Below are 72089 nucleotides of genomic sequence, written 5' to 3'. Positions count from 1 at the left end.
TGAGCTTTTAAAGTCACTAAGTTACTTTCATCATATACTTTTGTCATAAAAGCTCTTACACAGTATTAAAATTGGACTGTGCAAGTGTCACACATCCAGAGGCAAACATGGCTGTGATGCAACATTAGAATAATATGCAGAAAATCACATCTGGCAGCTCACTGTAACCCTTGGATACCATGACCCTACCATCAGCCTCACAAACCTTATTTGCAGCTTGTTACACAACAGGGGTTTGTGCCATGTGCTGCAGGCTAGTTAAGTATTTATCAAGCCTCTTATGTGAGCTGCTTGCTGCGTGTTGCTACTCTCTCTCTCTCTCTCTCTCTCTCTCTCTCTCTCTCTCTCAACTTACCCCCTTTGAGTGTGTGTGTGTGTGTGTGTGCATGCCTGTGTGTGTGCATGCCTGTGTGTGTCTTTTTATGCTCACTCATAGGATGCCCAGATTTGTCATCCACTGAGTGTGTCTGTGTGCAAAGCTTCAGATGTGATATTTGTGATAATGCTCCAGTCTGATGCAGCCTCATAACTGTTCTCTCCAAAGTGAAGTAATGCTCCTTCTTTCTTGGCAAAGAGAACAGGAGTCCAAACCCAGCCTTGTATCTCTCTGGAACAAGACAGAAAATCAAACATAGAGTGATTGAGCTCCTCTACTCACTCACGTTTCACTCATGTTTTACAGCAGAGGTTAGTGACTGAAGTCCCATCTGGCACGTCTGGCAACTGAAATTCCCATTGTGCTTTACAGTTCAGTCCATCAGAGGAAAGGTGGAGCACACCCATCACAATCTAGTCAGCAGAGTCATTTGCAGAGGGGCACAGCAGTGTGTGAAATGATTCGCCATGGCAATCATGACAGAGTAACTCATGATGTGATATTATTATATTTATTCCCCAATAATGACAGAATCTCTAGTCAAGTAAATTTTATTTGTACAGCACCAAATCACAACAAAAGTTATTTCATGACTCTACTCAAAGCAGAGTAGGTACCACACTCCTTCAATTAATTTACACCCAACAATTCTCCATGAGCTCAATGGGAACAACCATCTGCTTTGACTGGTTTGGGGAAAAGACAGCAAACAGGAGCAGAGACAAAGAGAGATAATGGAAAAGGGGAGATACAGAGAAGGAAAGAGAGGGACAGAGATGAAGATAGAGAGAAAGGGGGGAGAATGAAAGACAGACATGGATGTGAACAGGCTAGAAGGAGACAGATGGCAAACAATAACAACTAGCTACCAATAATAACATCTACTGGTTACTCAAGCAATCGATTTCAGCATAATACCAGCAATTATATGCTAGCATACAGAATGCTAGAATAGAATAGAATAGACTTTATGGCATCACAAAAAGTGCAACGAAATTCCGCTGTGCCATGCCTGAATAAGCATATGGATGTTAATGCTACTTTGTTATGAGAATACTGATATAAACACTACTATTATTAATACTTATAGGGGCCTCACGGCTCAGAAGGCAGAGTGACTGTCTAGCAACCAAAAAGTTGCTGGTTCGCTCCTCACTTCTCCCGTTGACCATGTCAAAGTAACCTTGAGCAAGAAATGGAATCCCTAATTGCTCCTGATGGCCCTGTGACAGACTGGCGACAAGTCTAGGGTGTACCCCACCTTTCGACCAATGTTAGCTGAGATAGGCTCCAGAGGAGAGGAGCCTTATAACTGAAGGTTCTGGCTCCCATTCTACTTTCAGAGACCCTAGGAACCACAAATAATCCAGCATCCTGGTAGCATAGGGATCTAGCTGGAAAGTCAGGAACTATGAGCTTTGTAAGATATGAAGGTGTCTGATTGTTGAGGGCTTTGTATGTTAGAAAATTAGGTTTCTATTCTGAATTTAATAGGGGGAAATGCAGAGAAGCCACTACAGGACAGATATGATCTCTTCTACCTGTTCTTGTCAATATACGGGCAGCAATGTTTTGGACCAGCTGGAGAGTCTTTAAGGACTTACTGGTGGTACTGGTCCCTCCTGAGAGGAGGGAATTGCAGTAATCTAGCCTGAGAGTGACAAAAGTATGGACAAGTTTTTCTGCAGCTTTTTGAAAGAGGATGTGTCTGATCTTAGCTATGTTACATAGATGAAAGAAGGCAGTCCTGCAGATTTGCTTAATGTGGGAGTTAAAGGACAGATCCTGATCAAAGATAATTCCCAGGTTCCTTATGGTAGTGCTGGAGGCCAGTGTTATGCCATCTAGGATACCTATCTCATTAGATAAGGTGTTGCTGAGGTGTTTTGGGCCCAGCACAATAACTTCAGTTTTGTCAGAGTTTTGTAACAGAAAATTATGCGTCGTCTTTTTTTTCATTTCCTTTAGACAGGCCTCAAGTTTAGTCAGTTAGTTTGTTTCATGTGGATGTATTGATAAGTACAGCTGCGTATCATCTGCATAACAGTGAAAATTAATTGATTGTTTCCTTATAATGTTACTACTGGAGGCAGATATAGACTGGAGAGGACTGGTCCAAGCACAGACCCTTGTGGAACACCATAGCTGACTGTAGTGGTCATAGAGGAATCATCATTAACAAATACAAACTGAGATTGACCTAGTATGACCTAAACCAGTTCAATGTGGTTCCTTTAATGCCAATGACATGTTCTAGTCTCTGGAATAGAATGTGATGGTTAATGGTATCAAAAGCAGCACAAAGATCTAACAAGACCAGCGCAGAAGTCCCGAATATAGGTCGACCTCAGTTCGTACTGACTAATGATACCCCTCTGAAACCACTGCAGTCAGTTATGGTGGGTCTGTGCTTGGACCAGTCCTCTTCACATTATACCTGCTTCCTCTAGGTCATATTATTAGGAAACACTCAATTAATTTTCACTGCTATGCAGACAATACGTAGCTGTACTTATCAATGCATCCACATGAAACAGCTGACTAAACTGGAGGCTTGTCTAAAGGAGATAAAAACAAGGATGACCCATCATTTCCTTTTAATAAACTCCAACAAAACTGTGCTGGGCCCAAAACCCCTTAGAGACACCCTATCTAATGAGATAGGTACCCTGGATGGCATTACCTTGGCCCCCAGCACTACCATAAGTACCCTAGGAGTTCTCTTTGATCAGGATCTGTCTTTTAATGCCCACATTAAGCAAATCTCTAGGACTGCTTTCTTTAATTTACGTAACATCACTAAGATCTGGCACATCCTGTCTCAAAAAGATGCAGAAAAATTAGTCACTTCCAGGCTGGATCCCTGCAATTCTCTCCTATCAGGCTGTACCAGTAAGTCCCTAAAAACTCTCCAGCTGGTCCAAAATGCTGCTGCCCGCATGTTGACGAGAACTAGTAGAAGAGACCATGTCTCTCCTATACTGGCTTCTCTGGATTGGCTCCCTGTCAACTTCAGAGTAGAATTCAGAATTCTCCTTCTAACATACAAAGTCCTCAACAGTCAGGCACCTTCATATTTGACAGAGCTCACATTTCCTTACTACCCTGCTAGAACCCTTCGCTCCCAAGATGCAGGGTTACTTGTGGTCCCTAGAGTTTCTAAAAGTAGAATGGGAGTCAGAGCCTTCAGCTATCAAGCTCCCCTCCTATGGAACCGTCTCCCTGTTTTGGTTCGGGATGCAGACACCCTCTCTACCTTTAAGAGCAGACTTAAGACCTTTCTTTTTGATCAGGCGTATAGTTAGGGCTGCTTTGGCGGGCCCTTAGATATGCCACTATAGGCTTAGACTGCCGGGGGATCTCCCATGGTGCACTGGGCTTCTCTCTCCTCCTTTCTTTCCTCTCTGTCCTCCTATATGTGTCATATATAAATCATACTCATTTGTGTCACTAACTCATCTTCTTTTCTGGAGCCTCCGGGCTCCCTTCATCCCAGATGCCGGATGCTGCTGGAGGAGGCTACAGACCTGAAGAGGCTCAAGCTGCCACCCATAGCCCCACCTGCTCACATCCCCATCGGTCTCTTCTCTTTCTCTCTCTCTTTCTCTCTGTCCCTCTCTTTCCCTCTGTATATGTCTTCCTCCATTATCTGTCTTTGTCTCTGCCCTGCTCTCCTGCCCTCCTGCTCTCTTTCCCCCCACCATTCAAAGCAGAAGGCCATCCCCATTGAGTCTAGATCTGCTAGACATTCCTGCCTGTTAAAAGGAAGGTTTTCGTCGCCGCTGTTGCAGGATGTGCTTGCTCATGGAGAATTGTTGGGTGTAAATTCATTGATGGAGTGTGGTACTAGACCTGCTCTACTTGTAAAGTGTCATGAGATAACTTAAACTAATCTTTAAATAAGCTGCTACTGTAAAGGAAGTCACAAAACTGTTTAGCAACTGCTTTCTCAAGAATTTTGGAGAGAAAAGGAAGAATTTATATTGGTCGATAGTTGGCCAAAACTTCTGGATCCAGAGTTGTTGTTTTCTTTTCAAAGGGCTTTAATTACCTCTACTTTAAAAGACTTTTGAATATAACCAGATAGCAGGAGCACATCGGCCATATCTAAGAGAGATGTGCTAACTTGGGCTAAAGTGTCTTTAAGCAGCTTCATAATTGGAATGGGGTCTAGCATACAGGTAGATGGGAGGAGGAGGAAATTGCTGTACGAAATTTATGAAGGTCAATGGGATAAAAGCTATTCCAGAGCATCCTGACCTACAATCTGGGAGTGTGGTACGCTGGCTCCACAGCAGAGGATAGGGAGGTGGTGCAGAAGGTCATAAACACTGCCCAAAAAATCATCGGTTGCCCTCTGCCCACCCTGGAACACATCTCCTCATCCTACTGCTTTAGGAGAACCAAGGCCATCACAGCAGACCCTGCACACTCTGCCCACCCCCTGTTTGACCTGATGCCCTCTGGAAGGCGCTTCAGGTCAATTAAGTCCCGCACCAGCAGGTACAGAAACAGTTATTTCCCCTGGGCCATCAGGACTGTCAACACCTACGAACATAGATAAATGCTCACACACATGAACAGTCTTGACCCCCCCCCCCTCCCCCAATCATCAACCATCAAACTACCTCATCCCGTACTACAACTTAAATTTTCTCCACACTTTTGAAAATTACTTTTTGGACCTTCCACATTTTTATTTACATCTTGTACATTCCTATCGTCTATTTTATTGTTCTTACATTGTTATTATATCATATTATATTTTTGTATCTGTAATTGTGGTGCACGGTGGCTCTGGGAGAGAACTTCTTACCGATTTTCATTGTACCCCCCAGGACAGTGACAATAAAGTTGATTCTGATACTGATTCTGATTCTGTCCAGGTAAATGTCTGAGACTACAGCTGCCTCTAAGGTTTCTGAGTTTAAAGATCATGTGGGATCAGCTGATGGCAGGAGGAGAAGAATTTTATCTCCAATAAGTAGAATTTTCAAAAGGGATCCTGAAGTCATTTCTTCTCAGGGAAACAGGAATACTCAGCTCATTAGAGCTGTGGCTTTGTGGCCCTTTGTCAGGCTGACTACAGTGCTGAAGAGAAACCTGGGGCTGTTCGAATTTTCCTCTGTTAATTCTGAATTACAGGCTGCTCTAGTTTTGTGAAAGGGCTTTCCTTTAAGTTTTAAGGCTATCTTGCTATCTTTGCTATCGTGACTCTTCCATTTTGGAGGAGCGCTATATCTTCTCCAGTGTTTGACTTTTTTATTTAAAACTGTTGAGTTTCGGAAGTGGACCATGGTGCTAGTTTCCTTTGTTTCATAGTTTTCTTTTTTCATGGAGCAATAGAATCCAAAGTTGTTTGTGAGGTGCCTGTTGCATTATTAACAAAATGATCAATTTGGGAAGGATTAAGGTTGACAACAGGGCCATCTGTTATAATGGGACATGAAACTGAACTAAGTGCCAATGGAAATCGCTTCTTGAAATCCAGCTGCAGCATGATCAGACAAACATCTGGAAACTACCGTTTTCCTTCTTGGTGTGTAGTCGATAAGTACAAATTCGAAAGTGATTAATTGATGGTCAGATTAAAGAGAGTTATGCGAAAATACAGTACATTTAAATGTTCAGCTTCAGTTCCATACATCAGGGCAAGGTTAGGGTTAGGCAGCGGTTATGACAGTGAGCAGATTCATGTTCAGACTGATGGAAACCAACTGAATCTAAAAGAGGGACAAATGCAGTACCCAGACTGTTGTTATCAACATCCACATGAATATTGAAGTCACCTGCTGTATGGCTATACAGCAATTCTGTTGTATCTTACATATTGCAAGAAAATAAATCTCAACCCATCTTCAAACCTATCAGTCTAAATAAACTAGAAATACTGCACTGCAGTCGCATGCCTCCAAGATGGGTGCCCCTTGTAGTGACCTCTGATGTTCAACCACAAACATTTTTCTAGGTCATCCTTGATTCTTAGAGGATGTTTCTATAATGTTTGAAGACATTTACTTTAAAGATTCCAGAGAGTTGTATTCTCAGGAGGTGACAGGGACCATCTGACCATTAAAATGTTTGCTGTTCATCAGTGAGTCCCAGTGGAATTTTCAGAGCGAATAATACATATGAGTGATAGTTGCACCACAGAGAATAGTCTTAATTCCATCTATCAGCCTATCCCAGCTGTCATTGGGCGAGAGGCAGGGTACATCTCAGACAAGTTGCCTGTCCATCACAGGGCTTATAAATAGAGACAGACAATCATCACAATAGCATTCAAACCTATGGAAAATTTAGATATTTCAGTGTAATACCCAATGTAGGACTAGGCTAATTGGATACTCTAACCTGACCGTAGGTATGACTGTGATTGTGAATGGTTGTCTGTCTATAAATGTTTGTCCTGCGATGGACTGGCAACCTCTCCAGGGTGTACCCCGCCTCTCGCCCGAAAGCTGCTGGGATAGGCTCCAGCCCCCCGTGACCCTTAACAGGATAAGCCCAATGTAGCTCCAATGTTTTTTTGAGAAACTAACATTTTTAATTCCTTAGGCCAATCAGTGAGTAGCATTGTTCTAAATTCAGTGTTTATCACTGTGTCTGGTGTCTATTTGTGTTTTAAAATTGTCAGCAAAGAGGCTAATGGCTAAAAAGAAAGCCTACCCCCCCCCAAAAAAAAAACACCACAAAGGTAAGTATGACAACACCGACAACATATGTGCTGAGTCTAATTTTGCAAATATCTCTACTTTTGCTCCACCTCCAGGCTATTTTCATTTTTGCCCCCATCCAGTCAGCAGTTGAAAAGGAGGAGGGATGAATTTATTAAAAAGAAAGCAAAGCTGTCAGATCCACACTAGCTTTCTAGGAAACTCATCAAAGTATCACTTATAGAGATCCTAATTGAGGATTCAAATTCAAATGAGTGCTGAACAAACACGAATCACACGCCACCATGGAAAGATATACAGTACATCTAATATATTCTCACATCTTCCTCATATTGCAATATCATTTGCTGTATTTTTGGGCATTTTTGTGCTGCATCAGCTGGAGTTTGCTCTCTTGACTTAGAACTCAAGTAGTGACATAGAACTGAAGAAGCCTCTTGGATGAAAGGGCAAAATGTCTTCAATGAGACTGAAACAATCCTGTTGACTACGACACGGCACATGAGAAATACCATGACATGGATAACTGAGAAACTTCATCGATAACCATTCAAGAACATGCCCAACAGATGTGCTTTATTTTACGATCAAAATTTTTGTCTAACCATGTCATTTTCGTTTTGTAGTTAGGTGACTGAATGGGATTTCAGAGTTTCTGGTTGTTGCTAGTTGGAGGTCACAATGAGTCAACACTGTCCGAGAAGAGTAATGAGACTGACTTTTTTTGGGACTCTGCATATAGATAGAAGACTATGTCATCTGTACACATTTGTACATCATCCCCCGTGCAAATACAGGATGTAGATGCTAAATAACAGCAGACTCAAAACAGAACATTGTGACAGTACACTTGTTTATTACTCGGGTATGATTTCTTCCATTTCATTGTACTTTGTGAGATATTATGAGTTAATAATGTACTCAACTGTACATTACAGCTGATCATTTCAAAAGGTTTGTCTAACTTGATGAAAAATGCTCCAACCACTCTACCTTTACCCAAAATGTTCTTGTTATTTCCTCTGTAAAATAAGAAAGATATAAGAAATTGTGGACTCTTTTGAATGTTGTGATCTAAATGCAAATTACATAAGATGAAGTGAGAGGTGACAAGAGGTAAGATGGTCTGTCAGATGATTTTCATTCACTTTTTCTGGTACTTAGTTGGCCAATTCAAAAGGTCTCCAGTATGATTGTGGTATTTAGAGGGCCCCTAGTCAGCAAGCAAACCATGGCACAAGGTATAAAGATGCTGTCATTAGGATTAGGGTTAGGGTTAGGGTTTAGGGTTAGGGTTAGGGTTAGGGTTTCTGTCTTGCAACTGAAGGGTTGCTGGTTCAATCCTCACTTTCCCCAGTGGCCATGTTGAAATATCCTTGAGCAAGATACTGAGCCCCTGATTGTTCCTGATGGACCTTATTTCAGGTATAGTTTTCAATGTATAGCCCCCCTTTTTTCATTAGATGCCAGTGCTATTCTTTAAACCAGGAAAGGCTTACTTCTTTACATGATTTCTTCATAGATTTGTTCCTAGTACTGTTGATTATATTCAGGAAACTTTGGCAGGAGACCTCAACTTATCAAACTACTCCAATCTGCTTGTTTTAATTCATTGTCTATGACTAACTAACTATAAGTTAATTTAGTCTTTCTTTGATTTTCTATAAGAAGTCAGTTTTTTGCCTTAACTAAAATTAAACCTCTTTTAGCTATTTTATCAGTCTGCTCTTCCCTTTACCTACTGCCCGTGTAATCTTCCATTTATTCTTCTCCTTCATTGTGCCAGTCAACCACTTCCACCTCATCAGCTTACCTGGATTGTCAGGTGCAATTCATCTTCAACCAAGCCAGTAAACATGCCTCTCCTGTCTGCCAGATTGTTCCTATGCAGCATTTTCCCCACACTCTTCACTGCTATAATTCCCTGTTGCCAACCCTTCCCAAGTTCTGCCTCCTACCGACCTCTTGGTGTAGTCTCATCCGTCAAGCTCAACTTCAAGACACAAGTTCAGTCTATTTTGTTTGTGCTCCAGTCTTGTCCTTTTCTGTTGGGTGATTTGCCACTTTGAGTCTCCACTGAAGGTTGGTGATTTGAAGTGTTGGTCTGTGTTTTTTCTATTGTGATTGAGAGGATCAGTTTCCATCCCACTGTATATTTGCCTTTGACCCTGCTGCATGCGAGCCCACTCAGAGAAGACAGAAGACACCATTCACTGTTTAGTTTTTCTGTGCCTTATGTTTTACAATGAAAGTCATTACCAGCTTTACATTGATTGTGTGCACTGTTTTGGGTTCATGGCAATCAATTTCACAATTTTATGAGTGAGTGTGAAGTTATGTTCTGATATACCTGTCGTGATGATTAACAATAATGACCAGTACAAGGTCGATAATGAAATACCAATAAGCTCCTTAACAAATGGTGTCACTTGGTGCCACTATCAGCATTCAAGATGTAACATTAATTCCATCTTATCTAGCTGGTAACCACCTCCTAATAATATTGGTACAACAAAGACATGAGTAGCACTCCAGAAAGATTCTCAGTACCTTCTAACTCCTTGTCTGAGCTTTTGCTTTAATTCTGAACGTAGCTGAAACACACAGCACAATCATGCATTTGGTGATTTTGTAAGGCAATATTGCAGCAATTAAATCAAGAGTTTTAGCAGTGCTGAGCTGTAGCATAAGCTAATGAGTTGATATGTAGCTTAACAGAGCTGATCCAAGTTAAGTAACTATTTCAAAACATTACCTACAATGTCTCATAAGGAACATATATTTGCCTGAGAATGTTTTAAATTTTGAATTCATCTGATAAAGTACAGTAGCATCATAGAGATGAGCACACATAGGTAGGAGAGAGGAAGTTGATTATTATGACATCATTAGTTTAGTATCCTAAATGTTTCGTACTTGTCGTGCTGTTTTAATTTTCTTTGAGACAAACTCTATCAGGCGGGGGGTGGTATAGTGGTTAGCACTGTCGCCTCACAGCAAGAAGGTTCCGGAATCGAGTCCCGGCTTGGGCACAGGATCGTTCTGTGTGGAGTTAACATGTTCTTTCTGTGCCTGTGTGGGTTCTCTCTGGGTACTCTGGCTTCTTCCCACAGTCCAAAGACATGCATATGGAGACTAGTGTAACTGAATACTCTAAATTGACCGTAGGTGTAAGTGTGAATGGTTGTCTGTTTATATGTGTTAGCCCTGCGATGGACTGGTGACCTATCCAGGGTGTACCCCGCCTTACGCCTGAAAACCGCTGGGATAGGCTCCAGCCCCACCCCCCCACCCCCGCGACCCTTATCAGGATAAGCGGAAGATAATGGATGGATGGATGGATGGATGGACAAACTCTATGTCTCTTCTTGTCGTTGCCCAATAAAATATGGTTAAATATACTCAAACAGCCAAACACTTACGGAACCTGCCACAAATGTTTTACCTGCACTGCAACACAAGAATATTCTCATATTTGAAAACCTCCTGACCCATCCACCACAGTTTGTCAAAGGAAAATTGAACAGCTAGTGTCACATAGGATCATACAAGTCATTGAGTTGCCCAGTTTTTGGCAATTATGAAATAAATTGAATTTTTTTTAACAGCTATTCTGCACAAGTATAGACTGCAGTACTGGTAAGTATTGATAACAGTACCACTGAAATCTCATCGATACCTGTCCCTGTATACCTGTGATAAATTATAGCATATTAAAATTCTTACCTGTTTATTACAGAAGATAAGGTCAATTTGAGTTTGTGTTGTATTGGTTAAACTTCTTGGACCATTTTCTCAGCTAGATAAAGAGATACAGACTAGTCATTTCCTTTAGCTGCTTTGTACTTATCCAGTTACCTAGGATTAGTTCTTATTCTGCCACTATTGCTTTGTTCATTAAGATAATCTGTAAAACTGTCACAACAGGTGACCTCAGCAGATGGTGGACAACAGAAACCAACTACATAACTCCATCTTTGGGAGAATTTTAGAGTTACTGCTAGGCATTAAATTTCTGTTTATCTTGATTTCCAAATCGAGTCATCTAGGCTATTGATGGTCAGGTTTGTTGTGCACTGAAGAGCGAATTGGTCAAAATGAATGATAATTGATAATTATGGATATAATTGAATATTAATTATTCAGGGCACCACCCTGATGAGTTCAGGGAAACTAAAATACGACCAAACTTGTAAAAGTTATCAGTCTCAAACAGACTTTATCAACTGAACAGTCAATATTCTGTAACATTAGGTACCTAGGGACAGCTCTGATGTTGGAAGGATGAGATCCGAGCACTGGCTATTGGTTAGACACGTGACCACAAGTTTGTACACAAAAGACACTACGACTTCTCTCTTATAATAAAAATGTATTTATTAACACAGTGCATCAATCAATCAGCAACACGTTGGTATAACGGTTTATCTAACCAAAAGATGCAAAGTGATAATATGTATGAGCGTGCGTGTGTGTGTGTGTGTGTGTGAGTGAGGGAGTGTGTGTGTATATGGAAGAGAGTGTGAGGAGGGGAGGGGGAGCCTGGTTGCCTATTAACCAGTTAGCATTGCAGCGGGGCTAGCAGCTAGGCTAGCAGCTAGGCTAGTTAACTGAGATTAGCTAGCCGTTAGTTTGCACCGCGGAGGTATAAAATTTGGAGTGTTAATTACTAAGCTGAGCGCTTAGCGGAAGGGAGATAGAGAGAGGAAAGGACAGAGGTAAACCCAAAAATGTGTGTGTTAACACACTTGTGCAGGATTGTGCAGAATTAATAACAGGTACCACCTTCTTGAAATGTTCCAGTTATTAATAACTAACATCAATAAATACCGTATAACGCCATGAAATAGTATTTGCTAATTATAGGACTTCCGTCACATAAACAGAACATTCGTAGATGTTATACAAACACAACTAAGCTATTTCTCTGCCCAGAAAATGCCTAGTTAAAGGAATCCTTCCTTGACCCGGTGGAGCGGTAAGGGAAGTTGATCCAGAGCGCGGGTCGGCTCGGTTCGGAGGGCAGCAGAGCAGCGGCGGGGCAGCCTGCAAGGTCTGCTGGAGTTACTGGTGGAAAGGTGAAGAAGCTGGAATGAGCTTTCTTTCACCAGGGACCAGTTCACGCGGATTGCATGGCTCAACGGTGGCTTCTCTGGACAAATAGACAGGAGGGAGAGAGGTGTCCTTTGCGGAGTTCTCTGCCGTCGCTGTACTGCCAGCTCGAGGTCCGAAGAGGAGAGCAGAAGAGAACCGAAGAGGTTGAAGCGAACCGAAGAGCTTGAAAAGCACCGAAGAGGATGAACCTTCTTTGCGCTTAGGCTTTATGTGGTGAGGCAGATGATGTTACTACCCGTGGGATGGTACTGGCTCTCAGCCAATAGCAGTGCATCACGCAAACTTCCGGTCAAGCAAGCACGAGTTCATACGGGGGTCAATGGCCAGAGTGAGACCCCCTTTTTATGACCCTTTGTTTCAAGAACATGTAACTTTCGGCCTCACAGGCCAAAAGTCCTTTCTTCAACTGGATTAATTGTCACATCTCTGAATTAATCTCTTGACCTGGTTGAGTTGGCACAACAGGTTCATACTTAGACACTTAATATCATTTTGTATTGTTACAGAATTATTTTCTTTGTCAGATCAGATTCTGCAACCCAGTTACATAATAATATATGGAATTAATAAGTATTAGACTTCCACGGGTGTGTCACTACTTATTTAGAGATTATATTTCAGACTGGACAATCCAGCAGTGAAAACATCAGACATTCTTATATAACAAAGTTCTGAGCCAATTAAACAGAAAAAATACTGCTATGTCAGAATTTTGGATAAAGGACAGTACAAAGGAGGCAAAATTATACCCTCCAGAATAATCCAAGACTAGCCTCCTGTTGACATCTGCTTCACACTTATGTTGTTCTGTTATGCCCACTATTCTGCTATTGCTATTCTTGTCTATTACTGCCATATAATGTTTGAACCTTTACATTGTAAGAGCTTTTTGTGTAAACAGACAGCTGACTGTTAATTTCCATCACGACAGACATAGTAAAGCGAAATTAATAAAAAAGCATACTGCATGCTGCATACTGTTACTTCTAAATGTAGTGTAGAACACCATGACTCTCATTATCTACATGTAATACACCTTGTGAATATTTGCACAAGAACATCATGGTATGTTGCTGCACCCTGTAACACATGATCCATCTATGTCTGCTCAGCAGCAGCGATGAATATAAGTGGTGAAAACTGACTCCCTGAAAAAGACCACTCTCCTTCTTATCACCTCCTGTGGCGTTCACTCAGCCAGCTGGGCTTTGCAATAATTTTCACAAAAACCCATTTTATCTAGTAGAAGGGAGAGAAAGGCCACGGAGCTGTCATCATCCAGTAAAGGGTTAACTGAAGATGGGAGCTCCCATTAATATTTAAGTTTGGCATCCCTGTCAGCCATCTCTCTTTACAGTGCTAAGATTGTGTCAGTCACATAGCTGATAGCAGTTGTCATTAATTCCAATCCTTTAGAGCTGAAGAGAAGACAGTAACTTAGAATCATGGCCTCATGTCCATGGGGCTGCAGAAATTGAATTTTTCATCATGATGTTTGGGCTGCACGGTGGTGCAGGGTTAGCACTGTTGCCTCACAGCAAGAAGGTTCTGGGTTTGAGTCCCAGCTCGGGCACAGAATCTTTCTGTGTGGAGTTTGCATGTTCTCCCCATGCCTGCGTGGGTTCTCTCCGGGTACTCTGGCTTCTTCCCACCATCCAAAGACATGCAATTGGGGACGAGGCTAATTGATACTCTAAATTGACCGTAGGTATGAATGTGAGTGTGAATGGTTGTTTGTCTCTCTGTGTTGGCCCTGTGATGGACAGGTGATCCTTTCAGGGTGTACCCCACCTCTCGGCCGTAGCTGCTGGGATAGCCCCCCCAGCGACCCTTGATAGGAATACAATGGATGGATGATGATGTTTAACCTTAAAAGCCCTGCAAATATATCTTTTAACACAGTCCCTCATTATGAGCCAAATGAATGATTGCAGTACTTTGTCAAAGCAACCTGATGTAAAAGGTGAAATGACTATGAAACATTATTTATAATATAACAAAGACATAAACAAATAAACAAATACTCTGATCTTATATGTGCATATATATATATATGTATATATATATATATATATATGTATATATACATATGTATATATGTGTCCATATATATATGTTTGAAGATTACACAAGTAAGGGAAAATTTACATGATGTAATGTTTTGTTTTGAGAAACTAACAGTGTAAGTGTAAGTGGGGATGTTAACATATATGGATGTGTGCCCTCAAATGCATAAAATTTGTATTTTGTTAACACAGAGGCAAACTTTAAGTTCAATGTTTTACAGATATTTTGTAATGGACAGTGATGACAGCTAATAAGATGTCCTGAAGTTGACATGTGATGTGATGTTTACATCAATGGGCGTGTCAAAATAAGAATGAGAATTGAAAAGGATACATGAGCTCGTAAAGGATACATGAGCTCGTTCTCCCATGGACCCACCACCCGTAGGAGGAGCCAGAAGGGTCCAGTGGATTGTCCAAGGCAGCGGCCTTGGCTATCTGACCCCCAGGCATGGAAGCTGGGTTTTGGGACATGGAATGTTACCTCTCTGGCAGGGAAGGAGCCTCACCTTGACACATAGCTCCGGGTCTGGAACCCAAGTCCTTGAGAGGGGTTGGACTCTCTCTTTTGCTGGAGTTGTTCCAGGTGAGAGGCGTAGGGCTGGGGTGGGCTTTTTGATCGCCCCCAGACTCTCTGCCTGTACATCGGGGTTTTCCCTGGTGGACGAAAGGTTTGCTTCCCTGCGCCTTCGGGTCGGGGAACGGGTCCTGACTGTGGTCTGCGCTTATGCGCCGAACACCAGTTCAGAATACCCACCCTTTCTGGAGTCCTTGGGAAGGGTGCTGAATGGTGCCCTGACTGGGGACTCCATTGACCTACTGGGAGATTTCAATGCTCATGTGGGAAATGACAGCGTGACCTGGAAGGGCGTGATTGGGGGGAACGGCAGGCCCAACCTGAACCCGTCTGGTGTGCAGTTATTTTGGTTCTGTGCAAGTCACAGTTTGTCCATAACTAACACCATGTTTGAACATAAGGATGCCCACCGGTGCACGTGGCACCAGGACATCCTAGGTCATAGGTCTACGATCGATTTTATAGTCGTATCATCTGACCTGCGACCGCACGTTCTGGACACTTGGGTGAAAAGGGGCTGAGCTGTCAAATGATCACAATCTGGTGGTGAGTTGGATCAGGTGGCAGGGGAAGACGCCGTGCACACCTGGCAGGCCCATACGAGTAGTGAAGGTTTGTTGGGAACGCCTGGCGGAAGAACCTGTCAGAATGAAATTCAACTCCGACCTTCGGCAGAGCTTTGACCACAACACGGGGGCAGTGGGGACATTGAGACCGAATGAGCCATGTTCCATTCTGCCATTGTCGAGGTGGCTGTTGTGAGCTGCGGCCGTAAGGCTACTGGGGCCGGTCGCGGCAGTAATCCCTGAACCCGCTGGTGGACACCAGAGGTGAGGGAAGCCATCAGGCTGAAGAAGGAGGCTTACAGGGCATGGTTGGCCTGTGGGGCTCCAGAGGCAGCCGACCCATACCGCAGGCCAAGCAGTATGCAGCCATGGCAGTCGCCAAGGCAAAAACTCGGGCATGGGAGGAGTTTGGTGAGGTCATGAAGAATGACTATCGGTCGGCTCCGAAAAGGTTCTGGCAAACTGTCTGTCGCCTCAAGGGGGGGAAGGCGGCAACTTGCCCACACGGTTTACAGGCTGCTGACGTCAACTGAGGAGATAATTGGGTGGTGGAAGGAATACATTGAGGAACTCCGCAATCCCACCAACATGTACTCCATGGAGGAGGCAGAGCTTGGGGAGTGCTTGGGGGGGGGGGGGGTCCAATCTCCAGGGCAGAAGTCGCTGAGGCAGTTAAGCAACTCCGCAGTGGCAGAGGTCCAGGGGTGGATGAGATCCGCCTTGGGTATCTCAAGTCTCTGGATGTTGTGGGGCTGTCTTGGTTGACATGTATCTGCAACATTGCGTGGACATCGGAAGCGGTGCCTTTGGAGTGGCAGACTGGGGTGGAGGTCCCTATCTTTCAGAAAAGGGGACCAGCGGGTGTGTTCCAACTATCGGGGGATCACACTCCTCAGCCTCCCTGGGAAGGTCTACGCCAGGGTACTGGAGAGGAGGGTCAGGGTGATAGTCGAACCTCAGATTGAGGAGGGGCAGTGTGGTTTTCGTCCCGGCCGTGGAACTGTGCATCAGCTCTTCACCCTTGCTAGGGTGCTGGAGGGGGCATGGGTGATTGCCCAACCAGTCCACATGTGTTTTGTGGATTTGGAGAAGGCTTATGACCATGTTCCCAGGAGCACCCTGTGGGGCGTACTCTGGGAGTATGGGGTGGATGGCCCCTTACAAAGGGCCGTTCAGTCTTTCTACTGGAGGAGTGGGAGTCTGGTCCGCGTTGCCTGCAGTAAGTTGGACTTGTTCCCGGTGAGGGTTGGACTCTGCCAAGGCTGCCCTCTGTCACCGGTTCTGTTCATAACCTCTATGGACAGAATTTCTAGGCGCAGCCGGGTGGTGGAAGGGGTCGAGTTTTGTGGCGGGAGGATGTTGTCTCTGCTTTTTGCGGATGACGTTGTCCTCTTAGCTTCATCAGGCCACGACCTCCAGCTCTTGCTGGGACAGTTTGCAGCCGAATGTGAGGCGGCTGGGATGAGAATCAGCACCTCCAAATCTGAGGCCATGGTCCTCAGCCGGAAAAGGGTGGTTTTCCCCTTCAGATTGGGGGGGGGGGGGGGGTTCCTACCTCAGGTGGAGGAGTTTAAGTATCTCAAGGTCTTGTTCATGAGTGAGGGTAGGATGGAACGGGAGATTGACAGGCGGATTGGGGCAGCATCTCCAGTGATGCAGGTGCTAAACCAGTCCGTTGTGGTGAAGAGGGAGCTTAGCCAAAAGGCGAGGCTCTCGATTTACCGGTCAATCTACATTCCAACCCTCACCTATGGTCATGAACTTTGGGTAATGACTGAAAGAACGAGATCGTGAATACAAGCAGCCAAAATGAGTTTCCTCCGCAGGGTGGCTGGGCTTTCCCTTAGAGATAGGGTGAGAAGCTCAGTCATTTGGGAGATGCTCCTCCATGTCGAGAGGAGTCAGTTGAGGTGGTTCGGGCATCTGGTGAGGATGCCTCCTGGACGCCTCCCTCTGGAGGTTTTCCAGGCATTCCCGGTTGGGAATGCCTGGAAACCCAACCCGTGGCCAACCCAGGACATGCTGGAGAGATTATATCTCTCGGCTGGCATGGGAACACCTCGGGATTCCCCCGGAAGAGCTGGTGGAAGTGGCTAGGGAGAGGACAGTCTGGGTTTCCTTGCTGAGGCTGCTGCCCCCGCGACCCAGACCAACTGCATAAAGCAGAGGATGACAATGATGATGATGAAAATACTGAATTGCAGTCACAAGCAGAACTAATGCCTCTGTTATTTGTCCCACCGTCATATTCATTTTTAGGTCTAGCATTGAGTGTACATGCAGAGCCACTGAACTTTCTGACTCTGACAATGTATATGTTCTCACTTAATTTTATAATATCTCTCATCATGTCACTTGTGTCCCAGCATGTTGATGTGAATGTATCTCATACAGCATCACCACACTTAATTACATCCCCCAGAGCCTCCATCAGTAAACAATCAGACTGCAGGCAAATCCGATTTTTTTCTTAAGCAGATCTTTGCCAGCACTGTCATTTGCAAGTGATGTAATAAGATTTGTCGTGTGTGAATATTGCCAACCTACTGTATCTACCAGACAAAAACTTAAATGACAGTCAATGTGCCTTAACAAATGGGTTGCAAGTGACACAAAAGACACTTTGCATTAGATTCCAGACTATCCAGACTGAAATGCACTGGTAGAAATGTGATTTGAACCAGAGATGATGAGAAAATATCCCAAAATAATGAGTTCAAATATTTTTAAGTGATTCATTTGTTACGTCAAGAAACATTATTATGTTTACCAAAGATAAATTACCCCTCAACCAAGGCAAGTGTAGTAATCTTTAGATACCCTCATGATTAATCTATAATACACGATAGGGGCATTAAAGAGGAAATTGCAAGCATGGTCATTCTCACCTTCCATACTCCTTTGAAGCAACAAAGAAGAAAGACAATTTCTCTAGTACGAGAAATCACAAGCCTGAAACTGTAAGCAGAAAACAGATTTTTAGCAGATCATAGATTTCTTTTCCAAGAATTACCACTGCTAAATATTACAAATGAGAAATAACACAAGCATGCGCATGTGCTCACTCACAGACTAAAACAGCTATAACTGATACAACATTAAATTGACTTTATATTTATCGTGGACAGCCTAATCAGTTCACGACTTAACCTCATCTCAATTCACAAGTTAACCAGAAATTTCACCAAAACCTCAGAAATTACATTTTGGCATAATACGACCAGTCTTTGTTTCCCTTGACGACTAGAAGTCTTGATGAGGTTATAGTTTATACCAGAAAAAGTCTTCAATAAGTAAGAAAAAAACATCTCTCTCTATCACCCTCTCTCTCCCTTTCTCTCTCTCCTCTCTCTCTTTCTTACACACACACACACACACACACACACACACACACACACACACACACACATTCATGCATACACTTACCACTCTACCCACTCTCAGATCATTGTCTTGAATGGAAATTGCTGCAATGGAATATTCTTCCCTCACACACCGTAAGGCCAAATGTCTTGTTTGCCTAGGTGCTCAAAAGTCACAACTGAAGTCCCATTTGCATTTGATGGCCTCATTAAACAAGCGATTAGAGAGCCTGGCTGTGCAGACAGTAGGCAGTTTGCTTGCCATACAATGCATTCCTGTCACTCTGCCAGGTGCCCTTGAGATGTACATGGCTTTTCTGCTCCCAGTGGAGGCTCAAAAATTATGTTTAACTCTATGGGAGGTGCATTATTCTCACTATTAATACTGAAACAACAGCAAGTTTTACCTCTGATAATGTTGCCATGATGTCCAGTCAATATACAGAAATAATATTTTACTATGTGATTAAGAAAGACAAATGGATGATCGGGGGACAAATTGACCTACACAAAATGAATGGCTTTGTCTTTGATATGGGAGTCGGCTGTGATCTCTGGAGCGCAAAGTTGTAAAAAAAAGTAATTGATTAGAAATATGAATAATCCTACAATTATTGTGTATATTTACAAAAAAAGGGAAAAATATGATCAAAAGCCATATTTTTAAAATACTGTCTTATAAATCTGACTTTGTATCGATCTGACTTACAGTATCTCATAATTTTGAATTTTATATCACAATTCATATTTTGTGATAAATATTACATTTCATCTCATAATTTCACATTTTTTCTCGTAGTCATTCATTTTGATTTCAATGTCTTTTTAGTTAATAATTTTGACATTTGTTCGGATATAAGGAGGCTGAACCCAATGCAGAACAAACTATTTCAATCACCAAAATAAACAAATACAAGGTGGGATTAACAGGAGGATCTGATAAGGAGTGAAGGCAAAACAAACTAAAATACAATTCAAGAAATCACATGACAAGAAACAAGTGGGAGAACAAGAGGGGAGGGAAGCAGCTGACTGGAAAAAAAACTGGTACAGCGTTGTGGTTGACAAAGACTATTAAACTGACAAGACACGGGAGAACAAAAAAGAAGACAGAAGGTATAAAGCAAACCAAAACACAGGAGGGAAATGATTTAAATATAAAAAAGGAAATGACAACAACAAACACAAGGCAATACAATACACACAAAGATCCACAAAGTAAACTAATACAAACGTAAGTGTTCAAAAGTACATAACTTAAAATTCACATGGTCAAGACAGAGCTATAATGTTGTGAGTTCTACTGCATAATTTTGACTTTTTAGCTCACTCAGTTGAAAAAACCCCAACTAAGGCCATGTTAATGTTAATGTGGTGATTGAGCAGCAATAGCATGAGGGAGGTGTAATGTTTCCGACTCTCCATTCAATGTGGCATCTTGCTTCAGTAACCAAGTAGCACCTTTTTTTTCTGGGTCAGTGCTTCCCACTGGATTCATGAGTTGCTGATTAATCCTCAGGGGTCAAAGTTTACTGTAGAGTCACACCAGTGCAGAGCCTAGATTGACTAGATATTTGTCCTTTCAAAATAAATAGAATTTTATAAAAAACATCCATCCATTTTCTTCCACTTATCCTGTTAAGGGTTGCGGGGTGGGGGGTTGGAGCCTATCCCAGCGACTTTCGGGTGAGAGAAGGGGTACCCCCTGAAAGGGTCACCAGTCCATCACAGGGCCAACACATATAGACAAACAACCATTCACACTCACAGCTACACTTAAAGTCAATTTAGAGAATCCAATCAGCCTCGTCTCCATTTGCATGTCTTTGGACTGCGGGAGGAAGCCAGATTTCCTGGAGAGAGCCCACACAGGCACAGGGAGAACATGCAAACTCAACACAGAAAGATCCCGTGCCCGAGCTGGGACTAGAACCTGGAACCTTCTTGCTGTGAGGCGACAGTGGTAACCACCGCACCAGTGTGCCGTCTTTTATAAAAACCCAGAATGATAATCCTGGTATTTTACAGTCCATAGTTCCTACCACTTGGGGAGAAATAAAGATGGAAATACTGCACACTGTCACCATGTTGTTCTTTATTTGATACCAATTAGTTTCAGAGTTTCGCAGCCTTGTCTGCCCTCTGTTAAATGTCCTTCCACTTGTAATAATATAGAATGATTCTGAAACTTTAATTTTCAACTTCAATGCACTTGCAGTAACTTGAACATTTAGTGTGAGAGTACTTCCCCTCCCTACACAGTTGGGCTCCTTCATTTTGTGAGAGCTGTTGAACTGTATACACTTTCAGCTTGATAGCTCTGGTGAATTGCCTTGAACACAATGTGACAGTGGATCTTCAACTGAGAGATCTGGATTGAAAGCTTACGTTCAGGTGGAGCAGTGACATTTCAGACAGCATTAAGAAAATTACTTGATTAACACAAGCAAACAAATCCAGTAAATTCAATTTTTTTATTAGCTCAAATCAAATGCACTCTTGTTCATATCCCTCAGTTGCTCATATGCCTTACTTGCTTGTGTGTGTGCACGACAGCAGCCGACCAAGACTAAGCACAAAGACAAAGACATAAATAAAAAGATAGCTAAACCAAATTGTTTGACAGATAGGAGGAACAGACCATGCGTGAGAAGTGAGAATGACAGATTAGGGGTGAGAAGTAAGAGTATTCTCCTCACTGAAACTTTGCCTAGTTTCATATATTAAATGTTTTGCGATGCTCATGCTTGCCAAAAATATCTTACCAAATTTCCATAGATCCCCATTACATTTTCTGCAGACATTGTTTGTCCCAAAAGACAAATCCTGACAACTTTGGTGATGGCCTGATCTTTCCTCAATCAACATCAACTTCTTGACTTGTTATGTGTCCATGCTGGTAACAGCTGTGTGCCAGAGGCACTATGGTTTTGAGTTGTCCATCTGTCCATTCCATTCTTATCTCATCACAATTATGCCTTGAGGGAATTTTTTCAGATTTGCCACAAACATTCACTCTGACTTCAGGATGAACTAAGAAGATTTTCATGAAAAAAAGTCCAGTCATGGTCCCCTCCCATGTACAGAAAATCAGTCTCATTCTAGTTGATGTAATATTGAAGGAATGTCTTGAGAGGAGTTTTTCAAATTTGGCTCGAAAACCCATAAGGACTTGAGGATGACCTGAATAGTTGTCCGTGGTCAAGGGTCAAGTTCACTGTGACAAGCTCACTTAGACATGGCATTTAACCACATTGCAATAACTCTAGTGTGACTCATAAGCTGTATATATAAAGGTGCCCAGAGATATAATGGGAGATACAGAACATTCTGTCACCGTTTTGTCGGCAAAGGTAGTCACAATGCCAAAAGAGCAACCGGATAAAAGGTACAGCTGCAACGGCAAAACAGCTCATTCAAAGACTGATGCTTTTGTGCTTATATGTCACACCTCTGTTGTGGAAAACTGGAGGGCCATATAAATTCACTTGCTAGGGAGGTATTACCCTGGTGTTACCCTCGTTCTGTGTAAATAGGCAAAGCGTAATAATGGTGGGGCCATTTTAGGGCTCTATTTTGTAATCTCCATGTGCAAAGGCCTACTGCCCTTGCCATTACTATTGCAAAGGGCCATTGTTTGGATGGATTTCCTTGAGATTTAAACAGACTAATGCAATGGTATAACTGCTGCTCCTGATATTTTTATCTACTACCACAGAGGGCAAAAGGTTTTGTACATGTCCCTGTAGAACTAATGTCATTCTTGCCAGCCTCAAATTTACTATGTGCTTAAATGGACAATTTAAAATGGGATGAAACAAGACATTACTTATTTCTTTATTTGTTGCTGTTTGATCTGAAAATGACTGGTTTCTTTATCTGTATCTCTAACAAAGTTTTTAATATCTGGATCCCACCTTCGACCACATTTAACTAGAGGAGACTGATCAATCTGTCACAAACAGGAGGCTGGTGGACACAAAATGCAAAGTAAAACAGGACAAACGGAACAGGCAGAGACATAGGAAGCAACATCTTTACAGGCTTCTGGCCACCAAAACCACTCTAACACTCTAAAGAGGGTTCTGAGCATGACCAGGTGACAGGAAACTTTGCTGTCATGAGCCCAACTAATCAGGTTTGAAACAAACAGTCAGTTAGGAGGTTCCCCAGGGGATAACGTGATGGACTCGTTGGCCCTTTTAACTTTGGACTCGATGCTCCAGATGAATCCTCACAGAGCACAATTTTCTGGGAGGATGGGAGTGAGCTTAACAGTATCTGTGTCTGGGGTATGAATACATGACAAGAGGATAGGTTTAATGTTCTTACTACCTGGGTGGTAGGACAGGATGTTTCTAATTTTTGATAGAAGTTCGTAAAATTTTGCATATCTTTGCACGTTTTTGGGGTGGGCCACCGAAGGACTTTCTCCTGGTCCATATGGATGTTGTCCCGGGAAATGACAAATCCTAGAAAACCCACCTCAGGATAATGAAACTTGCATTTCTCTGCTTTCACATATAGTTGGTTCATAAGTAGACTCTGGAGCACCTCATGCACCAACTTAACGTGAGAGTCCATGTCTGGGTAGAAAATCAAAAATGTCATCCAAATAAACAAAAACATTCTTATTAAGTAAATCCCGTAGGACGTTGTTGACCAGAGCCTGAAACACGGCAGGGGTGTTGGTTAGTCTGAAAGGCATTACTAGATATTCAAAATGTCCTAATGGTGTGTTGAAGGCTGTTTTCCATTCATGTCCCTGTCTCATGCGAACCAGGTGATTTGCGTTTCACCGGTCCAGCTTGGTGAACACGGAAGCGCATTTAAGCAGGTCAAAGGCGGAGGAGATGAAAGGATCCATCCATCGCGGGGGGGCTGGAACCTATCCCAGCAGCCTTGGTGGGGTACACCCTGTGTGGGTCGGCAGTCCATCGCAGGGCCAACACATATAGACAGAGGACAACAATTCGCTCTCACAGCCACACTTAGGGTCAATTTAGAGTATCCAAACAGCCTACTCCCCTCTTACATGTTTTTGGATTGTGGGAGGAAGCCAGAGTACCCAGAGAGAACCAACACAGGCACAGGGAGAACATGCAAACTCAACACAGAAAGACCCTGTACTCGAGCCGGGGCTCAAACCTGGTCCTTCTTGCTGTGAGGCAACAGTGCTGACCACAGCACCAAGGGAGAGGATACCTGTTCTTAATGGTGATTTCTTTTAACCAGGTGTAGTCTATGTGCGGACAAAGTGTCTTATCCTTTTTCTCCACAAAGAAGAATCCACTCAAGCAGGACAGGAAGAGGGCTGGATTATGCCAGCATTTAAGGAGCTCTGTGTGTATTACTCCATGGCCTTGTTCTCCAGGGCGGAGAGGGAATAAAGGCGCTTGGGGATGGATGCACCTGGTTCTAGGTGTATGGCACAATCATAATCACAATGTGGGAGCAAGGAAGTAACCTTGGCTTTGCTAAATACCTCCTGAGGGTCGTGTTAGCAGCGAGGAACACCATTGAGGTCAGAGTCATCTGTTGGGGCCTGATTCCCGGTGGCGTGGTTGACCCTATGGCCTGAGCATCCCACTCCCCAGCCCATTATTTTGCCACTCTCCCAATTAATGTGGGCATTGTGAACACTTAACCAGGGAAATCCTAAGATCAAGGGGTGGTTGGGTCCATCAGGGAAGCTGCATGTTATGGGTGAAGTCTGATGAGTAACAGTGCACATTAACCTGCCATCCAAGGCAGTGGCAGACAGGGATTCTGGAAGAGGCTGCACTCCAGCGCCTAACTTCTCTGCCAAGCCGTAATCCATAAGGCTGGTTTAAGTCTCACAGCCGTTAATTGTCTCTTAATATTGTTTTGAAACTTGGTGGCACTCACCGGAAAACCAGAGGGAGCGTTTGTGAGGGGGCATGCAGTGATGAAATGGCCATTCTGGGTACAGTAGATGCACCTGCCCTTGGTCTGATGGTGGTAGCATTCAGCTGGGATTAGGCAGGTGCACCCGATCTGCATAGGCTCAATGGACTTTACTGGTGCTGTGGTTCGGGTAAAATGCTGGGGAGCACAGCGGTGCAGCTGGGCTGGATAGGTGTTCTCCTGGTGCCTGTGTCTGTGACATTCCATAAGCTGCTTGTCAACACGAGTGGCCCCCAGGATGAAGGCATCCAGTTCAGAAGGGAGCTCTAGAGGGGCAAGATGGTCCTTCAGGATCTCTGACAAACCGTTATGGAAGGGGTCAACCAGTGCTGGCTGATTCCATGCTGTCCATCGGGACAGTGTGAAACTCAATGGAGTAATCCGTAACTGAGCGTTTGCCCTGTTTCAGTGAGTTCAGAGCCTGGGCTGCTTAAAAAAAAATCTGCTTAAAAGTGTCTATGAAAAGAGGGAGAGGGTTACAAACAACTGACCGGCAGTTCCATTCAGCTGTCGCCCAAGCCTTAGCCCTCCCACACAGGTTATAATAAGATATAATGAAGGAGATTTAACTCCTCGTCATGTCTTGGTGAACCTGCATGAGCTGATCTTTGTGGCTAATGATTCTTTGCCCCTGTGCTTCAAGGGTGGCAGAATGCAGAACACACAAGGGGAAGTGCAATATCAAAAGCAATTTAATCAGTCCAAGGTTGGTGCATAGGTATTTTAAGTGTTGCTAAACACCTTTTTAAGGCCTCAGGATACAGCAATATATGATTTTAATGTACTGTAACTTTGAGAGAAAAAACAGTAAAATCTCAATGTGTAGTTCATACAAGAGTCCTGCTGTCTGCTTAATTCTGGTCATTTTTAGCCCTCAAGAACTTGGCATGCTCATGCTAAACACGTTTGCATTATCTTGCAATTAAATACAGGGACTGGCTACCCAACTTCCTGGTACTTTATTGCCCTCTGTTGGAGTGTGAAATATGAATGACTGATTTTTTTCAAATTATCTGCAAAGTGTACCTTTAAAGCATGCAAAGATTATAAACATGGCAAACATTAAACCACCTTAATCTCAAAATGTTCAAATTGGAAATGGATGAGCATACTGACTATAGCGTTAATGCCTCATTCTCACATATGCACACCACGTTCGAGGCCATAAATAAAATATAAGTCTATACATCTCTCTTCAACTCCATGATGCTGATGTATTGTGACGCTCCTCCTCTTTTTTTAGGTCTTGTTATTTGTGATGTAATAGTTTTAATTTTTGGTGGAGTTTCCAGACAAACCATGGACAGTCTGCCAGCAAAAACAAGGTGCTTAAGGTCGCAGGCCTTGAGTGTGAAAGGGAGGTAAGCTTATATGCTTTTGCTATCTCTGCATCTATCTCTGCATGTTCCATCTAAATAGTCCATGACTGGTGTCAAAAAACCGACAAAAGCATTTACGTCTTACTCTGGGCTAATCAGTGAGGGCACAATCTATACATTATACAGAATTAGGTAATATAGGCATATTTGGAAATGAGTGTTACCTCAAGAAAAATTCTCAGTCTACCAAAAATGTTGCAGAAACATAATATGAATGTCAGCCTACAATTCAAAAGTCAGAAGACATCCAGAGGTTTACACATCATCCTGAGGGAACAGCATGAATAACACATTTCACAGTAACGTAACATTTTACAGTAAAAAAAAAAAAAAAAAAAAAAAAAATCTGCCTCATGGTGATGCCGGATGAAATACCAGTTTTTAACCAAAGTTAACAAGATCCATATTTTGTGAATGTTATTCACATTAGCAAAAGCTGCAATGTTTAGGAATAAAATTTTACATCCTTTCAATTTCAGTTTCAAGTAGTGGACTTACTAACATTAACACCCCCAGCAACTTCCTAAATTTTCTATGTTAGGATAATTCTAGCTGTCAAAATGTCAAAATAACTCACAAACAGCACTAAACGCCCTTTTCTAAAGAAGTGAGACAATCTGGACAGAGAAATATCGGCAATAAAAGCAGCTTTGTTGAGCTGTAAAGGATCCAAGACATTTCATATAACCCAACATCCACTGTTGGTTAAGTAAAGTGAGAAAGTAGTTCAGTTTGCTTTTTGTAGAATCTGTTCTCAACATCTGACAGTTTTATTGATGTGTAATAATACAGTAAATACCACATCTGGATGGTGGCTAGTATCCGATTAGTTATAGTTTGTCTAATAGGTTCAGGAAAAATAATGAACAGAGTGGACTCAAAACCTCTTAATGCAGTTGTGAAGAAGTTTCTTTTACCCAACAGGATTTAAACTTGTTCACATTAGCAGGAGGAGAAGAGGTGGCATTATTATTGCCACCATGCAGCAGAATTATGCTTATCTGCTCTGTCTCCTGTTTGTTCCATTAGTTGCATCATCTGGGTGTTCACAGGATCCAGTTCAGTTTTAAGCCCCATCAGCTGCTGACAGATGGGCAGAGAGCTGCCCAGGCTCCATAACTGCAACGTCAGTGGGGAGCAGATTGTTAAGAGCAGGAGTCTCCTTGATATTTGAAATGCTGGACTATGAAGTGAGTCCAAAATGAGGCTGAAAAATGAACTTAGATCTGCTCTCACAAAATGATGTCATGTGAAAATTAAAGTACAGTTAGCAAAAAGTTACACCTTTGCTTACTCATCATCTTCTGCTTTTTATTTGGCAGTTATGCAAAGTTGATATGATTAGTTGTGTATTTGTTGTAAAAACACAGGTAAAGAGTTGTAATTCATACATCAGCCACTGATGTTTTAGTTTTTAGTTTGAACTGATGTCATTGGGATTGACTTAATAATTTAAAGTGAAATGAGTTTTCATCTGATATGAAAGGCATATGTTGTTAATATTTTTCCAGATTTCAAATTTGCTGGTCACTTTTTCTTCAACCCTTAGGAACCCAACCTGATTTTGGGGTAATTTTACATCCTTTATTTTTGAGCTATTATCTTGGTCATTATAAGGTCAATCTCTACAGGCTACATTTTGTTTTTCTCAGGACAGTCAATGCTATCCAGATAATTATTATCCATTAATACATTTGGTACTAAAGGCGGCACGGTGGTCAGTGTTGGCCCTGTGATGGACAGGCGCAAGCACAGGGAGAACATGTGAGCTCCGCACAGAAAGATCCCATGCCCACGCCGGGACTCGAACCCGGAACCTTGTTGCTGTGAGGTGACAGTGCTAACCACTGCACCACTGTGCCGCCCTTCCAGCACACATATCTTTGCATATTGAGTTGGAGGAGTTTCCCTGGAATCTGACAAAATAAGCACCATGATGTTGGGATGTTCTATGACTTCATGACATTTTACTGAACTAAACACTTATTCTGCGTATGATGAAAAATATGATTCATTTTAAAAATCTACATGCATTAATAATAAAAACTACTTTTACACAATTATTTAAAGGGACACACAACTATATACAATATTATACACATCAAAAGGGATTTTCAAGATTCCCCATGGTGTCCCTTAATATTATATCAACATATTATTATGTAGCAAATATTATTATGTAGAAAATAGTTACAACCTATATAAATCTTGTATCATCTTGAGTCTGGATCCATTCCATGAAAAACCTTCTCCTCATCGTCAGATAATCCACTCTCAAAGCTGAGCCATCATCCAGATCACTGAGACCAAAGTCAGTAGTGACATCTTCAGAGATGAATTGTGCCACTTCAGCTGCAGTTTATTTTTTGATGGTATTTTTTTCCTGACATTGTACACTGCTCTGCCAAGTGCATCTTTTCAGTGTCTGACACTGACCTGTAGTGACCTGACCTGAACCTGAAAAGATCTGCACATGCGCATTTACAGTAGCCTCTGTGCATAAATGTGCACGCCTGTGCCCTTTTGTTTACTTGGAGAAAGTTTGGAGAAGGTTTTGAGAAGCAAAACTTTTCTATCATTCAGAAAAGGACCCAATGTCATGCTTATACTGGACACCCTGTAGGAATTTGCAGTGATCAAAACTGGATTATGGACATAGTTTGTCATAGAGGAAAGCATGATAACCCAGGAGCTGGTCAAATATGCTGCTCTTCTCTATAATGCGATAGATAGGTACGAGTGAAATACTGGAGTAAACAAATAGGAAACTTATTATTTTGCAGTCTTTTATCAGTCTAATTGTAATAAGATATTCGATGCACATGTATGTCTCATATATCATGGTAAAGCTCAGTTTCTGCCGTTTCATATGATATGTGTCTGATGACGGGTTTGTGAGTAATTTAGATGAGAGTAAAAGGACTGCACATCAATGCACAGCTTTTTGCAATTTATAATTAAATTCAGCCAAATTCAAAAATTATTGAATACAAAAATAAATGATAGGTACCACTGTAAAGGTGCAGCTGTGTAGTTTCACATGATATGAGATATTCGAGTGCAAAGAATGTGTGTAAAGTCACACACTGTGTGAATGGGTCCCTAAGGGTTGAACATTTACTAATTTCTGGCTAACATCCATCCATCCATCTATCCATTTTCTATACAGCTTATCCATTAAGGGTTGCAGGGAGGGCTGGAGTCTATTCCAGCTGACATTGGGCAAGAGGAGGGGTACACCCCAGATTGGTCCATTGCAGGGCCATCAGGAGCAATTAGGGGTTCAGTATCTTGCTCATGGATACTTTGACATGGTCACCAGGGGAAGTGAGGATTGAGCCGGCAACCCTTTGGTTGCTAGACGTCCACTCTACCTCCAAGCCATTTCTTGCTAACATACAGGTTCAAATTTTCTAATTAATTACATGAAGTGCTTAAATTAGTAAATTATCTACGTATTATCAAATCTACAAAACACAGAGATAAACAGTAAGGCCCCTTTCATCAAAGAATTTGAAAAGAAGAAGTCTTAAGTGGATAGAAATATTGAAGGGTTGACATCTTGATTTATATTTCAAGTGATAGGAATAAATTTTGCTTCATAGAAGAATATCTGTATTTGCAGCTGTTCAAAGTGGAACAAAGTATTCAAAGTATTTCCTGGAAGTTTTAATAAAAGGTTGTAAAATTAAGTTCAGCTCATTCTCTAACTTCTGGGGTTAGTAGTGCGCTCTTGGCTCACCACATCCAATGGTGACATCATGGTTTACTGACACACCATGAGGTATGTCACAGCAGTAACACATGCTTAAAGTTGGGCCAGGCTTGTAAGAGTCTCCCAGGTGTTCAGTTTCCTTTTTACTGAAAAGATTGTGATAGGCTACAGAACGCCGTGTAAAACTAATAAGTTACATACAGCATTAATGGTCCATTGTCTACCACTTATCCTGTTAAGGTTTGCAGGGGGACTGGAGCCTATCCCAGCAGCCTTTGGGCATGAGGCAGGGTTCACCCTGGATGGGTCAGCAGTCCATTGCAGGGCCAACATATATAGACAGACAACCATTCACTCTCAAAGGCACACCTACAGTCAATTTACAGTATTCAATTAGCCTAGTCTCCAAAGCCTGGACTCGAACCCAGAACCTTCTTACTGTGAGGCGACAGTGCTAAGCACTGCACCACCTTGCTGCCCAGTATTAAGGATCCATTTTAATAATCTGAAATGTCTTTTAGGTGATGTGGAAACTTGTGAATATGTGGCTTTAAATTCAACATTTTACATGCACAGAACTTTAATTGTGTTGTATTTTATGAGGCTTTTTACTAATGTCATTTTTTTCTTGTATAGAAACAATTTTTTCTCCATATTTTGCTTATAATATTTTATGTTTTTATTGCAATCATGGTATCTTTCAAAAGAGAGCTTTCTGGTCTTCCTGAATATAAATTTGAATTTATGATCTTACCATTGAATAATATGTTAATTATAAATCAGAAATAGAATTAGACATATATTTTGTCATCTGATTTAAAAAAACACATATTTGGACATTATATTTCTATATTTCAACATTTTCCAATTTCTCTCAAACATTCAGGTTCTAAATTTTTCATTAATTAAATTACATTTTTCAATGAGCAAATTATCCAAATTTTACCATATCTGCAAATTACACTCAAAAAGCAAGGCTTCTTTCATCAAACAGTTAGGAAAGAAGAAGACTTAAGTGGATGGAGTTATTTCTGGCTAATTAAAGTGACAGAAATAATTTTTGTTTTGTAGAGGTACATGCAAATTTCTAGTTGCTGCAACAAAGTGTTCATGGTGTTTCCTGGATATATAATAAGTGATTGTTTAGAAGAAGAAGAAGAAGAGCAAGAAGAAGAACAAGAGAAGATGTAAGACATAAAGTACAACAATATACGATATACAAACCAAAAATTTACATGATTGTAAAAGCTGTCTCAATACAAGGAACTAACCAACTCATCAATTTGGGATTCAGTGTCTAAACTGAGGACAGTTTGACACTGTTTCTGGTGGAACAAATCAGCTACCTTACAATTACTAGATTCCTGCTCTAGCTCCTTAGCCATGCAACCATGTTTGTATGGCTAAAATCTTTAATGTCACTGACTTCCAAAAATTTTTTTTTCTAACTCAACACTCATCTCTGAAATCTTGTAGGACATACAGTCAGGGAAAATTGGTGAAGCTGGATTAGATGTGGAAACTTTTTTTAATGTCAATAGAATAGGAAAACACAAAAAATGGGAAAAAGAAATGCAACCTTTAACAACATTGTATTCATCAGTCATTGTTCATTTACAGTATATCAGACAGAATACGAAGATTACCTGGTAAGAACTGAGGATGAAGATCTGTGAAATCTGTAATATATTAGTGTCTACTTGCAAACGTTTCCTCTTTTGCTTTACTGATACCCTATTAAGGTTTTTAAAATCATTTGATGCCAATGGTATAAACTGAAAAACGCATTCTCCCTATTTATTTTGCCTATGACCCTGAAGGGGACCTTCAAGATATTCCAAACCTAACTTGTATGTATCACCATGCCACCAGTATTATGCTCTGGCTCTACTTGCCAGGGGAAGAGGATCATCCCTGATCACCTCCAGTTATCTGATCTACTGTCTATTCCTGTGCTACTGGCCAGCATGACTCAGGGACTCCACTTATGAATGTGCTGGGTATCACTCATTATGAAAGACCTGATGCTGAGCAACGCAGTGGGCATCCAGCTGCTGCTGCCTGATGTATGAATCACTCTGACATCCTCCCAGTTTTGATCTCAGGGGTCATTCACTGTCTAAAGCTCCAGTTGGTGTATGACTCTATAAAAGGAGATACCCTGTCACTGAAATTTTATGTGGGGAAGGTTAGACATTTTAAGATTTCCACTCCCATACTGTAGGAGCTTGGTAGGCTGCAGACTGCTGAAGACAAATCATCATTATGATCAATTGAGTCCCTCATATTGGACCTATCATCCACGGTCTGAGGCAGTAAACAAAGAAAATCTTGTTTACAAATGTTGTTTGCAACACCTGCCGTCTGTCTTGCTTGTTATGGCATGATAAATATGCTTTTTTTTGTTGAAGTCCAGAGTCACCAGCTGAGATGGCTTTGACAACAAATTGATATTTTTATAAAACACATGAAATTATTGCCATGAGAGGGATGTTCAAGTAATTGCCAGAAAGTCCTTTTACTGTACACACACACACACACACCGCACTGCGGGTGCACACATTAGGAATAGATTCATTTAATTTTTATCTAAATGAAAAAGCTGGAATTTCTCAATGGGAAGTAAATAAAGGCCATATGAAAAATAGAAGTCAGAGTGCTTTGTTTCCACAGATTTACCTATTTCCACTTTAATCATGAAGCTATGGAGGGACTTGTTGCAGATACTTTTAATGGCATTTACATTACCCCCCCCCCCCCCCCCCCGGACCCTGGAAGGGTCGCCATCAGGAGTAATTAGGGGCTCAGTATCTTGCTCAAAGATACTTCAATATAGTCACCAGGGGAAGTGAGGATCGAAGCTGCGATCCTTCAGTTGCTAGATGGCCACTCTACCTCTGAGCCATGCCACTCTTATATACATAAATATCAGATGAAGCATTTTTTTCATCTGATGCAAAATTACCCTTGAGTGCTGTAAATACGTGGAAATCAAAAAAATACAATTTTTTTTATTATCTCAGTTTATAGTTTGTTTTTTGTCCAGCACTTGTTTGCATGTGCGCACTGCCACACAGTTTGTTAAAAATCGACAAACACAGCAAAGTAAAACTTGATGTGAAAGTTCCACCAGAAAACCAAAATCAAGTCATTTCCACTCACCCTCGTGCTAACGGAAGGCAATAATAGATATCTACAATTATTTCTTGGGTGGCACTGTGGTGCAGTGGTTAGCACTGTGGCCTCACAGCAAGAAGGTTCAAGGTTCGAGTCCTCGAGGCTTGGGCATGGGATCCTGCTGTGTGGAGTGTGCATGTTCTCCCTGTGCCTGCGTGGGTTCTCTTCCACAGTCCAAAGACATGCAAATAAAGACTAGGCTAATTGAGTACTCTAAACTGACCGTAGGTATGACTGTGAATGGTTGTCTGTCTATATGTGATGGCCTTGCGATGGACTGGCGACCTGTCCAGGGTGAACCCCGCCTCATGCCCGAAAGCCACTGGGATAGGCTCCAGCCCCCCCGCAACCCTTAACAGGATAAACGGAAGAAAATGGATGGATGGACAAATATTTCCTAATTGAAAATTCTCAGTGAGTTCAGTGATGCTTGATCAGATTTCTTGTCCTCAAGTGCTTGTTAGAGGTATCTTCATGGAAGCCCACTTGTTCGTTTTTAAGCAAGGTCAGTATTGGGTAATTTTCATACATTGGGGTCTGGAGCTTATTGAGAGCCTTCTGGGGTCCAGAAAATGAAAATATATTAAAACCTCCTGTTATAAAACAGATTTATTATTATTATATTTATTATTATAAATTACATAAATCTACCACTTTAAAATGTCAATTTGTAATCCTTTGAGATCAAAACTTAGAAAAATAAAATTTAAACAGTTATTGGTTCAATAATTCTATAGTGTCTGCTATTGGCAAGGGAGGATTTATAGGAAAATTTACTTGAAACAAAGCACTGATTCCTGCAACATTGAATACAGAATGAAAAATAAACCCTGGATGAGCTTTCAAAGTTTTTGAAGCCTGGGGATCATTTGGTAGGTGGACAAATACAAATTTCACAAACTGTCTGAAATGTTCATGATAATTTTTGTTTAGTTGTGTTCCAAGACTACTCACATTTTCCAATGTAAAGGAAATAAGGACAATGGTTACCTCCTATAACATGATAATGATCTCGTACTCCGGTTTGTGTAGTGGTGGTGGTGGTGGTGATGATGATGATGATGATGATGATGACAATGTGATGGTGATGATGGTGATGATGATAATAATTGTGCTAGCCATTTTTGCATCTTTTGCAGCTTCTCTTGCATTATGAGTGACTACGGGGAAGGGAAATGCTGATGAAAAAGCATGACGAGTAGAGGAAGGGTGGGAAGGATAAAATGGAAGTAAGTAAGACTAAGGTGGTGAAGAGCAGCTTCACGCAGAGTAGGTAAAGATAATGGTCACGATAATATTTAATGCCCTGCTGGCCGGATCTACTCTTGCCCAGAAGGAGGTTTTCTCTGCCGCCCCTCCCATTACCAGCGTTACCCCGGTGATTGCCGGTTTACGTGATGACGTCGGATGTATATGAGCGCAGGCGGCGGGATCTCTCTCCCTTTTACCGCCATCGGAGCGGAGTCTTTTTCTTCCCTGGGACTGCTACGCTACGCAGCGCCGCCTAACCAACTCAATCTCCGGCCAGAGAGCGAAGGTGAGAGACGAGACTCGGTGGCGGCTTCAGCGCCAACGCCCTACACTTCTGCATCGTGTTGGAAGTAGACCGTGGATTCTGTCACTGAAATAAACAGCGACAGAGGAAGACGGCGGTGCTTTGCTAATGCTAGTGAAGTCAGACATTGGCAGCAGCCATTGAGACGGCTCCTCCATGATGTGTGTTCCACGCGATTTAAAAAAATTCACTGCTATTATCCCGTATCCACATCTGCGATGTCGAAGACTATTATACCGTTAGAAACAGAACACGTCGGACAATTACTGCATTGTAGACATTTTTTTGATATTTGCTGACACGTGTCTTGTATCTTGTATTTTGGAGTTGACCTTATTTTTGGAGGATGATGTCTAGGGTGGGGAACTGTGTGGAACCCCGGACTTAAGGGATACGAAACACGTTTTTTTTTTAATAGATCATATGAAATATTTATAGGAGAGATGCTGGATGAAACACGGAACCGGAGGGTTGTGAACACTTCCGAACTGGCCCCATAATATCTGGCATACATGGTGGGGAAGCTGTTCCTCCCACTTGCTCAGTCCAAGTGGTGCGCATCAAGCTAGCAGCGTTTGTGCTAGCATAACTAGCAAGACACACCAAGATAATGCAGGCAGGCCAGCTAAAGTTAGCCTGTTAACTAGCAGTGGGAGGCTTGCTTGTGAAGGAAACCAGTTGACCTTTGTCATTTGACAGCTACCGTTTCAACAGGTTGGCTAGCTTACTTGTTCATGATGAAGACGAACATGTGGTTTCAGTGAGCAGGCGGGTATCCAGGGCTTTTTGTCCGTCATTGATGGTTTGCTAGACATGGCATGCAACACGTGGTCGCTGGGCAGGATTAGGAGAAGAAGCCTGTAACAGAAAAAGCTTTGATCGGTCAGCTGGACTATTTCTGATTAATTTATTATAAAGGTTTAATAATGCATGTTATACTCTTTTATACATTATTTCTAGTTGTTAACCCTATGTATTATCTTTGCATTTAGTATTGTCTGATGCAATGGCTATCAGTTAAACAGATAAGATGTTCATTGGCAACACTCTAGTTGGTATGAAATATTGCTTACAAATTTTACAACGATCATTCCATGAACACACATGCTTTCAAAACTCCTCCTTAGTTACTTGTATGGGATATGCTGGAGTCCTGTTTTCCTCATTGCCCGATCTTTATGCAACTATTTCTGCCCTTTTATAAAGCAACTTGAAACCCTGTCATTGCATTTTGCTGAGTATTTTTGAAAATGTGTCTTAAGCTGCCTAAAAGCTTTTCAAAGTACTTTTCCATCAATAATTTGGTGTCCTAGAGCATGCAAGATGTTAGGGGAAGGGTGTCAAATTCCTCCCTTTATTCTGGGGGCCTATCAGGCATATCTGCATTGAAATGTTCATGCTTGGAAATTTATTCATTTAGGCCACTGTTTATTGGAGAATGGAAGTGACTGTATCAGCCCATTAAAAGTGACCGGAATTGACAGAAATGGAATGTGCTTGAGAAATATTTCCCTTTGACCATTCAGTTTTATTCTGTCCTGTAGATTGAGAACTGTAAGCATGTCTGACAGCCACTTCACACTCTAGATGAGTGGATGGCAGCAAACCACCTGAGAGCAGTTTGCTAATTCCAACCACCAAACAAGTCAAAAGCACAGGAGTCTAATGACTGCTATTGCTAAATTTGATGGTTGAATATAGGTCAAGAGGCATGTAGAGTTCATAGCCAGCAAGGTTTTTTTGTATGTTTATTTTGTGCTCTCAGGTGTGCAGGTTTTGTGTTTAGTAAGTGAATATTCATCTAAAGATATAACTTTTGTTGTACTGTTGAGTCCTCAGTGGCATGCTGTTAACTTGGTGTAACTGAATTTAGGAATACACTTGGTTTTCAATCATCAGAGTCAATGGAAATTACACTCCTCTGCTCTGGTACCATAATTTAAAAAGAATTCTAGCATTGCAAATGTTTACATTTTCAAAACTGTCCAAAACACATCACAACAAGGCCTTGTGATTGAGTCACGGCCACTCCCCCTACCCCTTTAACAATTGTAAAGTTGGACACCAGAGTTCCATTTTGGGTTATGATCATATTCCTTAGAGTTTGTGAGTACTGGCTGTCTTGAAGTGTCCCTTATGTATCCCCATTGAAGGGGTTGAGGCGTGGCCTCAGTTTTATATCAAAGGTTTGATATAATATATTTCATGAAAGAAAGAAGTAGTGTTTCTAAATTTCAAACTGAAAACGATGGTCCAAATCTTCCTACAAAATACCTTAATTTGGCAAGTGATTAGATTGTGGAGAATGAATATAATTTATATATAATAGGCTCACGAATAGCTTTTGGCAACAAAAAAAACACACTTTGCCATTGGAGATTAAGATTATGCACAAAATCAAATATAATATTTAAAGGAAATCAATAAGGAGAGACTCATTTCTGCTCTGCTCAGCTAAAAGGGATCAATTACATTGAAGTGTAATTTTTGACTGGAGCACCTAGGGGGGAAAATAAAGGCCCATTGAGATTTATCCCTCATATCAATCCGTCAGGTTTGTTTGCTTAGTTTTTCAATTCAAACCAAGTTATTGTTAGACCCCTGATGGCACAATTGGTCATGTTTCCAAAATACTGGAATATATGATTAATTGTGTAACAAATCCAAAATTCAAGGGAGAACTCTGTCAGGTTTATAAGCATTGTGATCGCAGCTGGTAGGCTTCCGTATTCAGGTGAAGCATAATTATGATTGTTTCAGTATTTTTCAAGGCACTGTTTATACAATCTTGATGAGTGGAGCTCCAACTAACCGAAGCAGCTATTTGGGCTTATGTAAAAAATGTATTGATTTGATCTTTTATTTTGTTAATACTGTCAGTTAAGAGTTCTGCGCTCACTGACGCATTCATCAGTATGTTTGTAATGGGATAAGTATACTTTTCTGGTTAAATAGCCTCAAATCAGTCTCAGTATATATGATTCTGTGCTGGTGTAATTAAATGTGAGTGAAGACAAAAATGTAAAGCTTTTTAAAAATAAACTTTGGAAGGACAGCAAACTTGATAAGACCCGTCTTTCATTCCCCTTCCAAAACATGACCAATTTAAAGAAGCAGGCAAAAGTAAAGCAGCTGAAGCTAAATCTTGAGAGAGCAGATCCAGGTTACTGCTGCTTTCGGAGGTATCAGAAAAGCATCTTGGAGACGGACATTTGGGGTTTATTTGACCTGATGAAATCTTTTTTTTTTATCATATGGGACAAAATTTAATGTATATAAAGATATGAGGTGTATTCATTTATCTGGTGCACAAATTTCCTAATTTCCTTTTCATATATATATATATATATATATATATATATATATATATATATATATATATATATATACACACACACACAAAGTAATAGACACCCAAATCAAGCCCGTATTACCGTAAAACATTCAAATGATAGTGATAGACACAAGTGGAAGGGTTGATCGACAGGATTCACAGCAACAATTTGTGTTTAGTCACTGCACTATTTGAGCATCATACTTGCATGTGTTGCTTGTAATGAATATAAAATGTTTGAGTTAAATAATTGGATTTAAAAACGTCCTCTGCAGCAGTGACGACCTTTGGATGCTTAATTTTAATAATGGAGATGTTGTTTTTGGGACGCAAGTCAAAGCAACAGACCTCCATGCACTGGGGGAAGCCAGCCAGGCAGTCAGCCAGAGACAAACTGGGAAACATTCGGTTTATAAAAAGTTAAAGAACATTTTTGGTGTACAAACTGTAGTGTATCTAGTGTCAATGCACGTTTTTTTTTTTTTTTTTTTTAAATAAAATACAATCAAACTCAAAATATAGGAGGGGGGTCAAAAGAAATTTCAAACCAATTTTGTAGTTTAAAAACAATTTATTAAAAAGCAATGAAAATAAATCTTACCAATATGTCTCCACTTTTTGTTAGAAATGTCAGTTTTTAAGAAAACCCCTTATTCAAGTGTTAAGAAAAGAATAAATTAACTTAAAATGAAAATTTGTTTGATGACAGAGCCATTTCTTTCCTTTCTGTGCATTTTTTTTTTTCATCACCATTGCACAAAATACCCTGGGGATCTTAAAAGATAAGTTAAAATGTTCATAAAATCTAGATAGTTTTAATTTGTCGTCAGGTATTTCAGAACGCTCTTTGACCCAGATCTACTGATAAAAATGTTAGTTAAATTATCCGTCTCTATTTCTTATTAAAGTTGTTTATTTTCTCTCCCTTTTTTAGCATCACTTGAGACTCAGCTAAGATGGCAGACATCGACAAGTAAGTGTCTCCCGCAATAGTTAGAATGCTATCAAGCATTTGGCCTTTGTGCTACGTAGGTTTGTCGTTTTTGATGGCTGTTGACAGTTAAACCTGCTTTGACACTGTGGGGTGTGTACTGTACAGCACACTAACCCTCCAGGAGCTTGCAGTTGTTACTAAGGCCAGTGCTGTCTGAGAGGCCACACCTGAGCTCAGGTTGCATTGTCACAGTTTGACACGCCAGACACACGGGCCAGTTTCACCAGTGCATAAAGATTTTTAAATAAAAAGTGAACTATTTGGTAGGGAGCTGAAGCAACTTGCAGGGTGGCCAAAAGACCTGGTAGCTGCAGACCAGAATGTCAGTAGTCTGGCCAAGTTCGGTAGTGTACAGCGATAAACAGACTAAAGTGTTTGTGTTTTGGCTGACCTTCCTTTCTTCCATCCACCCACTCTGTCTCCCCGAACAGCAAAGACCAAGCTGAGATGGACCCGGCAGATATGGAGGATGTGGAGGAAGTTGAGGAGGAGGAGACGGGGGAAGATGAAAACAGCAAAGGTTAGCCTCTCAGCAATTATAACTACAGCATAGGTTTTGGTGTAGTCTCTGGCAATGTGACTCTATTGATTAAAATATATAGAAACATTATTGCAGTTGCAGAATTACAACTCTCTGCCTCCGCTCACTATTCAAATTGAGAGTTATTTGCGCAACATGATTTTGAATTGCAAAAGCTGGAGGGCACTAATCTGTTTTATTTTGGGATCCTGATGCAATTTATGCATCCTTTTGATGTTCAATAAATAAATCGGACAGTTTCTCGCGTTAGGTTAGGTAGTCCTTGCTCATTGTGGATAGAAATAGACGGCAGTGTGGAATTGTATATTTATAGCAGCTGTGAAGGCTTTTTAAAAGCCAGACTTGATAGAAAGCTCTTTCCGGCTGCCTACGACTGAGCTGTCATAACGTCCACACTCTTAGGAAAACCATACATGACGTCTGGAAAATTATTCATACATGAGTAATACAGTTAAATCTGGTGAACGTTGGCATGCACTGCAAACTCATTAAAGCCATTCATAAAGCCCACATCAGACACTAACATTGAGACTGCAGTAACAAACTCAGAAGGACCCACATATCACAGCTTATAGGATTTGTTGAAGTTAAAATTAAACTAGAGTTGAAACCACAGTGTAAAATTAGACTCATTGAGGATGTTACTCACTGTCAACAACACTGTCTGTGTAGTTGCATCTCAAAGTAATGCACTCACACGAATATTAAAGATGGGTGTGTGTCACAAAAGGCATTTTGTTCAACAATTTTTCTTGAAATGATATTAAATTAAACCTGAATACATTTTCCATTGCCTTTCATAATCCGTCATCCATGGTTGGATATCATTTGAAATGTATCAACTGTAATTCTGCTTATTGATTCCTTATTAATATCCCATTTCAAAATGGTAAAAGGAGTTCTAGATTAGAGGTGCCCAAATTTTTTCCTGTAGAGGACCTACACTCAAACTAAGTAATGGCAAAAAGGAAATGCGTGGGGTGACCATATCTGAAATCAAATGTGAGACAGTGGTTTGTGGGACATGTTACTAACACCCAAATAATAATCTCAAATATTGTCTGTCCAGTTCACAGAATAAACAAAATATCTCAACTTGTAACATCTCTATGCCTTGCACTCTGGTAGATTCAGTAATACTCAATGAATTATACAAATAAAATATATGTCATGAATGCAACTTCCCCAAATCCTGCCCTAAAAACCAAAAGCACAAATGGAGTTTAAGTTTCACAGTTTTCCCTATTTTATGTCATTTGGCTGACTATTACTCTTTTAAAAGTACAGTAATTCTTCTCAACTCATAATCTTCAACTGTAAAATAAAACAGAGCAGGTTGCTGATGTGAGAGTCAAGTCCCAACAGGTAACAGATGTGAAAACGTGACCTGCCACACTGTATGGCAGCAACCAGCTAAACAATTTTATATGGACTCAATGAAGTCAACTGTGTGTTGCTAGGGGGGGCCGCACTGTGTCTCAGCAAAAATTTCTTCAAAGACTGGAAAGTCTCTCTTTTTTTTTGGCCTAAGTTTTCTTGTGAGTTGCACACTACCTGTGTCATCTTGTTTCCAGGTCTTTGTAGTAGCTAAATCTCCTATTTTGAATTTAATTTCAATTTTACAACCGTATTCCACCAAAACCTGTTGGCTGTAACATGATAGGTCAGTCTGTTAGCCCATTCCTACCCCCACCTGTGGAAAAAAAAGATAAAAAAGAATCCTGGAAGCCTGTTGTAGCACTTTGCTCCATGTGAATTAACCTGGCAAAAGCTTCACCAATTAGTTTTGTCAAATGGGAGCATAACGAATCGTTTAGTGGGAGACCAAACCCTAATATTTATCTGCTCTGTGATTCTTATAACCAATGAGAACAAAGGTTGGGTGATGTGTTAAAATTGTCCAATCAGCCATCAGCTGATGATTACAAATATATTCACTCATTTATGTGTCAGTACATGCAGGGGGCAGGGTGATTCCCTCCCACTCACCATTTTCTGCAGATGCAATCATGTAGGTATGTATTTATCCAATACCCAACTCTGTTGAGAATAGCATGTTGAGGTTAGCTATCCTCTAGATGTGCAAGTTGACAGGAATGAGGGAAAAAAACATCCTCTTCACTGAGCTGAGTTGAAGCTGCTAGTTATGATGGAGTTTGCATACTCAAATCCTTGAGTCTTAATCAATATTATTTAGATTATGTTAGCTAGGGTTGAGCAAGTACACTATTTGTATCTGTTCAACCACCAAAATTATCTGTAAGGGTATCCATACGGAAGTGGGTGTGATTTAACATGGACGTGTTTGTTATTTGATGAATTGGTTTCAAGAAATTAATCTGGATTGAGCAGTAGTTGCTAAATTCATCATTTGACTCTGTGTGTGATTTGATTCCATGACATGATTGGCAGACTGGATGGGGAGAGGGTGGGGGTTTAGCTGTTCCATATCAGAAAAGCTAAATTGCTCACCGCTGCTGCTTCTGACTAGCTCAGACGGCAACCTCATCCCTTACACCAGCTGAATGTCCAACATATGTCACCGTGTGGGGTTTGAACGGCAATTTTTTTTCAAGATTAACATAACAAGGCCTGTCCTTAATACCTTCTTTGGGGCTTCAAAGCTGTGAACAAACAAATCTTCACCCAAATCAATGTCGTAGATCGTATAAGCTGAGCAAACATAAGATGATTTATGTTGCCTTTATAGAAAAGAAAAAAAACACACCCCTATCGAACACTGATTTGAGCATTGACTGCTATGGTATTGAATGAAGCTTTGAAGCCATGAAGCATTTGGGTCAGCCCTAACACCAACTTAAGCAAAGTTAGTCTGCTAACTTAACTGTGGTAGCTGAGCTAAAAAAAACAATATCCACTTTAGCTCAAGATGCACACTAATGGTTACCTGCAGAAAAGATGCACACTGCTGATGTAACCAGGTGTCTTGGGTTTGCCCAACTGAGTAGATTTAATAAGATGATGATAAGGGGGACATGGTCTGATTACATTTCATGCATTGGCTGCCAATTTTATTCCCTTCTCCCACAAGTGAAAAGCAGAGTAAAACTCCTGCCTTAAGGCAGCTCCAAGGGGGACACAACTCCACAAATACAGAAGGCTTTTAAATCATGATGATACAATGGTAGAGGGTTCACTGGCAATGACAGTCAGCCATCGGTGATGGATGACAGCATCGACCATGGGCCTAACCCTAAAATGTAGTGTGCCATGACTTGCATCAGCTCTCATATCCTGCCAAAGGATCTGCCCAGCACACTCCTTATTTATCAGAAATGTAAAAAAAAAAAAATCACTGTCAGGCAATTCAGAAGTAGTTTTTAGCCAAAATTTTACTCTGTTCCCCCTCTACGCAGTGTACAGAAAGTTGAATGCAACTGTGCCTCAGGTGCCGGCTTAAAGTCATTTTCCATCTGAAGTCCGTCTTCAGGTGTCAAATGGAAAAGGTCACTGAAGAAAGTTTTTCTCAGTTAAGTGAGATCAAAGGCTACAGTTTGCTTGTTTTTGTTGGAATATCACCACCTCAAAAAGACTCGTGTCTCATGGGTGTCTTACCCCACAAATATATCAAACAAAGTAAGTACGAAGTATTACAGCATCCAGCAAGAAGGTTTTTTGTATTTGTTCAAACAGGCATAGTGTTGGACTTGATGCAGGATATTGGACTGCTGATATGAGCTAGTTTGTAACAAAATGCCCACAGAGAAAAGCGACCTCCAATCTCTTTCATCTTCTCACCCTCCTACAGTGATCCGACTGAGCTTTGATGGGTGCAAGCAATGTTTCGGACACTAGGATTATGCCATCCCTCAGGCGTCTGCTTGAACAAAGGGAGCACTGTTTTGACTGTCCCATCTTGTTATGACATTTATAATATAAACACTAGTTATCAGAATTATTTGATCGGAGGTGGTCATTGAGGGTTAGGGTTAGGGAAATGGAAGTTTAGGGCTCCTTGCTTGAGTTGCCCATATGTGATTTGGGATAATAAGTTGAAGATGGGTGAATAGAATTTTGATCGTTTACCTTTTTTATGATATACAGAAGGCAAACCATCTCGTTTTAATGGCAGGAAGATGAGGATGAATTAATGCTCGCATTCTTGATCCACCTTTCTTTTATGCTCCGAATAACCGAGCAATGCTGAGATGGACAGTATAGCTTCTAAAACTCTTCAGATTTTGTGGGTAAAATCAAGTAACTGTATAACCACTAAAAAGGATATCCCCTGCAATGGGTTTCTCCAGTACTAAAGATCAGTTTGGCCCACTCAGGTCAGTTCTCATCAAATAACCCCTTCATAGTAAACTGACTTGTCTGTCTTTATATTTCACTCAGACTGTGTGTGTTCACAGCTCGCCAGTTGACTGTACAGATGATGCAGAATCCACAGATCCTGGCTGCGCTGCAGGAGAGGCTTGACGGTCTGAATGGATCACCGTCAGGATACATAGAGAGGTGAGAGATGATACTTGGTGATGTTGGGAAAAGTATTCACAACAAGTGTAACCAGCATTGTCACATCTTGTCTTTTGATGTCTGTCATCCTACAGTTTACCAAAGGTGGTGAAGAGACGTGTAAACGCCCTCAAGAACCTGCAGGTGAAATGTGCCCACATAGAGGCAAAGTTCTATGAAGAAGTTCATGAACTGGAGAGAAAGTATGCAGCCCTCTATCAGCCCCTTTTCGACAAAGTACGTCATTTATACATGTTCTTTATTTGAATGCTGAAGTTTTATACCTGCATCTGTGCTTTTTTTCCCCTTCTGTACAGTGACACGCTTAATGGTTGCACATTTCCTTTAGATAAACTGGACGTTTTTTTTTCTCTCCAATTCATTTGCACGTGTTTTAAGTTGCTCAGTGAATTTGATTTTCAGTAAACAGGGTGGAGACTAACTGGCAATTATGTTGTGTTAAGTGGTTTCTGGGGTGGGTCGATCCACTCTATTTTCAGATCGACTCTCGTGTTCAATGGAGATAACAGATTTACGATCCAGTCACTCGAAGGGTGGAAGAAGTTATGTCACTGACAGGCAACAAACATGACGGACAGAGAAGTTGAGTTCGTGGCAAAGAAAGATGCCACGATGCAAATAACAAAGGCATGATGCAAATGAAAAAGCTGAAATAGAAGTGATTAAGTCAATAATTGGTCCGACTTGCCGTGGACCATTATTACCAAAAAATGAAGATGATGAAATGTTGCTTTAAAAAAAAAAAATGCTGCTAGTGACTGTACTCTTTATGTGCTAGATTTATATAGTCTGCCATTTAGAGTTAGGTTTGATACAAGGCTAATTATGCTCACACTCACATAGCCACATTGATGCTGGGGACTTACCATCCCTCAGAGGTTGCTAACATGTGATGACTCCTCTTAAATTAGTAAATACCTTTTAACAGGTGATCCAGTCATCTTTGGGAAAAACACAATTTTGATCTGTCCATTTATTAGCTGAAAAATGATCTGATTGTCAATCGGAACAAGCAGCATAGTGTTTGCTGATTGAACCCGAGTCATCTGAATTGCACAGTGGTTAAAACGATTGCACACCAAAAGTGAAAATGGCATCAGGTTATATATTACTAATACTTCATATCTTAACTTACCATATTTAAACTATTTCAATATCCTGCAAAAATGTCCTGATTATTGATGTGATAATGAGGCAGTATTTCATAATTAATGTTTAAAGCTGACCGTTCTCTTTTGCACTCAAACTCATGACTCAGCAGGATTACAGAATTTTTCAGTATAGCAGATTGCCTGGTTAAAACTTGAGCAGCCTTGTTCTGAGATTTGAGTTATTTACATACATCAGCTGTCAACCCTCATGGTGCCAAGGTCAAATGTTAAAGTGTTAAAATTAAATGTTCTGTTAAAGGTTTATATTTTGCTTGTAAACACACCCTGGATGGGGTTTGTTTACAGCCCCTTAACCATATCCTGTGATACAGTAAGTTATCTCATCATTGATTTCCTTTGCTGGGGAATATGTGTCCAGGCAGCTGGTATGTGAATGAATGAATGAATGCTCGCTAAGTTCAGCAGCAATTCTGATGCCTGTTGTGTTTGGAAATTTGCGCCTATTGATAATGGGCACATCCTCTCCATCGTGAAACCGTTGACCTAGGCTGTTTCCTCATATTATATCCAGTAACACTGAGCACACACACCTTCATTAAGAATAAAATCTACATGTTTGTAACAATTTATGTGTGATTTAGCAGATAAGATCACTGTCTCCACCCAAACCCCTACCACTGCCACCAAAATTTTACTCTGAACTCTGTTAAAAACTTGACAGCCCTGTACAACATATACGTCACCATGACCAAACGTGATATTTAAGGGTCAGAAAAACATAGTCGTGCATGTGAATTGGCTGAAATGCGTGTGTCACATGGCAAATGTGTGAGACTTGAAAACCTTGAATTATGATCAATGCTGACAGGCACACAGCTTAACATCAGCCACTTAATCAACTGATGTGTTGTAACAGATGTTATTTTTATGTTATTTATTGTTGGATTGTTGTTGTTGTTTTATTGTTTGTAACATTTTTATGCTCATTATTTTGCCATTTTCCCCCATGGTATCAAAAATGGTATCAAGTATCAAATTTTTTCCTTGGTATTGGTATCCAATCTTGAAATTCTAGTATTGTGACAACCCTCGTCTTGACCTGAAGACAGCCACTGGCTATAAATAGCTTAGCTCTGGTATCCACATCAAAATTACTCTGTAGTCATCACGTGTTATACAGTAACATATTATATAGTCCGTGTTCTCTTGTCACGTCATGGTAACATTAAGTGATGTTTGCTCCTCAGTACATGCTTAGAGTGCTGCTGATGTGATCTGGTTTAGTGGGGTAGTAACCACTAATTGTTCAGCACAAAATAAAATTAAAACTAATTAAAAACTTAATAGCACTACGTAAGCCTGTTCAATTAATTGATTTTAAATCATAATCGCGATTATGAAGTTAGGACAATGTTAAAAACGTAAAACTCGTAAAATCGATCACTTTAACTAGGATAATTACGATAGAGCCCCCGTTCATGTGTCTGGGCTGCGCTGGGTTGCCGCAGTGACGTCTGCCTCTGTCCTCCCATTGCGCGCTTCCTACACATTGTAACCAAACATGTCAGCGTTTTATTTAGTCGCCAAAAAGAAGAGGAAGTCCGTTTTGTTGAGGTGGTTCGAAAGTAGTTCAAAGTACTCCATGTTGTAAAATCTGTCTTAAGTCAGTGGCAGTTAAAAGCAGCACGACTAATTTATTTCAACACCTCCAGAAAAAACATTCGTTGGAATGGCAGCAGTGTGTTGCAGAGCGGACAGCACAAGGGATCGGGGATGCGGCTACACCACTACCAACTCCAAAGCAAGTTACTCTGCCAGCTTCATTTTCACGTGGGATCCCATATGATAAGACTGAAAGGAGGTGGAAAAATATTACAGATGCCGTTGTGTTTCACATCACAACAGACATGGTCTCAATGTACACAGTAGAAACGGCTGGCTTCAAATGTTTGCTTCATGCGCTGGACCCCCGCTTTCAATAAAAAAACAGCTTATTTGAAGTCATTTCTTTGCCTTTTGTCATTTCACAAAATAATCGTAATCAAAAATCGGATTTTGAGAGAAGAAAATCTGGATTTTATTTTGGGGAAAAATCGAACAGCCCTAGCATTACGTAGTTAAAATTAACTAAATTTCTGGGCTGCATTACAAAACTTCTGAGAGCAGTGGCTCACTTGGCTTGATTTTAGGCTGGTTCTTAAAGGAGAGATTTATCTCAAGATCTGAGATACTAACATTTGTTTCTTCTCTCCTGTCCTTTGCAGAGAAGTGACATCGTGAAAGCAGTTTATGAGCCCACAGATGAGGAATGTGAATGGAAGGCAGATGAAGAGGAAGAGCTGACAGTAAGTAAGCAGGTACAGGTGACGTATACACCTGCATGCTTCAGTCTCACTACTTGTATGCTTTATTTCTTTCATGCATGTAGTTTGCCTCGCACAAAAATTAACTTCTTTCCCAAATAGCATCACTGCATGCAGCTGATAGAACTTCACTCCTTGTTTTCAGTTGTCCCCTGAATCCCTCCACCCCCAAAATTAGATGGAGCTAATATTACTGCTTCCTCCCACCATTTATTTCCTTATTCATGGGATTGTGTTTTCTTGTATGAGTGATAAGAAACCTCTGTATTTCAATGTGTAAACATAAGAACTTGAGCAAGCTTTATTTTGAAGAGGAAAATATCTGTCAAACAGGATGAGATGAAAGAGAAGGCAAAGTTGGAAGAAGAAAAGAAGGATGAGGAGAAGGAGGACCCCAAAGGCATCCCTGAGTTCTGGTTAACGGTTTTCAAAAATGTGGACCTGCTCAGTGACATGCTGCAGGTATGCTCAACCAGTAGACTGCCTCAGAGGCAACAGGAAATGGCTCACAGTCGAGCTGATCCTAGCAATAAAAAAGCAGCCTTTGCTGCCACCTGTTGGTATAGACATTCAGAGATGGTGAATGTTTGTAAAGGTTTCCAAAAAGTACATATACACTAGCAGTCAAAAGCTTGGACACATCCTCTCATTTAATGTTTTTTCTTTATTTTCAGGATTATTTCATTGTAGAGTCTCACTTCAGGCATCAAAACTATGAATGAACACACATGAAATGATGTCGTAAACAAAAAAGTGTTGACTAAGTTGAAACACGTTTTTTATTTTAGATTCTTCAAAATAGCCCCCTGTTACTTTGGTTACATCTTTGCAAACTCTTGGCATTCTTTCAATTAGCTTCATGAAGTTGTCACCCAAAATGGGTCTCCAACAGTCTTGAAGGAGTTCCCAGAGATGCTGAGCACTTGTTGGCCCTTTTGCCTTCACTCTGCGGTTCATCTCATCCCAAATCATCTCATTTGGGTTTAGGTAAGGTGACTATGGAAGTCAGGTCATCTGGTACAGCAATCCATCACTCTCCTTCTTGGTCAAATAGCTGTTACACAACCTGGAGGTTTGTTTGAGGTCATGGTTGGATGGGATGGGATGGCATGTCGCTACAGGATACTGTGGGAGCCATGCTGGTTCAGTGTGGCTTCAATTTTGAATAAGTCTCCAACAGCGTCACCAGCAAAGAACCCCCACACCATCACAACTTCTGCATGCTTCACTGTGGGAACCATGTATGTAGAGACCATCCGTTCACATTTTCTGCATCACACAAAGAAAAGGCGGGTGGAACCCAAGATCTCAAATTCGGATGCATCAGACCAAAGCACAGATTTCTACTTGTCTAATGTCCGTTCCTTGTGTTTCCTGGCCCAAACAAATCTCCTCTGCTTGTTGCTTTTCCTTAGTAGTGGCTTCTTAGCAGCTATTCGACCATAAAAGCCTGACTTGCGCAGTCCCCTTTGAACAGTTGATGTAGAGATGTGTCTGCTTCTAGAAATCTGCGAGGCGTTAATCTGGGCTCTAATCTGAGGTGCTGTTAATCTATGATTTTTTAATCTGGTGACTTGGATAAACTTATTGTCAGCAGCAGAGGTGACTCTTGGTCTTCCTTTCCTGGGGCAGTCCTTGTGAGCCACTTTGTCGTAGCGCTTGATGGTTTTTGCGACTGCACTTGGATACACATTCACAGTTTTTGGAATTTTTTGACCGACCTTCAGTTCGTAAAGTTATGATGGACTGTCATTTCATTTTCCTTTGCTGATTTGTCCTTGCCATAATATGAATTCTAGCATTTGTCAAATAGGGCTGTCAGTTGTGTAGCAATCTGACGTCTACACAACACAACTGATGGTCTCAACCCATTAAAAAGGCAAGAAATTTCATAAATGAACCCTGAGAAGGCACACCTGTCAAGTGAAAACCATTTCAGGTGAAAACATCATGAAGCTCATTGAGAGAAGGACAAGGGTTTGCAGTGCTTTCAACAAAGCAAAGGGTAGCTACTTTGAGGAATCTAAAACATATAACATATTTACAGTTATGTAACATGGTTTTTTTTTGCTACATAATTACATATATCTTGCTTCATATATTTGATTTCTTCAGTATATATTTACGATGTAGAAAGTAGTTAAAAAAAATTTAATGTGAAGTGTACCCAAACTTTTGACTGGCAGTGTATATGGCATCATTCTTGACACAAATTTAGATATGAGGTTTATGCTGTCACACAGTATTTGTGGGTAACATTTCACTTTGTTGATTTCATCCCCAGGAGCATGATGAACCCATTTTAAAACATTTACAAGATATCAAAGTGAAATTCTCAGATCCAGGACAGCCCATGGTGAGTCACCTTGCCACTGCAACATGTTAGTTAAATTTGGAGAGTGTAAAATAATGGCTCTTTCTGATCCACTGCAGAGTTTCACATTAGAGTTCCATTTTGAGCCCAATGACTTCTTCACTAACACAGTGTTGACAAAAACCTACAAGATGCGGTCAGAGCCAGATGAAAACGACCCCTTCTCCTTTGACGGACCAGAGATCATGTGTTGCACAGGGTGAGCACGGTGCCCATTTGTTTAAATGACTAGTCAACTCTTAGAGTATGTTAAAATGTTGTTAATTACATATCTAAACCCTTTGAGGTCCAATGGCAATTTTTTATGCACCCTTTTTTTTCTCTTGGGAGGCATTGATCATTTTATCGTCCGATTCAGTTCTTTTGAATTCTGACCTGACATTAAGGATTTTTTTGTGTTGTTATAAGTCAAATCCAGTTGACAGAATCTCACTCTTCTTGTCCAATCTCTGTTAAATCTCAAAATTAAGTTCCATTTTACTGGGCAGAGCATGTGCAAATTAATATTAATTGAGTGGTGTAGTGGGTAGAACTGTTGCCTGACAGCTTGTAAGGGGTTCTCTCTGGGTGCTGTGGCTTCCTCCCATGGACCAGAAAATGCAAGTTAAAAAGACATTCAGAATTATCTGCATAGACCTTTGCTGTTTTTTGCTGGAAAAAAATTGTTTGGAAAAATAAGAAATTTCATTTTATTAACTTACAGATCTGGATAAGTATTGACAAAAGGAAGTGCATGGAAAAATGTCTTTCTTATTGCCCCAATTCAGGTTCCTAAAATATAAAAATCTGAACTTAAAAAATGGATGGTACTATAACATATTAAAGACACTTTGACCGTTCAGCCAGGGAAGCTGGATATTTACCCGAGTGCAAGAAAGTGTTTGGTGGGTGGTATGCATGTGATTGCCAAATAGAATTGTAGTAAAGATGAGGTCAAACTGTACATCCTTTGACCATGGTCAGCATTTAAAATGTTGCCAGTTTGGCACAGGGGTTTTAAAGCTTTGCTGTTGTTGCTGTCCTGTAGTCAGCTGCTAAAAATGCTTCATAGGTGCTTTCCCAGAGCTCCTATGAAGCATTTTTAGCAGCTATGTGGCATTCAGAAACCCCCAGACTTTGGTAGATGGAGATCTCCAATGTTGCTACTTCTCCAACTTGAAATGACTTTGGTTACTTTGGTTGATGGAAGAGGATGGGTAAAAGCCTTCACAGGACATTATTTTTACACTCATGCTTAAACTTACACTTAAATTATTGTTTATAGTATCAGTCTATTTCAACTCATAGCCTGTTATTTTAATACCCCCACAGTGACAAATACAAAATGTTTACCGTGTCCTTTCCTAATCATTTCTATGTGGATATCAATAACTTCACCAACAAGCTTTATTATAAGTAAATCCAAGACACATTGATTTGACCTTGAAAGTGTTGACCTTTATTTCATCACAGTTGCACAATTGACTGGACGAAGGGCAAGAACGTTACTTTGAAAACAATCAAGAAGAAACAGAAGCACAAGGGCCGTGGCACAGTCAGGACAGTCACCAAAACGGTCCCAAATGACTCTTTTTTCAACTTCTTCACCCCGCCAGAGGGTAATACTAATAAAGTCAATGCTGTTGCAAAATCTCAGGATACGCTGGTGGAAAAAGTTTTCGGACACCCCATGCATTTGTGAAATATTGCAAGAAGAATCATTCCGAGGAATTCAAGTGCGATTTCTTTAAAAACAGTCATTGCTGAAATACTAAACAAATCCTAAAATTGGTTGGTTCCATAAAAATATGTAAGAAATTTTGAGTGTTGGGTTATTTTGGTGCCAGTGATCGACTAATAATGGTTGTGCTTTTTATTAAGACACGATTTTTGTTGCCATGCTTCGTGTTTATATAAAGCCAGCACATTTGAAAGTTATTCAGAGAAAAAACTAGCTAAAACAAGGAACCTAATGCAGGAAACACGCCTGAGGATACAGATTCTAAGCCAGGTAGGGTACGGCTGCTGCCAGATAGCCAGGAAGTGCAGATGACGACCTTCAGCGGTTGGATACACTCTGTAGAAATACAGACGAACCAACAGTTTGGAAGACAAATCAAAATATGGGCATCACAGGGTTATCTTCCTCCTGCTAATGTGAAGGAGTATCGTGGTTTGGGGATGCATAATTGCTCCTGGTGATGGTCATCTCACTGTGATGGCACATGGAACTCTGCCAAGCATTGTGCCATTCTTGAAACCCACATACTCCCTTCTGCATGTGAACTTTTGCACAAAAATTTCCTGATAGTATTTGAGATTTGTGTAAAATTTTAAGGGTGTCCGAAAACTTTTTTCCACCACTGTATGTGCCTTAAAGTTATCTATTACGTATATGTCTTCAGTGTACCCATGGTTTAGTTAACCCTCATATTTTCTCATCTTTTTTCAGTTCCTGAAAATGGAGAGTTGGTAAGTTGTCATATACTGACACATAACCCCTTTTTTCCCCCCAACCTAGCTGCAGAGGTCATAAGGTCGCCTCTGAAGCAGACTCAACATATAATATGCATACTTCTATCATGGCTTGCCACCAGCAGAAGACCAAGTTCAATGCACAAGTGTGACTATATTATAAATTGATTGTGAAAAATAATAGTTAAAAGGAGGTTAAGTGGAACATGTCATGTTCTACACCCTTTTAAAAAAAAAAAAAAAATTGTTTAGATTCTTCCTAAAACAGGATTGATTCCCTGAGGTGATGACGATAACGAGGGTAATTTTAGCCTATTTCACAAATCACAGAGTAAACAGAATCTCTGTCCATGTGACTTGTACAACACTCCAATAATTATATTTACAGTAGACTTTGTGTTTGCTATAGATCCTGATGTCAGCAACACACTTCTCAATGTAATGACCACTTAAACTCTGAGTTATTGATAAACCCGAATCAAATTCCTCCAACTTTTCCGAGCAATGACATTACAATGTGTCAGTCCCTGAGTGATGCCTTTAGCCCTGGGCTGGTTGCAAAGTATTTTCTCGCTTAGTTGTTCTCAATTTTTTCCCCCCCAAGTACAACCTAAAAATGTTGAACTATCAAAGTACCCCCATTATGACCAGATTTTAATTTAAGTAGCATAGCTACTGTATTCAACAACAGTAAGGGTGGGAAACACTTTTTTCCTCAGAGCCACACTGGTTAGGATAAGTTAAGTGAGGGGTAACGCTTGTGAATATCGGAAGGAAACATGAAATTTGTTGGAATATATTCATGAATTTCAACAGTTAAATTATGAAATGTGAAAATATGAAATTAAGTAACTGAGTGGTGTCTTTGATTTCACTGCTCTAATTGAGCATGATTAAGAAATATGTGAAATCAGTGGCCTGCAGATAGCTGGGATCACTGTTGGAATCTCTTCTTAATAGCACAGACTCCTGTGTATGCTGCACTTGCAGCAGAGTGACATGGCTCTGGCACACAGGGGTTTCTATGGGATTAAGACAGGCACCAGAATATTTTAGAATCATATGCATCAGAATATATCTTAATATCAGTCTGAGAAAAGCACCGGCTCTGGTTGTTCTGTGTATGTGAGCAGCAAAGAAGCGCATGTTCAACCTCAGGACAGCGCAGGAATGTTTCAGTTGGTCCAGGGTTATTTCATGCTGAACATGGCCAGGATAAGCCTTTCCTTTAAAGTTGCCATCTGAGGTGCGCTGGTTTCATGCATTCACCGCTGAGATCTTCACCACGTACCACACACTAGGACATCAGGGCTTCCCAAGTTCAATTGAGATAAAAATTTGAGATAACTCGGGTCATATCTCCTTACCATCTTGCATCGTTTGTCGCTAACAACAGCAGGTCTGGTGTTTCGTGCTCCAGCTGCATACATACCCTTATGCACGTAACGTGAATGAACATGACTTGACACAAATATTACAAAACAGAGAACTTTTTGTGACTCACCTTGAAGTTAACAACATATTTTCATTCAAAAGTAGTACCAGCTATGAAGGAACTTTTTAAAATGTTTTTGACTTGTTTTTGTTTTTGAAAAAATATTTCTGGTATGCGTACCACAATTTGAGAATGCATGAATCCAAGAATGAGGGTTGTAGGGTTTTGTGGTGTTGTTGTCTTCAACTCTGGTTAATCTGGGGTCCTCCTGGCTGAAATAGCACTGAGCAGTTGTTGGAAACGTTCATGAAAACACCACTAATATTATGCATACCTGCTTTCAGGTCATGTAGCAGTGCATGATCTCAGTTAGCAGCACAAAGCTCCCTAGTGCTGCGGACATGGCAGCAACCTTTCAGTCAAGGAAATAGAAGCCTAGTGATCTCATCAGTCAATATCTTTGTATATTGGTATTTTTTCAGATAATTCATCGTAGTATATATCAGCTGAAATAAACCATGTACATATAATATCATGCATCTCTAAAATAAGCAACATATAAAAAATAAAAAAATACGCCAAGGTATTTGAGAGCTTTGTTTGTATATGAGGAAATGTGCATATCATTCAAAACACAAGTGTAATCCAATCCTGGCCAATCTAATAGCCAGATTCCAATCCAGTGGTTACTGTGGGAAATGGCAGAAAAAGTGAAATGTCTGAGTCCCGTTTACCTCTGTTTGCATGAAGGTTTATAGTGCAACTCAAGAACTTGCTCTTTACAGGATGAGGACTCTGAGGCGGTACTAGCTGCTGACTTTGAAATTGGCCACTTCATCCGGGAGCGTATCGTACCTCGAGCTGTGCTCTACTTCACAGGAGAGGCTATAGAGGATGACGATGATGATGTGAGTTGCAGTATCTCAACTCTCTCTCCTTGTCCTTACAACTGTGTTTTTGGTTTATGCTTCTGCACTGAATTGACACAGTAGCCATGAAGTAAACGTCACTGGAAATGAATTTGCTATGGAGACTTGTTACTTTTTGCTTCATAGCATCATATTCTTCACCCAGCTCTGAATTCAGATAAGATGGTGAAGAGCTTAGCTGCAGTTAATGTAGCCCCAGGACATTGATTAACTCTAAACTTATCTGCTCACTTGCCAGTGACTGTATAACGTATACAAAATCAAGATATACAAAGAAACCATGGAATAGATATCCCGCCACCAAGTAGCTGTTTGTGTGTTCAATTTCAGAGAAATGCAGAAGTACCAGCAAAAGCATAACAGATAAATATATTAAGGTTTTACTCAGGCTTTTCAGAGGCATCATCTTTTAATGGAGCCATATTGCATCCTCTCAAAGTTTCAAGCATTTAAAAGATGCGGAGAGCAGCCATGCCCTACCCAGGATTCGCCTCTGTCATTGCTATTTGTACACTGATAAGTGGTTATTCCCCCATCAACTTGTTTCGTTGTGGAAAGTAACTAATGAGCACAGGTGCTGTAGGTCAGCAGACATGATGCTTAGAGGAAAAAAATCCAGCTTTTTTCAGTTATGTTTCTCTCCACGGGATTGTGTGCCGGGTTGCAGATTGGTGTGGGTGTGTGTGTGGTTGAAACCAGAAGTCCACATACTGTATAAAAAGACGTAGCCTTTATTTTTTCCCATACATCTGACATTGAACCAGACTAAACTTCTCAAGTTTTAGGTCAGTTACAATTACCAAATTTATTTCTGTGTGCTAAATGCCAGAATACTGAGAGAATTAGTTTTTACTTTCTTCAGTGTCTTGAGTTTTTTTTTTTGCAGTAAGAGTACTATGCCTTTAAACTTTTTGGGAAAAGCCAGATGATGATGTCATTGCTTGATAAACTTCTGATAGGTTAATTGATAACATGGAGGCATATCTGTGAATGTATTTTAAGGCACACCTCCAACAAACTGCTTCTTTCTGTGACATTATGGAAAAATCAAAAGAAATCTGCCAATATATCAGGACGAGAATTGTGGACCTTAAAAATCTGATTTATCCTTGGGTACCAGATGCCTTAATGTGCCATGCTCATCTCGTCAAATAACTATGAGCAAGTTTAAACACCATGGGAATGTCTATCCATCATACTGCATGGGAAGAAAACCGGTTCTGTGTCCCAGAGATAAATGTTTTTTGGTGCAAAATGTGCGCATCAACCCCAGAACAAAAGCAGATGACCTTGTGAAGATGCTGGCTGAAGCTGGTAATGGTGTCATTATCCACAGTGAAACCACTCTTACACCAATATAGGCTGAAAGGCCACTTAGTGAGGAAGAAGCCATTACTCCAAAAGCAATATGAAGCCAGATTTCAGTTTACAGATGCACACAGGGACAAAGACCTTCATATTTGGAGACATGCCCTGTGGTCTGATCAAACTAAAAATGGAACTCTTTGGTCGTGATTACCACCATTACATTTGGAGGGAAAGGGCTTGCAAGCCTGAGAACACGATTCTGACTTCGAAGTAGGGGAGTGGCAGCATCACATTGTGGGATTTTTTTTTTTGCTGTAGGCTGGACTGATGCGCTTCATAAAATAAATGGCATCATGAGGAAAGAGCACTGTTGAAATATTGATGCAACATCTCAAGACATCAGCCAAGAAGTTAAAGCTTGAGTGGTATGCTTCAGGTCATTGTCCATTTGGAAGACCCATTTGCACCCAATTGGTTACAAAGTGACTTGAGGACAACAAAGACAATGTTTCGAAGTGGATATCACAAAGCGCTGATCTGAGTCCCGTTGAAGATTAGATGGCAAAGCTGAAAAGGCTGTGTGAGCAAGGCAGCCTACAAACCTGACTCAGTCATACCTGTTCGGTCAGGAGGACTGGGCAAAAATTTCAGCAAGCCATTGTGAGCATATGGAAGGATACCCAAAATATTTGAGCCAAGTATTTTAGAGGCAATGCTACCAAATACAATGGAAATGTATGTCGTGGCAATCTTAACTGAACAAAGCAGGAGTTTAGTGGTAATTAATGCCAGTGAGGAGAAAAAAAGATTGTCTTTTTATATAGTCTATATAAACTTCTGGTTTCAACTGTGTGTGTGTGTGTGTGTGTGTATACAGAATATGTATGCATATATCTATAGATAGATACAGATTAAGAGAGGTCAGCAGATACATGTTTTAACTTGAACCTGTATAAAGTGCTCAATCACTTTAGCTGAATTCTCACTCCTCGATGTCCTAGCTAATTCTGATGTTTGTTTTTCAGTATGATGAAGAGGGAGAGGAGGCAGATGATGAGGTAACACTGGCCCTCAACTCATGTTTCTGGACAAAAGGAATAAGCACAACTTTAGGCATCTTTTTGTTGTGTTTGGTGTCTGGTTACATGTTTTTTTTTATGTAATTGTTTGTCTGCCGTGTTCAGGAAGGTGAGGAGGAGGCTGACGAGGAAAACGACCCTGACTATGATCCCAAGGTGAACGCACGAGCGTGTGCACACACACAGCTCTTCTCCCTGTCTAAAGATCTCTGGTGTCTGAAGACAGACCTCACTCAGCAGTTCTCAACTTTGTTGGCTCAGGACTCTTAGCAAAATAGAAGCTCTTTCTGGAGGCTGTCAGTCACAATCCACACTCATAAACTTTCATAGATAATGATGGAATAATAAAAATGAGTCTGAAATCATCCTGCACCTTCAGGGGGTCCTAAGCTGCTGGTAGAGAATGGCTGTGAACGTCTGACCAGAATCAACATACAGAATACATACTGTCAAATGCATCTCATTATACACCAGCTTTTGGTTTGCTTCAGCTTTTAATTTGTCCTGATCCTGATTTGACTTCGAAACTAAATTGAGCACCCTCAGAAGATCCTTGCATCTTTTCACTTATCCTTGACCTTTTCTTGAGTCTTAACATAACAACCACGAGAGTGACTTTCGTTATGATTCCTCTGAACCCTCAAGAGATTTCTGCATGGTTTTTATCCCTTTCACAAGTTTACTCATCGTGAGCTCATGGCACAGTCATGATTAGACGTTAGGACAAATCTCTCAAATGTCTTTTATGAAAGGCCATAAATCATTTAAGAAAAGGCAAATGCTGAATTTCTTTTTTTTCACAACAATTGTGAAAAAAAAACCCAAAAAAAACCCAAAACCTGAAATAAATATACAGGTTGTATTTTTTCTTACGAAGTTGAAAATCTGATTATTCTGGCTGATACATATTTGTTTGGCTGTTTATGCAGTTTTTAAAGAAAAAAATGTGTCTTTTGGCAGGATTGTAGTTCTGAGGGTTAAGTTGTCTCTCGGATTCAATATAAAACAAAGTTTGTAACGCCAATGAAATGTTTCCAATTCATGTGATGGCTATTAGTATTTGAGCCTCATTCGCTTGTATTTATCAGTGATGGAAGCTGGCACTGCAAATAAGTTGATGTTGCTTGAAAATTAGTTAATCATGTACAAAGAAGCACCAATAAGCTAGAAGATCATTTTCTCAGCATAGCATCAGCGTGTACACAAGAGGTGTGAATATATAGGCAAACAAATCTTCAAAAGAACGGAAATCGGTTTCAGGTTTTTTTCTGATGCGACTGGTCGGGGGCAGGATTTGAGTTGTCTTGTGTAGCCAGGTGTCCCACCTGTTACACTGAACCAGCACAGTTCAGTCTAACACTAGTTTGTATTTCTGTAGAAGGAACTGTAGTTGATGTGTGTTGCAGCAACGGGGCCCTTGCAAAGTAACATTGGGGGGTAAACCTCTTTCTGTCCTTTTTAGCTGATTTTATATATTCATATTCAGTGTACCGTAAATTCCGGACGATAGAGCGCACCGTTATATAAGCCGCAGATGCTTATTTTAGGGAAAAAATAAACTTTGTACACGTATAAGCCGCACCGGTAAATAAGCCGCGGTGCACGGTGGAAACACCTCGGCCGCCCGTTCTCGCGTTTTGACCCAGTCTTCCAGAGCGTTTTCAAGTCCGGGCCATCTGCTATTATGACCTCTGAAAGCTTTTTTAGTCTTTTTGCATTGGGTCAGTTCGTCATGTTGCTGCCTTCAGCGTCTCACCATCGATTTGTTTATGCCAAACTTACGTGCTGCAGCTCTATTTCCATCTGCCACTGCCACATTGATTGCCTTTAACTTGAAAGCTGCATCATAAGCATTCCTTCTTCTGCTCTCCATCTTAAGGGTGAGTACAAATGACTGAAAATATCGTGTGATGCTCTTTTTACACTGCACCGCGGCATGGACTGGACGCTCCAAGTACAGTACTTAGAGAAATTACCATAACATTTGGCTAGGAATTTCCCTAAGTACGGTACTTGGAGCTACCCTCAGGAACAATAGGGAATTACTGCCCGCTGCCGCTGCCCGCCACACCCCAGGGTGAAGGTAAAATCCTTGTATAAGACGCACCAGAGCATAAGCCGCGGGGCATGAAGCGCCGAAAAAAAATCGCGGCTTATAGTCCAGAATTTACGGTATATCTATCTAATTCACAAGATAACCCAACGGACTGGCCTCATTTTACAATCACAACATGTCATTTCCAGCTTGTAGGTTGCCACTGACAAGCAAGCTTAGGATTTGTTTCAATTGGAAGAGGGGAGCTTTTAGAATGGCAGCACAAAGAAAGGGTAGGGGTAGAAAATACCTACTAATATAGTCACCAAATGGCAAGCTTTTATCCCCTACCTGGTAAGCTAGTCAGAGTGATGAAGAAAGTTGATAATAGACTTTGTATTTGTCTATCAAAGGTCATCTTTTAGGCCAAAAAGGCTCAGTTATTGCTTTATTTTTTTTAAATCAACTGCAAGATAATGAGCATCTGTCTACTGTAGACTGTCCACTTGCAGGTCTGCCCTTGTTGTTTAAGTTCGCCTTTGTTCTTCCATCTTTATCATGATATTAAATAGAATAATGACATTTTCCACACCTCTAGTGTACCCTGGACATATACTGGTTTAGGGGTTTGTTTGTTTTTTCCCCGAGTATGAGTTTGGCCTAGGGTTAGTAGCATTTTTTTGTGTTTACTTTACCAGACTGGAGCAGCTTATAAATGTGCCACACCACCATCTAAACCAGCATGAACTCTGCTGCTTCTTTGCTGAAGGAAAATGTCTTTGACATTCTGTATTCTGCTAGTTTTGCTTTTTGTTTTCTCCTATTCATTAATGTTTCTTCATCTCCGGTCACTTTGGCATATTTTGTCAGCTACTCTTTAAATTTTTCCTCACTAGGTTTAAGTGGTGACAGTAGAAAAATAACCCTATCCTGGTAGGTACAGCTTGTGAATTGTCAGCTTACTACCATCACACCATCACCCTTTACCCTGCCTTTCACATCTGGTTTTTGGCTTCCCTCATCTTTCGCCTCTTGTTCCCCATCAGTCTCTCTGCACCCTTCCCATACATGAGTTCACCTTCCTCTGCCGCCGTGCTGCACCCATACAAGTTTACTAACCCACTGGTTTGTTTGTTGGATTTTGAAGTTTAACCCATAGTGAGCTCTGCATTTGCACCTGTATTATTTCTGTATGTTGAAGCCAGTCCAGCTCTTTTTTCTTTTTTTTCTTTTTTTAATTTGGCCCACCTTGTTAAAGTAGTTTTGAGTTTGTCAGGATGAGGATTTGTGTGCTGTAAATGTTGCGTTCTGTGCTTTGTTCATGTATGTTTGCTTTGATACCCATTGAAAACCTCATTGGTCCATTCATCCCTGATTTTGATCCTTTCCTGTCCACATCTCTCGTAATAGATCTGCTTATTAATGTAGGTAGAATGGCCTGGGGCCTTTATTTCTGTTTGAAATAAATCCCAATCAGCAGTTGACAGATGACAAAAATAACTCTGATAGTACCGCTGTTATCAGTAGTAGTGGGCTGTTTTCATTCAAAAACTCTATTCCAGCAGATACAACAAGAATGCTGTTGAATTATAGCATCTTTCAACTGAGGCCTCCTTAACGTTTCGGAGCAAATCAGCTGTTGAACTCTTAAAATCATGTCACTCAGTAACTTGAAAGTTTGAAGAGGCCAGAAAACTTAAATTCTGAAGTACCTTGTTACAGCAATAATCCCTTTTATTCTATGTTAAAATATTAACTTGTCAAGTTTGTCAACCCCCCCCCCCCCAAAAAAAAATCGTAAATAATGGGGCTTCACAATTCACATTTAGCCTGCTTTTTACACATTCAAACTTCATCCATTCAATTCCTTTGAAAAAATGCACATCGACATTGCCCAGGACAAAAAATTGGCCAGATTTCGCTGCATGGAGCCAGGTTCTGTCACACCCATAAAATATGAAACGGATAACATTGGACACCAAAAGTGCCCAGGAGCACTATCAGGAACAGTGTGGTTGCTGAAAGAAATGTGATTACATTTGAGGCAACATTAGTATGTTAAAGTTTTCAACCTCTCAGTCTCAGTTTAGCCCTAAACATTGGAAACTGAGGCAAATTACAAATCTGTCAGTCCCAGTGTCTCCTTGTCCAAATTCTGTGGATGACAAGGTGTCGTGTTACCTCAAAGGCAGCAATGTAATCATTATTATTAAATCTTTACCAAAAAAGTGTAAGAAAAATCCTTCAGAAAGATATTCCAAGGCAAACTATGCCATGCATTTCATTTCGTGGCAGACTCAAATTTTTAAAATTGGTTCAAACTTGTAAGATTTTAAAAACGTTTGTCAGCACTTGCTCAGTTTGCCGAAAGTTTAAGTTTAGGTGGTTTGACGGTGTGTCCCTCAGATACGTGCGTGTTTCCAACTCAACCAACCTTTTTTCCGTGTCCCTCTGATTGCTTGCAGAAGGATGCAGCCCCCCCAGCTGAGTGCAAGCAGCAGTGAAGCCTGGCCTGGCCTGGCTGCCTCGAGGATTAACTGCACTGTTAACAGCTTCTAAATTTAAAAATGGGAAAAAAAAATACATAAAAAAAATAGTTACTTACCGCCTTATAATGTTTTGTATTTTTCTTGGTAGAGAATTTGAAGAAAAAAAAGGTTTCAAGATTTTTGTTACAAGAAATCATGGTAATATACTGCGAGCTGTGTGGCTCAATATACATAGTATTTTACTAGATCTGTTTTTCCTTCTCTGTACAATAGATAGAATACAGGAAAAAAAATCTCCCTCAAAAAGCATGAACATGTTTCTTCACTGCTAAACTAGTTTGGATTCTTGTGAAGTCTTTTGTTGTATTTGCTCTTAGACAACAGCTGTGGTTGAGACTGCAATGTGGCGACATCAAGTTATTATCCCACCCCCCCCCCCCCAACATAAAAAAAAGACCACCACCGAAGTTCCAGGTTTAATGTGTTCTGGTTGTTTCTTTAAATTGTCAGCAGGGTCTCTATCGCTCATACAAACACTGTAGCATTTCCAGCTCTAGATGATGGGAGGGAAGTCAGTGATGTATAGCTGGGTGTCCATTGCAGTTTAACAAATCTTACTGAGCGTGTGATCTGGAGTTGGCGTTTTAGGCTACTTCCTGCACCACGTGTGCTCAACTACTTCCGACTCTTGTTACATTCCAGTATGCATTCTAGTATGTTGACACCATCCAAGAATCTGTCACCGTCAAACTGGATGAATTCATCTTAAAACTGGAGGTGTTTCTTCTTTATTATCATCATCGCAAGGGTCTCTCCTGAGCTTCGCTACAGTCTTGAATCTCTTGAACATTCCTGAGTATTCCTTTACATGAAGAAGGGGATGATGATTTGGTGGGTATAACCAGTTCAGGGGTCCACCATGTGCTTCAGGCTCCTTGTAGGCTGCCAGTGGCAAGGCTGTCGTCTTTTCTATAGCACTTTGTTCTAGTGTGTGGTGTAGCCGTGGTGTCCTGTCATCGTTTAGCTGTCTGAGTATTCTTGTGAGCAGCACTTTGTCCAAAGCCCCACCCTTTGTCTAATTGGGTTTGGAGGGGTGCTGTAACCTTGTGTATTACCTTTCTCAACAGGGGTGGTGCATTTGTTCTGTCAGAGAGGCTTATTGGAGCAGATTATAGCACAGTGGATGATGAAGAAGTTGGTCCAAACCAGGTTTTGAAGTGTCTGTTTTTTAGTTTCACATTAGTCAAGGCCACCTAAGCCCCACCCCTTTCTCCCTGCCATTTACCTCATGTTGCCAACTTGCAGGTGACTTGCATGGACTTAAGGCCAGCCCCCTGAGGTCTTGATTAATTTTATCACTGTGAAAGAAAGAGGGGAAGCGTGATAAGGCCATTGTTTGGCCAGTGACCCACCACCCTCCCCAATGTCCTTCCTTGGTACCCAGAGGACCCCAGGGAAGCATGTCAGAGCAATACCCAAAGCTAGGAGGGATTCTGGGATAAAAACGTAGCTTGCCTCCCTCCCGGTCAGGTTTTTCAGTTATGAAAACCCCGCCACCTGTTGGTTGTTTGGCAGCATTATGTCCACTGTGGTGAGTGAGAGTACTGCTCATACTGCAGTAGTATTCAGATCACGTGGTCATTGGAAGAGGACATAACAGGGTTTCTGTAGGGTCCTGCTGAGCGGCTGTTGTCAAGGCAAAATGCTATGCTACAAAACTCCTAATGTACTCAATAACTGTATGTGTATGGTCATGAATAAATTGGTTAAACATGTCTGAGATTGTTGGCTTATTTTACTTTTTTGTTGGAGTGAATGTTTCCTCGATCTAAAGATGAACAGAGATTTCATGGTCATATAAGATGTAGTTTAGACAATCAATTTTAGGAAAACCTTTTTGCCAACAGAGGGTGCAATTGCTTTTAGATTGCATAGCATTACACCACCATTGATGAGCATGTAAATCATCCACACTAACGGTCACAGAAGATGGGCCCAAATGTGTAATTAAGTGATTTAAAGTAAATACCTGGAGTTGTTAAGAGTACACCCAATCACCTGAAATCATACAAGAATCTTGGGTGGGATGTTGCACCTCGGATTTGAAAGGAGCCAAAAACAAAAACATGGAATAGTAAATATTAAGCTAATGTTACCACCATGAGTCAAGAAAACCCTGTGTTGAAGAAACAAGTAATAAATGACAAAAAACAAAGGAATTCTGTATTTCTTCATCTGTTTAACTGGTGACTGAAATATTTAGAGGCTTAAAATTTTAAGTACTTCCTTAGTTTAAGCTTTAAATGAAAGTGTAAAATTCCTAATTCTACAAATCTAACGAGCCAACTACTGCATACTGTATGTCAGAGTAATGCTCTAATGTACTGTATAAATTAACTTTTCATACAGAACAAGAACATCAATTAGAAAAGGTTTGTAGAAGAGTGTTGAACAAAACAGGTTGCCAGAGGGACAGTTAACAGCTCTTGGAAGCTGAATTATAATTATCTGCATTTTAGACCCTCCAGACAATTTTTCAATGAAATGGAATACTTCATAGGTAGTGGTTGTCAGACCTTTTCCTTTCTTGCACAGGGGGAATATAACAGGTTGCAGACTATGTATCCAAATACATACAAAAATTCATATAGATATGAAACATCTAATCCATCATTATGTATCTATCTTTGTTTTTTATATACATATGTGTATATATATATGTGTATATATGTGTATATATATACATATGTATATATATACACATGTATATGTATATATGTACATATGTATATATATACACATATGTACATATGTATATATACACATATGTGTATATATACACATATGTATATATATATGTACATATGTATATATATACACATATGTACATATGTGTATATACACATATGTACATATATATACACATATGTACATATGTATATATATACACATATGTACATATATATATACACATATGTATGTACATATGTATATATATACACACATATGTATATATATATATATATGTATATATGTGTATATATATGTGTATATATATGTGTGTGTATATATATATATATGTGCAACTACCCTCGAGCGAGAGGCGGGCTACACCTTGTATGGGTCGCCAATCCACCGAAGGGTCAACTCATATTAGATAGATATCCATTCGATCTCTAAGCCACAGTCAATTTAGAGTATCAATCAGCCTCTTCCCCTCTTGCATGTCTTCGGACTGTGGGAGGAAGCCAGAGAACCCACGCAGGCACAGGGAGAACATGCAGACTCCACACAGAGGGTCGAGGCCGCAACCCTCTTGTTGTGAGGCGACAGTTCTAACCACTGCGCCACCCTGCCGCGCGCGCGCGCTTGCACTTGCTGCTCGGTCTAAAGCATTTTCAGAAATACCTAAAAAATGACCTTAATTCTCAGCGTTTGGTCCTGTGACTACCATCTGGAGAGGCATGACCAGTTTTAAAATATCAATACAAATAATTTGATTTTTTTTATATAAAGAAAAGTCCTGAATTGGTGGTAGAAATGTTTGAGTGCCCCTCAAGGGGGCGGTGCAACTCCAGGCCCCTCCCGCCCCCAGCAGCCAGTCAGACAAGCAGACGAGCATCAGCCTCGTCTCAACAACCGCAGTCACGGCAGCATCCCATGCTTTCGCCTGCTCCGGGATAGAAAGCTGTCCATCGGTTGCCAGGAAGGTGGAAGCCGCGCTCAGGTGAGGAGGATGCTGGAAAATGGGAGAAAGGTGTTCAAGGAGGGTCTGCTGGAGAAGCGAAGCGATGGGCTGCTGCAGCTCTGGAAGAAGAAGCACTGCGTCCTGACGGAGGACGGCGTGCTGCTGCTGCCGCCCAAGCAGCATGATCATCCACAGCACCATCAGCAGCATCACGGCGGTGGTAGCGGGGACGTTGGTAGAGTCAAGGAGCTGCACTTCGCAAACATGAAGACAGTGGATTGCGTGGAGCGTAAGGGAAAGTACGTCTATTTCACGGTGGTCATGACTGAGGGGAAAGAGATCGACTTCAGGTGCCCGCAGGACGAGGGCTGGAACGCAGAGATCACCTTGCAGATGGTCCAGTACAAGAACCGCCAGGCGATCCTGGCGGTCAAGTCCACGCGACAGAAGCAGCAGCTGCTGGTGGTGCAGCTGCCTGGACAGAAGACGCTCCGCAGTGCTCCCAATGTGGCGTGACCTGTGGTGACACTCGCGGACGTTTGCGGTAAGAAATATCCGAGAAAAGGAGGAAATATTAGGCTCCCTGTGTCGGGGACTACCCCGGGAATCCCCTGGTCAATGCAGGACTGGTCTCTTGTATACACACTGGATTTTTGCACCATGTGATGATTTCTGTCAGTCCTCACAGCTGATAACCGTAGAGAATACCTCTAGAAGGGGAAAGAATATTGTGGTTTTGATGCAGCTAAACAAAGTTTAGAAATCCTAACCTGCCCATGTCCTCATATCTGGAGGGTCTCTTCTCATCCTAAACATAGTCAGCCTTTTATTCTGCAGTCACACTGTTTCACACAGAACCAAATTGATTGTGTGCACTCTCCCCTGGGCAAAGTTGTATTTTGTCAAATCAGTGTTTAATTGGACAGCAGATGACAGATCAGATGTAAAATTGTTCTTTGTAGTGTGGAATAAAACCCTTTTACACTAGATTAAAACAATTTGTGCTCAAGTTGAGTTTATATTCATGGAGACTGACTCAACAGATACCATTGAGCAGACTGGCTTAATTCAATATGGCTACTTTTTACAATGAGAAACAACAATCAAATGAATAAATAAATAATACGTTTTTGGCCTATTGATATTTTAGCTCATTGAAACAGGTTTGTGGAAATAAAATTTACAGAAGAGCAAGAAATAGAACAAGAGATCTTATTTGGCTCACGTGTTTATAGCCAGACTTGTGCGCTAGCTTAATGCTACCATGTTACAGCTACCAAGCAATAGCGTCTCGAAATACATTCAAAGTGGTATTTATCATCACAAATGTCATAACAAATTAAGCAAACAGTAGAATAAAAGCTAAGATTACTTTCTTTTCTTTCGTAAATGTGCTTTGGAAATCATAACTGTAAAGTCTCATCGTGTGCAACATTTACAAATAGTTTATTTCCCAGGACTATAAAATCATTGAACAAACTAATTATGACTTTTATTGTGTTTGATTAGAATGATTATGTGCTTTATCCACTGAGCACAAACATGTTTGTTGCTATTCTAGCTTCATATACTGCACTCATCCTCCATCTTAATTATCTTAGCTATGTACCTCTGTGTCTTGTATATCATACGTGTGTCTTGTTTTTAAGCAGTTCTCATCTGAATTTCATGTTGTATGTCAAGCACACACAGGAGAAACCATGACCTTAGTTTTTGGTTAGTCTTTTTAACACGACTGGCTAGTTGGAATTTGAATGGCTACGTATAAACAGGAAACAGGGAACATTGATTTTCCTCAGCTATGTTAAGAGTTTAGTAGGAATATTTTGAGGCGAAAAATAGAATAATAGTGGCATAATGAGTGCATGTAAAGGTAGCCAGTCATTAGTTGGACTTTGATTTGTATCATGCAATTTGACTGGAACTTTCTCTCAGCAACTGAAACTAAACACCTTAAAGGAAATATTGGACCTCATTTATGAATGAAATAGTATATTTTATTGAAATAGTACTTTTTAGGCCTTAATTTTGTCTTGCAGACAGAAAGCAAAGCCCTAGAGCTACTGTATATGTAACGCTTTGATCCTGACATCTTTTGTGTGCTTCTTGTAACATGAGGTCTTTGAAAGCCTCGGATATCAGGGGCAAGGGCGTAACCAACAGCCATCAGGCTTTTCTTTCTGTCAGAGAAATTCTTACTGTGTGAGAACAAATTTGTGCAGAAGAACATTTCATGATGTCAGTTTATTGCCATTTAGTCAAGCTTTCAGCCAGATGTGCCGCAAATTTGATCAATTTTTCTGAAATTCTGCAAAGGAAAATGTAAATTTAATCACATCTCCATCCGCAAAAGTTACATGAACATTAAGGTTTAATTCATCGAGATAAGCAGGAGTTGCACATCAATTCTCCTGTGTACTGTAGGACCTCAAATGAACAGGGATAAAAGCTAAGGACAGATGTTGAACTTATTGATATATGACAGAAATGGAGAGTTTTGAAAAACTGATATTACAGCTACGTGCTCTTGGAATTATTGTGATAAGCCCTGAACTTTATGTGATTGATCATTTATGCACTCAGTCTGTTTCTATTTGATTTATTCACCTTTAACCTGAATCAATGCTTGAACTTTTACACCTCCTCAAGAGTGGAAAGTTTAAAAAGATATATATTTATTCCCATGTTCAGTATTAACACTCAGGTTTTTTCATGCACAAATTGAAAATGCACATAAAAAGAGCTGGACGGAAATGCATGTTGTGTAAACAAGACTTGAAAGTTGATTTGTTTCCGGATCAGTCTGTCTAATAGATTGTCTTCACAGGTTATTTGGACTCTGAGCTTGAGGATGAATAGCAACCCAGGCTGCATTTCCCCTGCCGCTTCACCACTGAACTCAATCCTCTAGGAGAACCTCTCTTCCATGTAGTGGTTATCACAGAGCAGCTCCCCTCCCCTTACAATACGGAGACTTGTTTCACTAAAGACTGATGGACAAAAAGCATGTGAGAAAACTACTGTAATCTACTGTGCCATGGGTTTGTTCCCTTATTTATTAGATGTGTATATATTTTCTATAAAACTGTTAAGTTGTTGATGAGTGTTTGATGTGTTTGGTTGTTACATTGGAACAGGAAATAAGGATTTATAAGTAGTTTTATTAGAATGATTCCTGTTGGTTTTTCAGATCATCACATTATTGCTCAAACAACATTATTCATATTTCAACTGAACCAAAGACCTCTGCATTAACCCTGTCTCTCAAGAGCATTGAAGCTGAGGATACACTAAATGACAATAGCTAACTGCTCAACTCATACCAAATTTATTTGATTGTTTGTTATATTAATAGCTACAGTACATCGCAGTATTTCCAATCATTTTCCACTCTACATTTTATGTGATTGTAATCATGGATGCAAACTTGGCGCTTGTGAGTCTTAAACCTGAGAAATATACGTTCTTGCCCTCAGTTTGTTTTTTAGTGGTTATAGAGCAGCCAAATTATCTAATTTGTACATTGAAATGTATAAACAATACTGTATGTGAGATGAACAGGGGTTTCTGGAGATGAATCAGCTTTCGATAGAATTGAACTGGCTGTATTTAGTCAGTGAAGACATTGAACAGTTTGCTGGCTTGTTTTAACATAAAATTTTAATTCTTAGGAAGGGTAACTGCAATAAATTGACATCCAAAACAAAGTATTTTTGTATTTTTGCAAATGTCCATCTGATCATCTTGGTCAGCTCAGATTTGGAGTGGATAGAAAAGAATAAATGGAATAAAAGATTGGGACATTTGAACTAGTAACCCTGTCAGACAAGTATTTTAAAAGTTTATCCAAAACAGCAAAACAAGTTTTAATAACTTATTAACTGTGTTGAGCGGTCTACTCCTTTTTCAGAGTATTTGCTCCGTAACTTGTGAAGTACAAAAGTTGAAAATTGTGTCTTGAAAGAACATCAAAAATATTTTAGATATTTATCTGTTGGCTACGGTACAAAATATTTTGCAGAGAGTTATCAAAGCAAGTGCACCATCATGAACAGCTGTGCATGGCAACAACACTTGGATAAACTAACAGGTCTAAAAACAGTTTGCTAACAGCCCATACTCCGCTAATTTGTGAAGTTTTAAATGTTCTTAACATAAATAACATTAATAAAAGACCCAAACAGTAACAAATATTAGGCAATGACAGTGACAACTTCAATTCATGCCAGCAATTAGCATGAGAAACTTGTTGGAATTAAAAAGAACAACTTGTGCAAACATTTAGCTCTATGAATGTATGTTTACATACTAAATGTGTGAATTATTACTCTGCAAATTTGTGTGTACATACATGGTACACTGGATGTTTGCAAATGTATCAATTGCTGAGGGTCCTTGCCAGCTGGGGGCACGTTACCTGTGCCATTTTATCACCATCCACTCGTAGTTACATACTAAGATTTTGCCAAAATGAAAAAACATTTCACGTCGTATTTTCACAATGCCTACCAAATAGCGTGCTGTTTTGACATTTTTTGATAGCTAAAATGGAAGGACTATGATCAATGAGCATTAGTGACTAATTTGATTCAGTCAAAGCTTCTGAAATCCTTTCCTATACTTAACTGCCTTTGAACATATCTCCAAGAAAAATTGCTTAATTAAAGCCAGTTAACCTGTAACTGGTTCTTCCAGGTGGCGTCGCTGTCCAAGATGGTGGAACCATTTGAAAATGTGTGGCGCAGCTGGAGTACCAATTCAAATAGATTGGCGACTGACAAAGAAGCACTAGCACATTCCTATTTAACTGACTAGTGAAGTAAGTGATGCAGCTAAGCCTTTGGAGTAGTCAAACAAAATTTGTAGAATACAAATTTTGCCTTTCCATTTTCTTGTGTGGTCAGTACTTAAGCAAAGTTAGAAACCACACTCCCAGAAAGTTGCTCACTGAAATTTTAATACAGGGTCTTCTTTTGTTGAAGAAAAGCTTTTTGGGCCACTTGGCTTCACTTATATATTTTAACCACAGTTATAATCTTTTCATGTTACTTTGAAAATCAAGACCACAAGCTGGCTAAGTTGAGCTTAAACTCCTTCGCTCCCCCAACTAATGTTTAAACCTTGTCACTGGAACAGTTCTGCTGCAGAGATAGATCACATCTCTCATCTGAAAGTTACTACTTGTGAGGCATGAACATTCATGAAGACTTCATAATAATATCTATGACAGTGTTTTGAGATAGTTCGAGGTAACAGTATGGAATCTCTATGAACCAGCCCCAGTGTTGTTATTCCACAATGCAGGGATAGGTTGCTGGCTGGAAAAGTTTGATTTTACTGGCCCATGTTTCTTCTGTCTACTGGCAGTGTTTGTTTCTTTTGCCAGTGTTCCACCACAGACCCAACACATGCTTCAGTGTAGCTGTCATCTCCCACACAGGGCAGTCGTTATGTCTTTTATTTAATGCAACTGGTGTGTTTCCTTTCTGACATGCCTCTTTGTGGCTGTCATGACTTGTGCCCTTTTTTGCCATTGTTGATTACTTATTCCAATGTGAGATCTATTTTCATACCTCAAAAAGATACATTCCATTAAAAAAGATGAATGAAACCAGATCAGCATCTCATGTGGTTTCTTTTTCTTCTGCATAATATCAGATGAATGCTGGGGCCCCGCGAGTCAGCTTGGTCATTTAAATGACCTGTTTAAGTAGCTGCTGCTCTTTCAGTCTCTACGCTTTCATGTTCTACAACCACAGAACATTTCACCCCCTTGTTTCCTGGTCTAAAAGTAGAAGCTGTGTGGATAATTGTGTTTCACTGCCAGTTGTTGGTGCTAAGATAAACCACCGGTGCGTAATGTCATATGTGCACGTGGCTCCGGCAACTCTCCTGTCTAACACTGAGCTCATTCAATTAAAGTCAGAGTACATGATGGCATCCTTTTGGACACATGAAGGGGTAGCTACTGTTTGGCTAAAAATCCATGCGGGGGGGGGGGGGGGCCTGGAGCCTATCCCAGCAGCCTTCGAGTGTGAGGTGGGGTTCACCCTGGATGGGTCACCAGTTCCTTGCAGGGCCAACACATACAGACAGACAACTGTTCACACTCACAGTCATGCCTACGGTCAATTTAGAGTATCAGTTAACCTAGTCCCTTCTTCCATGTCTTCAGACTGTGGGAAGAAGTAGAACCTACACAGGCACAAGGAGCACATGCAGACTCAACACAGAAAGACCCAACACCTGCTTGCTGTGGGGCAAGAGTGCTAACCACTGCACTACTGTGCTGCACCATTTCGCCCCTATACTAAATATATACTGTAGAGGCTAGAATTACAGCTTTATTCTTGAGCTACTATCACTTTTTTCATAAACTACAACTTTATTCTCATAATATTACACCTTTATTCTGATAAGATTATGACTTTATTTTCATTATACAAGAAGTTTATTCTCGAAACCTCCGAAAAAATTCTCCACTGTGTCCCTAATAAAACATACAATAAATAAACCACAATAACTAAACTATGAAACCACATTTGGCAGAGTATTAAATAAAAAAAAAACAAGTAGAAACAAGAGTTGACATACAGACAGTTGTTGGTGAATATGGCAGTAAATGATGATGCTGAAATACAGATAGCACACTTACCTTTATGTAAGCATTTCCTTGTTTGTTTTTTTTTAATGAAAGAGGACAGTACAGTGCCCATCTATTGACTTTGTGTGAAAAATGACATGCCAGCTTTTTGAATTCAGCTACACAACAAAATAAGCAACAATATCAATTTAGTTGTCATGTGACACTAAAGTTAAATCCAGAAAACTTTTATGAAATTATCAGTGCATAATGGATGAGTAATTAAATGTGATTAAAAAATTATTTTCATCTAAGTTTTAATTTTTAACTTAATGTGATGTATCTGCTGTGTTTTTTTCTTGTCCTTCAGAGGGCATA

At 40.6% G+C, this 72089-nt stretch overlaps 2 protein-coding genes across 4 annotated transcripts; both read left to right on the top strand.

Annotated features, from left to right (window-relative positions):
• Positions 1-34344: 34344 nt before the first annotated feature.
• nap1l1 (nucleosome assembly protein 1-like 1) lies at positions 34345-63229 on the top strand. 3 transcript variants are annotated; one of them, XM_086200954.1, is made up of 16 exons: positions 34345-34475; positions 38762-38800; positions 39253-39341; positions 43739-43841; positions 43937-44078; positions 47239-47331; positions 47671-47799; positions 49622-49693; positions 49771-49910; positions 51164-51309; positions 52143-52162; positions 54386-54508; positions 56863-56895; positions 57022-57072; positions 59848-59884; positions 61417-63229. In XM_086200954.1, the coding sequence occupies exons 2-15, from the start codon at positions 38784-38786 to the stop codon at positions 59851-59853; spliced, it is 1164 nt and encodes a 387-aa protein (XP_086057080.1). In that variant the 5' UTR covers positions 34345-34475; positions 38762-38783; the 3' UTR covers positions 59854-59884; positions 61417-63229. The 3 variants fall into 3 exon arrangements, with proteins under 3 accessions (XP_086057080.1, XP_086057079.1, XP_086057078.1); XM_086200953.1 differs by lacking the exon at positions 59848-59884 and having other exon boundaries at positions 47239-47319; positions 61417-63228; XM_086200952.1 differs by lacking the exon at positions 59848-59884 and having other exon boundaries at positions 61417-63228.
• Positions 63230-65040: 1811 nt separating this feature from the next.
• On the top strand, positions 65041-70737 carry phlda1 (pleckstrin homology-like domain, family A, member 1). The gene is made up of 2 exons (XM_086200951.1): positions 65041-65672; positions 67956-70737. The coding sequence occupies exon 1, from the start codon at positions 65177-65179 to the stop codon at positions 65642-65644; it is 468 nt and encodes a 155-aa protein (XP_086057077.1). The 5' UTR covers positions 65041-65176; the 3' UTR covers positions 65645-65672; positions 67956-70737.
• The last annotated feature ends 1352 nt before the right edge of the window (positions 70738-72089 follow it).

This window comes from Aulostomus chinensis, chromosome 4 (assembly GCF_037954235.1).
Source record: "Aulostomus chinensis isolate RoL2024-O1b breed Wild chromosome 4, RoL_Achi_v1.0, whole genome shotgun sequence".
NCBI classification, from domain to species: Eukaryota; Metazoa; Chordata; class Actinopteri; order Syngnathiformes; family Aulostomidae; genus Aulostomus; species Aulostomus chinensis.
The sequence above is the reverse complement of the archived record's forward strand: the minus strand, read 5'-3'. Positions and strand labels throughout refer to the sequence as shown.

Coding starts and splice junctions, on each gene's coding strand:
- nap1l1 (XM_086200952.1), top strand. Junction 47,800..49,621: donor TGCTCAGTGACATGCTGCAG/GTATGCTCAACC, acceptor TTTCATCCCCAG/GAGCATGATGAACCCATTTT. Junction 51,310..52,142: donor CTTCTTCACCCCGCCAGAGG/GTAATACTAATA, acceptor ATCTTTTTTCAG/TTCCTGAAAATGGAGAGTTG.
- phlda1 (XM_086200951.1), top strand. CDS start 65,177: ATGCTGGAAAATGGGAGAAAGGTGTTCAAGGAGGGTCTGCTGGAGAAG.